General features: G+C 37.0%; 1 protein-coding gene across 1 annotated transcript; it reads right to left on the bottom strand.

Annotated features, from left to right (window-relative positions):
* Positions 1 to 32,669: 32,669 nt before the first annotated feature.
* On the bottom strand, positions 32,670 to 60,543 carry LOC139128997 (uncharacterized). Its single transcript, XM_070694673.1, has 9 exons — positions 60,447 to 60,543; positions 56,595 to 56,809; positions 53,405 to 53,522; positions 52,579 to 53,034; positions 50,303 to 50,368; positions 46,578 to 46,643; positions 43,603 to 43,644; positions 40,758 to 40,937; positions 32,670 to 35,951 (listed from the first exon to the last, which is right to left on the bottom strand). The coding sequence occupies exons 1-9, from the start codon at positions 60,541 to 60,543 to the stop codon at positions 35,929 to 35,931; spliced, it is 1,263 nt and encodes a 420-aa protein (XP_070550774.1). The 3' UTR covers positions 32,670 to 35,928.
* Between the last annotated feature and the right edge of the window lie 11,546 nt (positions 60,544 to 72,089).

Below are 72,089 nucleotides of genomic sequence, written 5' to 3' on the forward strand. Positions count from 1 at the left end.
GGTGAAAACATTTATACAAATATACAAAGCTGTGTAATAAATAACGGTTTTTCTACGGGATGGTTTGATTTGCAACGCGGAATAAGACAGGGTTGTCCTCTGTCAACTGCCCTTTTTGTCTTATCGATTGAAGTTTTAGCTATTGCGGTTAGAAAGTCCGAAACTTTTCAAGGAATCACCCTTCCAGGCCCCGCACAAAAAGAAAAGAAAATTTCTGGATTCGCAGATGACACAACACTGTTCTTTCAAAATATTCCTGATATCAAAGCGAGTTTAAATCTATTGCACAGGTTCACCAGTTGTTCAGGCTTAGAAATAAACTATAGTAAAACAGAATTGTTATTGGTAGGCCCCTTAAAACGTTTATGGAAGTATTCAGGTGATTTACCCCCACTTTTATCTGTAACAAATAATCCGATTAAATTCCTTGGTGTGTATGTCGGACACGATAGAGAACAAAACGAGAAATTAAATTTGTGGAATAAATTAAAGAAATTAAAAGATAAACTAGAAATTTGGAATGCTAGAAATCTGACGATTGGAGGAAGGGTTCTCTTATCGAAATGTTTCGGAATTTCAAATTTAATATACACACTAAAAGCCATCTCTGTCCCTGAAAAATTCACAAAAGAAGCAAACTCATACCTTTTTTAAATTCTTTGGAAAAATAAAAACCATATAAAGAATGCGACAATAATGGGCGACAAAGAACGAGGAGGTTTGAAAATGATAGACGTAACAGAAATGAACAAAGCATTAAAATTGTCCTATTTGAAGCAGCTTCTGACAAATCATAACTCTTCTTGGACAGATATCCCAAATTTTTATTTTCAAAAGTTTGGGGGACTGAATTTTCTCTTAAACTGCAACTATGATGTTAAGCTTATTTCTCTTAAAATATCAAAATTTTATTCCAACATTCGAACATATTTTGCAGAGCTTAAGAATTTAGATATCTACACAGCTCAAGATGTAGCGTCACAAATACTATGGAATAATAAATTCATAACTATTGGTGGAAGTACTTTATTTTATAAAAGATGGTTTCAACATGGAGTTAAAGCGCAGTGGTCGTCGCGCTGCGCATCCTCCTGAGGGGGTCCCCCTCTGTTGTAAACAAATCCAAGAACGCCGCGCATGTTACGGCTTGATTGTAATGTTTGCGATATTGCCGCTTGTTAAATGGCGGCTGATCTGTCACAAGCGTACCAACTAACCAAATGTAACACGCAATAAAAGGTCAATTAATCTTAGTTGAATATCTGCTGAATATTGAACAATAATTGCACGCTGGATTGAGATCACATTTGCTCATGATTTTCTTGAATCAGTTGAATGGGGCTCGGCTACTGTTATCGCTCGAGCCATAGAGCTAGACGTACGCATGTACGCATGTATACGCCAACAGACTATCAACGACCGGGCTCTAGTTTTCGACATCGCTAGCAAGGACGAGAGCTTTCATTTCAAGAGGCCCAACAGGATACAAAGACAACAACCCAAACTACAGAAATCTACAGCTCGCAGAGCAATGCCCGCTGCAGCAAGAAGCATCTCTGCATCTGTTCCGTTCCGTGGTCTGTATGAACGTCCGTGTCAATTGTGTCAAACCGGGTATATGGCGCGCTACACTCGGCTGTGGAGAATCCAACTCAACTACAATGTTTACCCCGTTTGGGGTGCAAACGAGAATTCCGAGTACAGGTATCAAGTCAAGCGAAGGACCTTTCATAGGTCTTCTTGTTATGGGGGTGTATCTCACTTGAAAGAGGATTCAGACCTACCCGGCAATCAGGAGGTACAACAACGAAGTTTGCATTTGCCCATCACGCTAGGCCTACACCAGCTAGCGGTTCGATCACTGCCAGGACCGGGGCACAGGATCTCTCGATACGTCTATGCACGGTGTAGCCGTGCAATTTCCTGCCAAATGCCGCGAAAACCCGCTCGTTTTGTCTATTGTTTCCTGTCATTTTAGTATTTCTTACCACGTAATACTAGGAGAAGTAAGACATGGTGATCAACAGTTGGTTGTGGGCCAAGTCGTCGCGGGCCGGTACGTTGTGGGACCGGATTCTCTATATCCGTGTATACGTCAACGCGGTGACCGTCTCCCAACAACATCTCCCGTGTCCTGCTCTGGCTTGCCGATCATGGTCTTGAGTGTAACTTTTGTGTTAGGCATTGTGCTTGTTGCTGGTCTACATATATAGGCAATGTTGATCATTTTAGTTATGTATTTTCACTGTACTGTACATAGCATTGTGTACAACCAGCGTGATCGCGCGCGATCAAAGCTTTTTGTTCACGGTGACTGCGTGCAGTAAACTCAGCGACATAAATGTGCTGAGTGTAGTGTCCCAATGTTCGTAGCTCTACACGAGTTTATAAATAGAAATACACCACTGAAGTTCGTTTCCGATCTTAATATTTTACTATTGCATGATGTTGAGTCTTACAAAGGCCTTAACAAGTGGGGGACTGCTCCCATCTCACTCCTATTGAAGTTGAGAAGACTTATGTTTACAAAAATTTATGTTTATCAACAAAAAAATCGCGCACGCGCGCGCGACGACCACTGCGCTTTAAGTATGTCAGTGATTTTTTTATGGCAATGGAACCCCACTTTCTTGGCATGCCTTTCAAGAAAAGTTTAATTTAAAGGTTAATTATTTGACTTATAACAGTATTTTAATGTCAATACCTAGGGATTGGAAAAGATTACTTAAAGGTCAAAATTTTACTCACGCATCTGACGAAAATTTACAAGATTGTCTTCAGAAAATTCCGCTCAGAACAGGCACTACAAAAGAAATATATGATTTAAGGCTCGCACATTTATGCCACCCTCGTCAAAAAACACTTACTCAAAACTAGAATATGCTCAGAACATTGACTGGACGAAATCATGGAAACTAATCTTCGAAACAACAAATGAAACGAAACTTAGAATATTTCAGTTCAAAATCATGCACCGTATACTTGCAACAAATGTTTTTTTAATGAACAACAAAATAAAAGAAAATTGTTTATGTCAACACTGTAATTTGGAAGAAACAATAGAACACCTATTTTGGGACTGCAAAGAAAGTGAATCATTTTGGAATACATTTCAAGATTTCCTCCAGCAAAAAACAAACCATAGAGTATCATTATCATGTAGAGATGTAATTTTTGGTGTTCTACCTCATCAAACAAATAGACTTTTAAATCATTTATTATGTATTGCAAAATATCATCTGTACTCTATTCGATTTTTGAGTAGAAAGCCGTCCTTTACTGTTTTCATTGAAAAAGTTAAAGATGTAATTTTTACAGAAAAAGATATAGCAAAAAGGAAAGGAAAAAATTAATTTATGGGATGGTATTTATCCTTTGTAAAAGCCGCCTTTTGAGAAAAATGTTTTTTCTTGTTTTGTACCCCTTGTCCCTCTTTCTGTCAATAAAGTTTGTTAAAAAAAAAACACACACACAAAAACCCAACACTTATTATTTTTTGTTTGAAAACATCTTCTAATTTTACTTATGAGTGCAACCACCACAGCGTACTGACATAAACTATTACCATGTAAATGCATTAAAAAATGTATCACTTCAGTTATATATATATATATATATATATATATATATATATATATATATATATATATTATATATATATATATATATATATATATAAAGACTCACGAGAAGCAATCAAAGATCTAGCACACAACTACATAATATTATCATCCTACTAAATTTGTTCCTTTATCAGCGCTGTTTGTATTTGACTCGTGGGACATCGACAAATATGGTTAGCAGAATTCCATAGATCTCTCCTTAAAGACCTTTCAACAAGAAGAGAAGGCCGTCTTAAAATATTCGCTACTGTACTTGATGTTGCACTCAGTGAAGCTCAAGTCGAAGATGCAGAAGAAGCTGACATAACTTTGATAGCTGGTAAACGACCTGCGCACCTTGATGAGAAAAATGACCCAATTAATATTCGCTGGCTGTATTGTCATACAAATTACTACACAGGTTTGCAGAAACTTGACAACATCAAATACGTTATCGGGTATGCCCCATTCACTGCTGATGCTGCTGCTAACATCCGTACGACTCTTTTTCCTGACGCCAAGCTTTACCAAATTAACGCACTTCATCCTGAGCATTGTGCAGAGGTAGCAATCAATGACCAGCAGAAGATCAGAAGTGATATGCTACGAGTGGCGGGTGAAGCTGATGCAATGGTGTCCATTGGTCCCAGCATGTATCATTACTTCGAGAATGCATACAGGGCATATGAACAAACAATTCCTCACTTTTTAGCTCCTCAGTTTTATATACTGAGGAGCTATTAGAATTGAAAACTAGAAATGGCGGCGTCAACTTTTACTTCCTTCTGTCAAGACTTCCTTCTGTCAAGATTTGGCCAACTAGCTTCCGTAGATGTGTATCTGCGATTTTTACAACATTAACAACAGCAGGGCTTGATGTGGTCTAGTTTACATCTTTAATCAGCTACATGCTCTGTTACACAACACATCAGGGCCACTCCATGAATGTCAGACAGAGAAACATAAACAAATCACCACACTTTGCAATGTCATGTATCCTTCATTTTTAGCTCCCATAGCCATATGTATATATGGCAATGGAAGCTATTCTTATAGGCTAGGGAACTGTCTGTATGTCTGTATGTCTGTATGTCTGTCCGTCAACATCAAAAACTCCAAAACCGCTGCACATTTCATCTTGATATTTGGTGTGTACATGGATGATGGGCTGTAGATGAGATTTTGTTCAAATGAAGTTGTCATTGCCAAAAATATGCAAATTAAGTGAAAAAATGTAAAAACAGTCAAAATTGAAAAACTCAATAACCACTGAGCAGATTACATGAAAAATTTGCATGTAAGTACTTTGGGCTGACCTGAAATGATTGTGCTTTTTTGATTTTTTGATATTGTTGAAAATATGCAAATTAGTGCCAAAAAAGGCGTTTTTGGTAAAAAATCTTCTTCTTCATAACCGCTGGTCAGACAGCTTTGATATTTGGTATACAGGTCCCTAGGGATACCGAACTTGGATTTGTTCAAATTGTGAAGAAATATGCAAATCTGTATTTTAAGCAATTTTTTTGTCATTTTTGGTCAAAAATTTATTTCATCAAAACCGCTCGTCTGACAGCTTTGATATATGGTATACAGGTTCCTACAGATAAACTAAATATGATATATAGAATATATGATGAAATCTGCAATTTTGTATTTTTGGTACAATTTTTGCCATTTTTGGTCAAAAAATGTGTTTCTCAAAAACTACTTGTCTGATGCCTTTGATATTTGGTATACAGGTTCCTAGGGGTTGTCTTAGTGTGATATAGTGAAATTTGATGAAATCTTCAATTTTTGTATTTTTGGGTCAATTTTTGCCATTTTTGGTCAAAATATATGTTTCTCAAAAGTTAGTCATGTGATAGCTTTGATATTTGGTATACATTTTTATACATAATTATGATGAAATCATCAATTTTGTATTTTTGCAGCTAATTTTTCCATTTTTGGTCAGGCCATCCTGAAATGAGCTATCAAAGATATCCACCTTCTTCATCAATACATATGTCACAAAAAGTTGCTCTCTACATAACACAGCAGAGCTCTGTTGACTATTGGGTCGCTTGTTTTTTTCAAAACCACTAGTCAGACAGCTTTAATATTTGGTTAACAGGTCCCTAGGATGACCTTAGTGAGATGATTTCATACAGTCAGGAAATACTTAATTTTGTATCCATGTCTATAGTAGCTTCAGGGACATTGGCCCTATGTTTAAGATAATGTGGTGATTCAGTAAGCATTTTGAAATGGTAAACTGTATTTGGTGTTGAAATGCTGTAAAAAATAATGAGAAAACATAGCTTAGGTGATTTCAGCAGGTTTGGTTTCCAACAAATATATTCAAAATTTTTTTCAATGTTAAAGAGTGATGGAAGGGGGGGGGGGTCCTGGCAGATTTGGAAAAAATCCAAACAAATGTCAATAAAAAAATCAGCCACAGAAGGTTTGTCAAAAAGAAAAGGTGGGATAGTGGGGAAAAAGAATGTACAGTGTATCGGAAAAAAAGATGTTCCTCATCAATCTTCCAGACAACCCCCTTTAACAAATGGTACACCCCTGATGTATTTTTGTGTGCAATTAACCATGCAGTGTATTTTAGTTTAAGATGTCAATCAAGTTAGGTAAGGATTTGAAAGGAATAGTCAAGTTCACCACAGTTAAATTTCTTAACTTTATCTCGTGTCATCATCCTTGTGTAATTGGTTAAGTTGTTAAGTTGCTCCAGATGTGGATGTACCAGCTGTTCTGGAAGAAAACAATGTTTACTTTTCCCAGTAGGGTTCTGAGTTAATGATTGTATGTTGAAATCTCTCCATGTATCTGGTGCATGGGCAAAATGTAAATATCGGTTGCATGTTATGTATTTCAGTCTATGTCAAATATTGTAAATGAAAAATCATGAACAGTTTGCTGTGTGCTTGTAAAAGATAACATGTTTGTCAATACATATTAAAACTGCCATGCAGTTTGATTGTCTTAAAAATTATCACAGAAGTAGAAAACGAAAAGAAACTAATCAAATTGCTGTAACATATTCACCCTCAGTGTCTGTAGGCCTATACTTAACTATTTTATCATTACATTCAGCTTTTTGTTATATCTTTATCACTCTCCATGGCCAAGGCACACTTGGGGTCAATGTCATCACTCTGTGCCAGTCAAACTTACATGTTCAAAATACATTTGCAATGTATTCGTGGAGTTCCTGGTTGGACTCAATGGTGCACTGCAAGAACCTTTTCAACATAACGATTCTAATAAAACGTAAAAAAAGACAGTTTGTTACAAGGCATCCTTTTCACTGAACACTTGCAAACATGATTATGATGTGTTCTATCACTTGTAGCTCATTTCATTTATACCATTTAGACAAATTTTTCACTATTATTTCTATTTTTAGCTTTAAGGTATTTTATATTATATCATGCTACCATGCGCCATTCTGATTGGACGAGAGCGATGCTAAAATATTGTTTTAGCACTGATAGCGGTGGTAAAACGGGCCCCTAAACCAGCATTTTTGAAAATTGCCCAGTCGGTGCATTTGAACGATGTAGCTCTGAACTTAATCCGAAACAGTCCGCTTTGTTTCAAAGACCGAGTTCGAATTTCGATACAGAGATAAAGTATGGTTCTTTAACTCACCTCTTGGTGAAAATAAGCGGTCTATGATGAAAGAAATCTCCGAAGCAACACATTTATTTTGGTATGATGATGTACAAAATTGTATAGGGTAACAGCGCACTGTGTAGTTTGCTTGATCGATTCAGCAGGAGTCGAGACGCGACACACCGCTCTTTAAAACGAAGCTACTACTAGTATTCGTTCATACACAAATAAATTGAAACTTCCTCACAGTAACAGTACGTCAGATATTCCTACCTAGAGTTTGGGCTGTAACAGACCAGGGTGTTCTAACGATGTAGCCCAAGAACTTGAAGAAGTTCAAAATAACAATGCGATCATTCCTGGCGACTGCGACGAAAATCGCTGTGTCAGCGTCCAGCTCTCGCTGAATCGGGCAACACACTCTGCTCGCATATTACAACTGTTCATACAGTCGCTGTAATCCATGTCTGGATTATTTCAAAAGTGCACGTTTTCTGGCACAAATTATCCATCCAAAATATCCATCAAAAATAGAACCTGTAACCCCACTGCACCATCTCCTCTGTCTGAATGTTACGACGGTTGGCGCACACCGGACTGACAGTGAATGAGACAAATCTATTTTTAGTGTACTTACGCCAAAAAAAAAGCCAGCGCTATTGTTTTTATGTAAATTTACGAAAAAAATTGTTACTTTTTCTTTTGCTTTGAACTCTTGACCCATTTCTGTGTCTGAAGCAGTTTGTGTTGCATGTAAATATTGATGAAATTTTGATGAACGAATGCGTATGATATCGTAGGATATTGTGTTCGTGTGTATTAATTGTCAAGGTAATCCAAACTTATAAAAATGCTCGGTCTCGGGCGATGATTTTCCGACGTTCGATCTCTCAGACGTCCGTTTTCTGCATTTTGGGCTGAAACTGACGAAAATGCCGGACCGAGACGTCACGTGACCTCAATTACCTTTGAAATCAAATATAGATATTTCTTCATAACTCAGTAATCACAAGGGCTACACTCTTCATATTTGGTATGATGGGACACCTAATGATGACGCATCCTGTACCTCATTAATTATGCATGTATCTAATTTTGGGCCAGTCAATAGAGCTGGAAGTCTGATTTTCGGTATAAAGGGATAACTATGAGATACAATTTTTTTTGACAAAATATTATGTGACCTGGTTGACCTTGAATCCAAATATACATATATGGCCATAACTCAATAACCACAAGTGCTACACCCTTCACATTTGGTATGATGGGAGACCGTATGGTGCCATATCCTGTACCTTATTAATTATGCACATATCTAATTCTGTGCAAGCCAATAGAGCTAGAGGTCTGATTTTTGGTATATAGGGATAACTATGGGATACAATTTTTTTTGACAAAATGTCACATGACTTCGATGACCTTTGAGCTCGATTTCACAAATACTACTGTAGCCTTTCATCTTTTTTGCATATTTATTTCTCTATTGCGCCTGTGCAGACAGAAAGATGGTAAACATTTTGCAGAATTACTTAATCGTCTCAGAGTTGGCCAATATACACAAGAAGATATAAACCTACTTCAGCAAAAGGCTGATGAATTTTCTGGTCAAGCAGATCAATGTGAAAATGCAATTCACTTGTATAGGGGGGCCTACTACCAATTTAAATGTTGAAAAACACAATGAAGTAATTTTCACTAGAGTGCTGACAGAGAAATTACGGTGGCTCTCCTGCATTCCAATGCAGTAAATGGCGCTTACTCACTTTACTAGTGGCCTAATAATAAACCGCCACATACTCCATCAGGATAGATTGGTGTTCATGTATGCAACTTATTTTTATATTAATGCGCCAAATCATGCCGTATATACAATTAAATGTATCTAATACAAATCTTGTGTATCCTGTATCCCAACCCCATGCCTCCAAGTCAATTACTGCTTACCAACAACCAACTACTTCAACTGGCCTCACACTTGAGGAGCTTCAGTGTCCTTGACGCTATTTTTACTCTTACCGAAGACTGGAGAGAGGTACAACCGACAGCGAGTGACGGAACAGGATGACCTAAGACAACTCGTTATACTATCCTATGGTGAAATACGCTCTGACATCAAGGGAGCAGTGAGTGAGTATGAGGGATTAGCAACAGCTGTTGACAGGATTGCATCCAACCTGAAAGGTAGAGGAATAAGAAATGTCACCTGGAATATAGCTGGTATTGCAGAACAACATGCTGACAATATACAGAGTTACCTCTACGCAATACTTAAGAGTACTTCAGTCAAAGTGAACATCGTTCCATATTGTTCAATTAATGATTTAATAACAATGCTCCGCCAGTGTCATGTGTGTCTTCTTCCACAAAGTAAGATGGACTATGGATTTATTGGTTTGGAGGGAATAGCAGTTGGTGTACCAACCTTCATGAGTGAAGAATCCCAACTTGGTTACTACGTAAATGACTTCTTCGAAGATAATAGCAATCGGTGTCTGGTTGAAGGTGACACGGCATGGGGTGAAAAGATAATGCAAGTAGTAAACGATGCTGCTAAGGAATACAACCGTGCTAGTAAGCTAAAGGATAGGTTCATCAAAAGCAGTGAGGTAGAGGAGAGCTATGCAAAAATAGCTGCTTTGTTCACTGAAGAGTCAACAGTTTCTGAAGGTACGTAACCTACAGTGACAGTAGATGAAGTTTAAGTTTGATTGTATATTGCATACACCTCAAAGAGGAACATAGTACGACAGATAACTTTTTAGGAAAATGACAATAATATTGCAAAGAAATGTTGACCTTCTATGTCATTCTCAAAGTTCAAATTATGTAGCATATCTGTTAGTTCAATATTTTTTTTTTACTTTTCCATTAGGTCTCGATGTTGACATTGCCTTGGATATCCATAATTGTCTCCTGCATCAACAAAAACTGATGGATCAGTTAAAGACGCTTTCAAGGCAGCATCCAATAGATGAATCCAGGATTGTGACAATAAAGACAAGGGTACAGGAAATAGATGATGCATTGCAAAGACTCAAACGGCTTTTTGATCTAAATGCAATAAGAGTAGCAAATGACAGCAAGAAAGTCAGCAGAATAATCGAAAGGCAAAAGCTGGGGCAAATGATGACAGAACAGAAATAAGCAGATTAGTGCGATCGGAACAGTGTTGAATCAACTGTGCCAACAATGCATAAAGCACATTTTTAACCTCACTTTTTGAAACTGTTAGATTAATTTTTTCGATTATTCAGAATATTTAAAGTATCACATAGCATTTCTTCTGTCTTTTGCAAGTTATTTCATCTTAATACATGGATTTGAATGGAAAGCTGGCGTGAAACAAGTGAAATTGGTGTGCCGTTACGCTTTTTAAATTTTGACAACAGCATTGATTTATCTCTCTAAAATAGTGTTATCAGTTGTTTCCCAATAAAATATTAAAGTAGAAATGTTATGGTGAAATTAATAACACTTATTAAACTGATTTACTTTCATATTAAACCTCTTTCCATTTGTAACTAGCTCCACGTCACGGACACTACGCTCACAAGTCGTTAAACAGTTTTTACTGCATTTACATTTAAATGCACCCGACATTTAAAGTAAAATTCATAGACCATGCTAAAGCCTTTCAAAAACAAAAGAAAATATAAAGGAAAATGAGGGCAACTCCACACATCGACTCCACCAAGTTTGTTTAATATTACGATATGGTGAATAAAAGGATCATTGCATGTATTTTGTGTGGAATACATGGCGAGGCACCGGTGAATTGATAGTGCTTTGACCCTAGTCATGTGATCTTTGTCCCCGGTAAACCGGTTTGTTGATTGAGTGATTCAACTTAACCGTGTTTCAGAACCAAAAATGGGGTTCCTTCATCAGTCGCTCTCTTGTTTTGTATCCCCTCCGCTTGGTTGTGTGATGAAGTCATCTTCGTCCTCGAAGAGCAGAAGCCAGATTCGTTATTGAGAGAGTTAGCTACTATTGACTGACTCTATAGTGAGCGATCCGGTGTGTGGTGTCATATTATAATTAACATGACCAAGCATCGACCGGAGTTTCTTGACGCTTATAAAGGTTTTTGTTTTAGGGCATATTTTGAGCGTTGCTAGTGCTCGTTATGTTAACAGTAAATGTTGTACTAATCTGTCAACGATTAGTTTTGTTTTAGGCATTTAAATCGATTATCCGAACTTTTGGTTTTGTGTCAATTTTTCATGGACTTTGTAATAGATTTCGGGTCGATATTGGTGCCTGCTTTCCGGTGTTTGAAAAGCATGTTGTGAAAGGCTGTTTCGAGAAATACATCATCTTATTTCTCTGTTTTTAGCCATTCCCAGGTTTCATGGTTTCGTTAACAATATTTGCTGTAAACGACCTTTGAAATCGGTTTGGTCTGAGGAGAGTATTGGTTTATTTAATTCATGCCGCCAACTTTGATTAGTTATATGGCAGCTTTCTCAGTTTTTGATTTTCTTTGCCAGATGATGTTTTTTGTATTGCTCAGCAATCTTTTTAGTTTGGTTGATTGTAGTACCAATTCGATGACAGATTGCATCTTGGTTTAATATGATAAGTTGTGGCATAAAATGGAGACAAATTAAGAAAAACAAGTCATTGACAATAACATAGTCCCCACTTGTAATAGGAGTATTAGTCTTGATGGGCAGGGAAATGTGGTCATTAAGAAGTGCTAGAGGTCTGATTTTTGGTATATAGGGATAACTTAGCAATACAATTTTTTGACAAAATGTCACGTGACTTCGGTGACCTTTGACCTCAAATATACATATTTGTCCATAACTCAGTAACCACAAGTGCTACACCCTTCATATTTGGTATGATGGGACACCTTATGACGCCACATATTGTACCTCATTAATTATGTGCATATCTAATTTTGAGCGAGCCAATAGAGCTAGAGGTCTGATTTTTGGTATATAGGGATAACTTAGCAATACAATTTTTTTGACAAAATGTCATGTGACCTCAATGACCTTTGACCTCAAATATACATATTTGTCCATTACTCAGGAACCACAAGTGCTACACCCTTCATATTTGGTATGATGGGACACCTAATGACGCCACATATTGTACCTCAATAATTATGTCCATATCTAATTTTGAGCAAGCCAAAAGAGCTAGATGTATGAGTTTTTGTATATAGTGTTAGACTACTGGATGTAAATTTTTTGACAAAATGTTATGTGACCTCGATAACCTTTTACCTAAATACACACGATTATGTCAATAAATAAGTAACCACAAGTGCTATGTCCTTTATATTTAGTAGGATGGGAGACCTTATGACAACACATGCTTTACCTCATTAATTATGTACATATATAATTGTGGGCAAGCCAATAGAGCTAGAGGTCTGAATTTCGGCATATATGGATTAATTAGCGATACAATTTTTTTTCAAAATGTCACGTGACCTTGATGACCTTTGACCCTGATTATGCAAATATATATACATAACTCAATAACCACAAGTTCTTTACGCTTCAATTTTGATAGGATAATAGACCTTAAGGTGTCACATCTTGTACCTCATTTATTATGCGCATATGTATTTCTTGGCTGGCCAATACAGCTAGAGGTCTGATCTTTTTTCCCGATTTAGAATAATAACTTAGACATGCCTCTTGTTTCGAATTGGGAACAATGACATAGACCTATGTGTCCATAGATCTGAACATATACACTCCAGTGATACTTCCATACCATATATGAAGGGTGTAGCACTTGTGGTTACTGAGTTTTGGACAAATATGTATATTTGAGGTCAAAGGTCACCAAGGTCATGTGACATTTTGTCAAAGTGTCTGCAGCTGAGATATCTGCGTGAACGGATGGACTCATGGATGGACTCATGGACGGACATGACCCAATCTATAAGCCCCCTGGACTTTATCTGTGGGGACTAAAAACTGTGTCACTGCATCCTTTTTGCAATATGAATACGATGAGAAACTAAATTTTTATTTTTCTTTGCCTTATACATGGGAGTCTATGGACTGCCTTATACATGGGAGTCTATGGACTGCCTTATACATGGGAGTCTATGGACTTCCTTATACATGGGAGTCTATGGACTGCCTTATACATGGGAGTCTATGGACTGCCTTATACATGGGAGTCTATGGAGGTGAAAACTAAAAAGTCCTCTAACACGGCCAAATTTGATCGCATTGTGAAACAAATCGACGTGCATCTGTATGAGGTAGGGTACTATCCTTGTACCAAGTTTGAACGAAATCACTCCAGGCGTCTGTGAGATATCTGCGTGAACGGACGGACGGACGGACGGACAGACAGACGGACGGACGCACGGACATGACCAAACCTATAAGTCCCCCCGGACGGTGTCCGTGGGGACTAAAAATTCAGAGTCCCCGTTGTTAAAACCGCTATCGTGAAACCTTTTAACTGTTTGAGCGATGTGGGCAAAGTGTGTTAGATCACAGCTAGGTCTTTTCTTAAAATGGAGCGTCCGTGCTTGTAACGTGACCTAAGAAAGTAATCAATATAAAGGAAAATCAGGGCAACTCCACACATCGGCTCTACCAAGTTTGTTTAATATGACGATATGGTTATGAAGAGCATTTGTGTTTAATATTCCCTGTTAAAGCTGATAAAGAAGTTGCCTCTTTAATATTCATGTGTGTAGTGTCCGTGACGCTACTGAATTACAGATCACAATTAATGTGTTGGAAACAAAATGTTTAGTAAATCATTTATTGTTCACTTTATAGTGTTACTAGGACAGTTTTGCATCGTGTAGCAGTTTCTACATATCACTTATCATTGTTTACATACCAGTAATCTCAATAATTTTTGCATTTAGTGCTGTATTTCTGATAAAATTTCCTGGTTATTGAAAAATACCAGGATTACAAATAGTATTGATGTCAAGCTTTGTGAATTTAGTAAATTTAGATATGTATCTACAAGATGAAATGTTGACAAAAGTGAAACACTCTAGAGCACCCTGATTGTGACTGAGCCTTTAAACATTGTAGAAGTTGCAGTTCAGCAGCATAATTTCATTTAAGTTCACAGGTATTGGTGTGTCCAATTACACTAACAGCATGACGTACTTAAAGGTATACAGGCTCTTGAAATCTAAATATACCAATATATGGTCAATAGGGCGTTTCTTGGTATTCAAAGTGCCCATGTGAGGGCGACGTTTTTAAAAAGCGGCCACCCGCTTAAAATCTGTGATTGGTTAGATTTCCTCTTCCATGGCAACTGTGGCAAAATTAGAACAGGTGACAGTATATCTTTAATATTCAGATGTATATTTTTTGACAAAATGTATAATATTTAATGTTTTCCTATTGTTGGTCAAAGGTCAGATAGCGTTCAATAACACCTGTAGTTATTGAAAATGCTATTGGACTCCTATAGTCATCTGATAATGAAACTTACAGTACAACAAAATCTCTACATACAGACGCAGGTGTATAGCAATATATACTATTAAACTTTTGTTACAGCCCTATAATAGCTGTGAATTTATGCATTATTTTCATGATTTTATTTTCAAACCAAAGTCATTTCGTGTAAATGTGCTAATTGAAGGATGTGTATAGAAGTATCACTGCGTGCTGATTTCTTTCCAGACACTTCTGCAAAACCGGGCAGAAACCGGGTGTCTGGAAATTGCCCGGTTTGTGTTATAAAAACGGGCGCTTTCGGGACACTTCTAGAAACGGGCAGAAACCGGGCGCCCGGTTTGTGCCATAAACGGGCGCTTTCCGGACTATAGAGTTACATATCATGAGATATCACACCGGGCCCTTTCCGGACACTGAATCGGGCACTTTCCGGGCACTAGAGAGGTTAAGATTTCATCCGTAGCGAGAACGTAACGTAGAGTGGCTACGCGTTCCGTACGCGTAACGTTCTGCACAGATTCGGATTAAGACTTGACCGCCCCGTCGCTTTGCTTTCCACGGCAACATTAACTGGCTAGCCGAGCAAGGTTCACATTTCCGTGTTCATCTAACGATCTACGCAACAGCCTATCACTAAAATGCGACAGTCTACTGAAGTTTATACATTCAGTTCGCTCTTATTTTATATGCCCATAGACTTGAAGCAAGTCCAGATTAAGACGTGTGCGTGCCGACTCACACACTCGACTTAGCCCCCCCCCCCCCCCTATACAGTCGTATTGTCTAAAGGATTTTGCTCTGATATCAGGTTAATAGAACACAGAGATAAAAACTTGAAAATACTGAAATTTTACTTTGTGTTAGAAAAACCGTGTAAAGCCACGGAGGTAAAACAAATGACAATGTTAATTTCAGTCTAGACTGAATGTTATCGGCAGTGCAGTGTATGCGACGTCTGCCGCGCGTGTGCCGTCGTCTGCGAGTGCACTACAGGAGGTACTTCTTCCTTTTTGTTACCTAAAATATCTCAAAATCAGACGGCGATCGATAAAACCAAGAGCAACAATACAAAACGAAAGGAATGTCAGTTTTGAATATCAAGTCTATGGCGAAGCGAGCGTGAAAATCGCTCTCGGAAAAGGTGTACGAGAAAAGTGGCAGTTTCACGTAGAAAACGACTGCCAAACGACAAGAGAACGTGTGACATCATCAGAACATGAAGAGAGCGCGCAGAAAGTGATGACGTATCCGTTCCCGTTCCGTTCCCGTATGAAATCTTAACCTCTCTATTTACCGGGCAATTTCCGGGCGCTTTCCGGGCCCTTTCCGGACACCGAACCGGGCGCTTTCCGGGCACTTACCGGGCGCTTTCCGGGCGCTTTCCGGGCACTTTCCGAACACAAAATTTGGTACAAAATTTGTCTCAGAGACAATTTGCTTGAAACCATGAAGCACAATCTGTCTCTAAATCACCTGAGACTCAGTAACCGTTGGTCAAGTACTTTGTACAGTAGTAAGAATCGTGTATTCATTGTTTACATCACAATCGATCCTATGTACAAAGCAAATATTTGATCGTTTTCACCTTTCCGCGTCTCCTCGTGATTGGCAGCTTTCATCTATTGGTCTTTGAACGCTTCGAAACAGTTTTAGCATCAAAAACAAACTTAAGTACTCACAAACGTAATATTTTGGCACAGTGCTTTAATTTACACTATGGTTCTTGAAAGATCCAGATTTTTGGGAGCATTCGTTGACGCTGCTTACATGTCCCACTCATATTTGATAATGAAGGCCAAGGGAGAATGGGGGTATTTTTAGGCTCCCCCTGCCTTTAAATGATATTTATTTGTGCGATGCGTGAATGTCACTTATGTGGACAACAGATAGACGATGAAGTAGACATGTATGGATGGACAGATGGTCAATGAATATTAAAGGAATACAGTTGTTAGAACTGCGCTCAAAGGTCGTATGGGACCAATACGACTAATGGCAACACTGTATCCAAGGTACAATGATGATTGATGAAAGTTAAAATATGTCTGTCATAATCTACATAATATAGTTTAAATGTTGCAGCTATGATGATGAGGTGCATCTAGATATCGTGCACGACATACATTGTTTGTAAACAAGAAACTCGCACAGGTGCAGTTCTTACGACTTTTTCCCTTAAAGCCACTACTCGCGATCTCTGGATCGCCTTTGTTCTAGTCTGTAAGAGGATTATGGAGGTGTGATAGCCTTTTGTTTTCCATTGAAATTGTAATCTGGTGAGTAAGTTTTTGATGAGAGCATCTTGGTGCCAAACGCATGCCTTTAAGTGCTTTTGCTCCCCGCTGAACATACATAGACTAAAAATTACGATTTCGTCGGCAATCTGCTAAAATTGTACTCAAACTTGGTACAACCACACAGTAAGTGAGACTACCCACAATTCCCCTTGAATTGTGTGCTCAGACATTATTTGCTAAAGGCTTCTTCAATTTTATCAGTTTCTGAACAACTTGAAACTTAAAATTTAATTTTACAATTATTGGTTAAAACTATGGTCCAAAATTATTGATTATGTTAAAAATTCAGGAGTAAATTGAATAAGAATTCCACGTTTGAAGGTGCTAAAAATTGTACACTTGTCAAGCAAAGTTATCAGCAACTAAGATGGTCTCATCATACCACCTGTCAGACATGCAAATTTCCTTTGTTACAGACATTAAAAAAATCAATACCCTTTCTTTTGCCAACACAGATGCAACTTATTCCCTTAGTTTCCTTGAAAATATTGCATATGGCTGTCAAAAAACTATGTTGACAAAATCACAAATTGATATCTCCTCCGCGGAAAAGGGGTTGATCTTCTCATTATTCACATTGAGAAATTAGAGAATTATGATTATCAAAACTATGGTCCCAGAATTTCAAAATATGGACCAAGCTGCTCTGTGTACAGAAGAAATTTGCTTCATTTCAGTGAGTGATCTCCGTGTGTACAGATCATGGAGAATTGTGGGTAGCCTCACTTACTGTGAACCACTTTTCCGTTTATGACTTTGACAAATAGTACAGTAATAAAAACATCACTAGATTAAAGAGAGTAACACTATTAAGTACTTTTCAAAAAGATCACAACCTTTTATTGATGTTGTATACAAACTACATGATTCCAGATTTACAAAAGCTGTCGATGTCATCCACACAAATGAGTACATAACATATTGGCCATAACAAAGAGAAAGATTTGCTACTTGCCTAAAAGTATATCAAAATGCATAAAATGTATTGTTTGACATGTTGGAAGATAATGAATGATGGGTGACCATGCATACATTCGACCCAGATTCTAGACAAATTAAATGAAACCGTTTATTCATTTTCGTGATGGTTTCATGTATCATATCTAAAACCGGGGTCGAACATATGCATGGTCACTCGTTCATTCTGTATTTTTCAACATGTCAAACAATGTATAGTAGTATCTCGTATCAAACAAAATTCATGAAAAATGGCCGACTATGTTCCTTTAAGCTTACAGTATCAGACAATGTTAGAGACAGGAACTGGCGAACTATATTCTACAGGGTCGTGCAATCATGTGGACAAAAACTGGCAAACTACAGAATCAAGCATACAGGTATTCCACGTAACATATTTCCTATGTGATCGTGCTTTCAGCTGGTGACGACACCGAACATTGCATTTTTTCCAATAACATATCGATCTACAGTGCGTTTCAACTAGGTACTGCAACTCAACGTATTGGATGGACACGTTTCACCTACAAAACAAACGATTAGCTCGGGTATCACGGACACATTTGAAAGTCACCGACTCATTGATTAATTACAGTAAACCAGCATGGGGCAGCCGCTCTGTCTAGACTGAGAGATAAACTTGATCTACAATGTGTGGCTTTTTAGTTAGTTTCTGTTGAGAATACCTTCACCTCTTGAACTCTTAGCTGAAATTGTAAAAGAAACAACTACATTGTAGATCAAGTCTAGTCAACTGTTTATCTCTCAGTCTAGACAGCGGCTGCTCCGTGCTGGTTTACTGAAATTAATCGACGAGTCGGTGGCTTTGAAATGTGTCCGTGATACCCAAGCTAATCGTGTGTTTTGTACGTGGATTGTGTCCGTCTCATACGCTGAGTTGTGGTACCTAGGTGAAACGCACTGTAAGTCTGCTCGAGAGTTGCTCGTGTGTTCAGGTCACATCATAAACATTTCCACGATAGGCTACTAAACCCAAATTTATTGATTTATATAGCATAACATCTACCTATCCGTTTGTTTCTTGTACTCAAATTGAACCAACAACACTTTTTTTCAGTTTTGGTGATGCTTGTATATTTTCCGCGCACTTTGAGCAAGTTGGGCTTCACTGTGAGCTAGGAACGACATGCAAGTAAGAAAGACAACATTGTATGAATTTATTTTCGATGGAAAGTATGTCGATCGATAAAGTTCACTACACAATTAAGTACAGTGGAGATTATGTGCCTGTTCGCCCCAGATCTGTTACTTTTTTCCAATTTATTGCAGTTTTCACATTTCATATTTGCCCAAAGTGATGTTTGATCTATGAAACTTCCGAGACGCTTACTAATCAAAATGCGTCAATTTAAGACCCTAGTTTTGTATATGTAAACGTCGTCGCATCGCCATTTTATTCTGGGCAACAGCATATGTGTGATAAGAATTAATAAGATGCAAATAAAATGATGGGATAATTGTGCATATCAATCGTAATGTAATCAGGCCATTTTTCATCCTTATTAAATAAGAAATTGGAATCGGCGAGAAGTGTGCAACCTGTATGGGACATTAGACAACATTGTTTGTATGGAAAGTGGAGCTTATTAGTCACGTCGTAAAATGAAAAACCCTTTTGGTTTAACCTTTTCATTTTTTTTATTTCCTAAACTTACAATATTTGGGGTTACACATTTCATGAAAATTAACTAAAACTATAGTTTTTTTTACTTTTTCATATGAATATTATCGCAAGGGTAATTTAAGAATTCTCGCCCGGGTAATTTAAGAATTCCTCTATTAAATCATTGCCGAAATATCATAGTGCAAAAGGGGAAACATAATGAAAATAGAAAAAAAAAAAATTTCATCAATATTTAGCTGTGCAGAGAGAAAATTCGGCGAAATTTTCAACATGACCTGAAAGGCGGATTGACTCTCTGTACGTTTACTTGCATATGTCTGGAGAAGTTATAGACACTATTGCAATATTGTGAAACAAAATGGGGATCGAACCTTTGATGCTGCAGTGTTATACATCATGTATACATGTCATTGTAAGTCTATAAATGGGATTAGAATTTGCTATATTGAGTCATATCATCAAAGTAACATGCCTTTGGCCTACATCTCGGTACAATGTTTAGTCCTGAAACAACTTTGAAACATAGGACCAATGTCCCTGAAGCTACTACAAACTTGGATGGTATAGAGGATGTACATAGCATAATATCAGATACATACTGAGTGCAGAGGTCCTTTGGCAATACAGTGTATTCTTAATGTAGACGAATTGTTGCAGAATGGCAGACCCCATGTACACAGACATTCATCAATAGCAAGCATAGAAAACTGCCACCTATGCCCACAGTGTCTTTGCAATCTGTCTCTCACGCCAACTGAAAACTTATACAGGCAGTTTGACAAAAAATGCTATCAGATGTGCAACTTTTGCGAAAGGTTTTGGCCAAAAACGGTAAAAAATTGCCCCCAAAATACAAAATTGAAGATTTCATCTCAATTTCAATGTACCACAGTAAGATAACCCCTAGGAACCTCTATGCCAAATATCAACGCTATCAGACAAGTAGTTTTTGATAAACAATTTTTTAACAAAAAATAGGCAAAAATTGCCAAAAAAATACAAAATTGCAGATTTCAATAAATCACATTAGTTAATCCTACCCTATCAGACGAGTTGTTTTTTAAACAAATTTCAACCAAATATGGCAAATATTTGCCCAAAATGCAAAATTGAAGCTTTCATCACAATTCGAATATATCATATTTTGATCATCCCTGTGTACCTGTATACCAAAGCTATAAGACAAGCGGTTTTTGTCAAAAAACTTGATCCAAAAATGACAACAAGCGACGTAGCAGCCGATATAGCTCCGCTGTGTTTATGTAGAGAATAACTATTTTTGACACATGTTGATGAAGAAGCTGGAAATCTTTGATAGCTCAATGCAATGGCCAGAAAAAAGTGGCTAAAATAGCTGCGAAATACACAATTGAAGATTTTATCATACTTTGAATATATCACATCGGATCATCCCTAAGAACATGTCAACTAAAGCTATCTGATGAGTAGTTTTTTGAGAATAAAATTTTCTGACGAAAAATGGCAACAATTGCCCCAAAAAATAAAAATTGCAGATTTCATCATAATTTCAAAAGATCAGATTTAGTTCATCTATAGTAGAAACCTGTATACCAAATTTCAAAGCTGTAAGACCAGTACTTTTTGAGAAACACATTTTTTGACCAAAAATGGAAAAAAATTGCCCCAAAAATTCAAAATTGCAGATTTCATAATAATTTCAATAAATATCATTTAGTTCATCTATAGAAACTGTATACCAAATTTCAAAGCTATCAGATGAGTAGTTTTGGAAATACACATTTTTTGACCAAAAATGGCAAAAATTGCCCCAAAAATACAAAATTACAGATTTCATCAGAAATTTAATATATATTACTTAGCTCATCTGTAGAAACCTGTATACCAAATTTCAAAGCTATCAGACCAGTACTTTTTGAGAAACACATTTTTTGACAAAAATGGCAAAAATTGCCCCCAAAATACAAAATTGCAGATTTCATCATAATTTCAATAAATGTCATTAAGGTGATCTGTAGGAACCTGTATACCAAATTGCAAAGCTATCAGATGAGTAAGTTTGGAAATACACATTTTTTGAGCAAAAATGGCAAAAAATTGCCCCAAAAATACAAAATTGCAGATTTCATCATAATTTCAATAAATATCATTTAGTTCATCTGTTGGAACCTATATACCAAATTTCAAAGCTATCAGATGAGTAGTTTTGGAAATACACATTTTTTGACTCAAAAATGGCAAAAATTGCCCCCAAAATACAAAATTACAGATTTCATCAGAAATTCAATATATATTACTTAGCTCATCTGTAGAAACCTGTATACCAAATTTCAAAGCTATCAGACCAGTTCTTTTTGAGTAACACATTTTTTGACAAAACTTGCCCCAAAATTACAAAATTGCAGATTTTATCATAATTTCAATAAAATGTAATTAAGGTGATCTGTAGGAACCTGTATACCAAATTGCAAAGCTATCAATTGAGTAATTTTGGAAATACACATTTTTTGAGCGAAAATGGCAAAAATTGCCCAAAAATACAAAATTACAGATTTCATCAGAAATTCTATATATATTACTTAGTTCATCTATAGAAACATGTATACCAATTTTAAAGCTATCAAACCAGTACTTTTTGAGAAATATATTTTTTGACCAAAAATGGCAAAAATTGCTTTAAAAATGCAAATTTGCATATTTCTGCACAATTTGAACAAATTGAAACAGATCATCCCTAGGGACTATGTACCAAATATCAAAGCAATCTGACTGGCAGTTTTGAAGAAGAAGATTTTTAAAGATTTTTTTACCAAAAATGACAAAAATTGCCTTAAAAATACAAATATGCAAATTTCACCACAATTTGAACAAATCTGACTGAAGTCACCCTAAGTAAACTGCATATCACATTTCAAAGCAATCGGACAAGCGATTTCAGAGAAGATTTTTTTACCAAAAACACAAAAAAATGCCCCCAAAATACAAATTTCACCACGATTTGCACAAACTCAAGTGAGGTCACCCCAAGTTAACTGCATATAAAATTTCAAAGCAATTGGACTTGCGGTTTCAGAGGAGAAGGCAATTGTTGACGGACGACGACGGATGATGGAAAATCAACCTATTTGATCACTGACAGCGGAGCTAAAAATTGCCTTAAAAATACAAATTTGCACATTTCTACACAAGTTGAACAAATCTGAAATAGGTCATCCCTAGGGACGTATATCCCATATACAAAAGCTGTTTGTCCAGGAGTTTAAAAGGTTTATTACAGATGTTTTGACAGAAAATGACAATAATTGCCTTAAAAAATACAAATTTACTTATTTCATCACAATTTGAACAAATCTAAGTCAGGTCATCCCAGGGGACCTGTATAACAAATATCAAAGCTGTCTGATCAGCGATTATGAAGGTTTTTTACGAAAAAGGGCTATTTTGAGCTAATTTCATATTGTCAACATAATAAAACGGGATACACAAGATTTGTGTTAGATACATTTAATTGTATATACGGCATGATTTGGCGCATTAATATAAAAAGTTGCATACATTAACACCAATCTATCCTGATGAAGTATGTGGCGGTTTATTATTAGGCCACAAGTAAAGTGAGTAAGCGCCATTTACTGCATTGGAATGCAGGAGAGCCATCGTATTTCTCTGTCAGCACTCTAGTCAAAATTACTTCATTGTGTTTTTCAACATTTAAATTTGTAGTATACAAGTGAATTGCATTTTCACATTGATCTGCTTGACCAGCAAATTCATCAGCCTTTTGCTGAAGTAGGTTTATATCTTCTTGTGTATATTGGCCAACTCTGAGATTATTAAGTAATTCTGCAAAATGTTTACCATCTTTCTGTCTGCACAGGCGCAATAGAGAAATAAATATGCAAAAATGATGAAAGGCTTTAGTAGTATTTGTGAAATCGAGCTCAAAGGTCATCGAAGTCATGTGACATTTTGTCAAAAAAATTGTATCCCATAGTTATCCCTATATACCAAAAATCAGACCTCTAGCTCTATTGGCTTGCACAGAATTAGATATGTGCATAATTAATAAGGTACAGGATATGGCACCATACGGTCTCCAATCATAGCAAATGTGAAGGATGTAGCACTTGTGGTTATTGAGTTATGGCCATATATGTATGTTTGGGTTCAAAGGTCAACCAGGTCACATAATATTTTGTCAAAAAAATTGTATCTCATAGTTATCCCTATATACCGAAAATCAGACTTCCAGCTCTATTGACTGGCCCAAAATTAGATACATGCATAATTAATGAGGTACAGGATGCGTCATCATTAGGTGTCCCATCATACCAAATATGAAGAGTGTAGCCCTTGTGATTACTGAGTTATGAAGAAATATCTATATTTGATTTCAAAGGTAATTGAGGTCACGTGACATTTTGTCAAAAAAATTGTATCCCATAGTTATCCCTATATACCAAAAATCAGACCTCCAGCTCTATTAGCTTGCCCAAAATTAGATATGTAAATAATTAATGAGGTACAGGTTGTGGCGTCATAAGGTTTCCCATCATACAAAATATGAAGGGTGTAGCCCTTGTGGTTACTGAGTTATGGACATATATGTATATTTGGGGTCAAAGGTCATCAAGGTCACGTGATATTTTGTCAAAAAAATTGTATCCCATAGTTATCCCTACATACCAACCAGATATGAACTGAAAATGCTCACGTGTTTCATATAGTTATGTGTAATTTGAACCTTTGCCACATGTTTGCAACTTCATTGAAAGTATTATGATCAACATAATGAACAATAATCACCGCCGATTAATTCTCAAAGGTCATGAAGTATACAAATATGTAATTAGCTGAAAAAAAATATTAAAGTTCTTTGACTGCTGTCATTGTATCACCATTTTATATAGCAAGTGTAATTACCGTTGGCCAAGTCCTTCAAGCCATATATGCCGAGCTGTGAAAGCTCATTAGATATGCAAATTGTAAATTAGCTGACATGAAAATGTGAAATGACTTTCGATATTGTTTTAACCAGGTATAATCATCAATGTTGTCATGTTTTGCCAACTTTGATCAAGTAAATCCCAGTATATATCCCTAATAAGCAAAGTTCATTAAATATGTAAATTAGGAATTGACTTAAGTAAAAATGCTTAATGATTGTCAATAATGTTGTATCATGGTATCTGCAATATATGTAGCAAGTTTTGTCAACTTTGGTCAAGTCAATTCAGATATATAATCTCTAATTAGGAAAGTTCATTAAACATGCAAATTAGGAATTGGCTGAAGAGAAAATGCTTAATGACTTTCAATAATATTGTATTACAGTGTCTGAAATGTACATGGCAAGTTACATCAATTTTGATCAAGTCAATTCAGATGAATATCCCTAAGTATGAAAATTCATTTAATATGCAAATTAGGAATTGGCTGAAGTAAAAACGTCTTTTGACTTTCAATAATGTTATATCACAGTATCTTTGATGTATATAGCAAGTTTCATGACTAAAATCAAGTTAAATTGTGTTGCTACGTTATCTCTATATACCAAAAATCAGACCTGTAGCTCTATTGGCTGGCTCAGATTAGATATGCGCATAATTAATGAGGTACAGGATGTGATGTCATAAGGTCTCCCATCATACCAAATATGAAGGGTGTAGCACTTGGGGTTACTTAGTTATGGCCATATATGTATATTTGAGGTCAAAGGTCATTGGGGTCACATGACATTTTGTCAAAAAAATTGTATTGCTAAGTTATCCCTATATACCAAAAATCAGACCTCTAGCTCTATTGGCTGGCTCAAAATTAGATATGTGCATAATTAATGAGGTACAGGATGTGATGTTATAAGGTCTCCCATCATACCAAATATGAAGGGTGTAGCACTTGTGGTTACTTAGTTATGGCCATATATGTATATTTGAAGTCAAAGGTCATCGGGGTCACATGACATTTGTCAAAAAAATTGTATTGCTAAGTTATCCCTATATACCAAAAATCAGACCTCTAGCTCTATTGGCTGGCTCAGAATTAGATATGCACATAATTAATGAGGTACAGGATGTGATGTCATAAGGTCTCCCATCATACCAAATATGAAGGGTGTAGCACTTGTGGTTACTTAGTTATGGCCACATATGTATATTTGAGGTCAAAGGTCATCAAGGTCACATGACATTTTGTAAAAAAATTTGTATTGCTAAGTTATCCCTATATACCAAAAATCAGACCTCTAGCTCTATTGGCTGGCTCAGAATTAGATATGCACATAATTAATGAGGTACAGGATGTGGTGTCATAAGGTCTCCCATCATACCAAATATGAAGGGTGTAGCACTTGGGATTACTTAGTTATGGCCATATATGTATATTTGAGGTCAAAGGTCATTGGGGTCACATGACATTTTGTCAAAAAATTGTATTGCTAAGTTATACCTATATACCAAAAATCAGACCTCTAGCTCTATTGGCTGGCTCAGAATTAGATATGCACATAATTAATAGGTACAGGATGTGATGTCATAAGGTCTCCCATCATACCAAATATGAAGGGTGTAGCACTTGTGGTTACTTAGTTATGGCCATATATGTATTTTTGAGGTCAAAGGTCATCGAGGTCACATGACATTTTGTCAAAAAAATTGTATTGCTAAGTTATCCCTATATACCAAAAATCAGACCTCTAGCTCTATTGGCTGGCTCAGAATTAGACATGTGCATAATTAATGAGGTACAGGATGTGGTGTTATAAGGTCTTCCATCATACCAAATATGAAGGGTGTAGCACTTGTGGTTACTTAGTTATGGCCATATTTACTTTGAGGTCAAAGGTCATCGAGATCACATGACATTTTGTCAAAAAATTTGTATTGCTAAGTTATCCCTATATACCAAAAATCAGACCTCTAGCTCTATTGGCTAGCTCAGAATTAGAAATGCATATAATAAATGAGTTGCGGGAAGATGCCAAGGTCCAAGGTCAAGTGGAATCCCCAAAATTGTGGAGAGCAATTTGGTCCCCTACTGGCCATTGTCCAATAGACGCTGGCTGTCTTGGACTTTAACATACGCCAGAATAAGCCATTGCCATAGCTTAGCTGCATAGGTATAGGGGAGGTCAAAGGTCATAGAAAAATCAGAAAAACAATACTTTAAAATCTTCTTCTCAAAATTGGCAAGACCTGTGACTTTGATATTTGGCATGAAGGAGCAAGGCTATAAGGTCTAACCAGGGTTGGGTTGGTAGCGGGTCGAGTTGTCTAGGGTCGAGTTGGTTAGGGGTCGAGATGTCCAGAAACCATGGTCATCATGCTTCCCATAGACTACCATGTATCACAAAAATTAAAACTGTGATAACTTCATTAATATGCAAGCCACGCCCACCAAAACCTTTTCAGTTCTAGCCATTTGAATTCTGAAGATGTCTACCAAATTTGACTGAAATACGTTCAGCCGTTTTTGAGATAATGGGGATACAGACACACGGACACACAGACACACACACACACACACAGACACACACACAGACAGACAGACATGGCTAAACCATATGCTCACGTGTGTGAACACGTGAGCAAAAAATGCATGCAGAACTATAGCTCTATTATTAAGCCAGAATTAGGTATGTGCATAATTAACACAGGAAGTGGCTGGTCATGTGACATTTTGTCGAAAACTTTGCTCCCATAGTTTTCTCTATGTACCATAAACACATTGAAGTTGATAGCCAGTTAGAGTTAAATCCGATCAAGCTGCAAAACTTAATTAGCCAAGGTATTACGTATCAGCGATTTTTACGACATTAACAGCTGGGCTTGATGTGGTCTTGTTTATATCTTTATCCTCGTCGCGATAAGTTTACACACACCAAACTTCCAATGTATTTAGGTATACCGCTGGTGATGTTGTTGTATTCTTACATATCTGATATCACATTCCCCCCGTGAAGCCGTCGTTTTATGGAGGAAGTGAACGTCGTCATGGGGAGTCTACGAGATAAGCTCAAGGGGTCATTCATTTTGACCCAAGGGGTTGGTAACGGTCTGTGGGTTGGTGAAATAAAATGTGAATGGTACAACTACACTCTCATTTGTCTCACGTGTCATTTATTTAGAATAATATATATTTTAACTGATTTCATTTTCACATGCGGATTTTTGATCAGTGCTAGCCTTCCTCAAAAATGTCCACATAGAATGATTCCCTTCATAAAAATGGTATCCACTGCAATCACTCCAAGCGCGAATATTGACCCGTAATGTTTCACAACGTACACGCGCGCACTCTGTGCACTGACCAAGCGACATGTACCAATTTCAAGTGAAGTACTGCGGGACGAAAATACGCCACACTTATGGTGACGGCATTAAAACGTATTTCTAACTTGTGTGCCTGATTAAGGAAAATATCTCAAGTTTGAAAACGGCTGAATTTCAAATTCAGTATCGGAATGACGAAGGAGACACTATAAAGTTATCCAACAGTGAACTCGATGTCAATGATTTGTATCGTTGCTCAGAAACTTCTGAACGCGGAATACAAGCAGGTAAAATTAGAGGTCGTAGAAGATGTCTCTCATCAAGTACGCGGCAAGAGACTCTCTTCGAAATGACGTGAGTTGGAAGAATATTCGTTCGCTTTATCCCGGCTTTGTCGAAAAGTGTACTTGCAGTGGATCAAGGCTTGTGACCACGTCGATGTATCGAACGACACGGTCAACCTATGTTTTGCTCTGTAACTTGTTCTGCAGGTACCTGCGATATCCTCTTGTAACTATAGTTCAAATCTCGTTTAAAGATGTCGTATATAGTTCTGTGGGCAGGGAAAGGAATCGATGTCACAGATTTCACTATTTAAAAGCTCCGCGCGAACTTCGCTGGCTGTCATCGATTGCTTCCTTGTTTTCAGATACTCGACATACTCGACAACATCTGCGGAGCTTTACACTCAGTGTCAATTTTCCAACAGGGTAGTGAATTTCGCCCAAAGCCGTTTCATAAATGACGAGCACTACGAAATCTTATTATCATACCTTTCGAAACTTTATTGTGTTTATCCTCAAACTGCTAACACCGACAGAAGTGGCATTTAGGGGGTCAAAGTTGCCAAATTTTTGACCCATGTTGAGTGCGTAGTAATCGGACTGCTATCGCAGTAATCTAATCGGACGTCATATTTGGAATATGATTATAGGGGCTAAATACTGATAATTTGAAACTTCGAACCCCGATTTATCAATTTCGATGTGTTTAGAAAACTATATGGAAATATTTCGTGATAATTAGTTACATTTAATCCATGGACGACGCAACTATATTTCGACGTGTATAGCGCTTAGATATCGGACACGGGCTGTCTCTGTGTGTTGCGTTCGACACCTTGTATCGTACGGTATGGCTAACTTCGCCAAGTTTGTAGCGCCCGAAATAGCTTCTACCCAAAAAAAACCCCAAAAAACAAATATCTAAAACGGGACAGCAGCGTCACATGACTTAATATGCTTTCATATGACTTGTAAATCGCTATCAATACGGAGCGAAGTGAATACAACGAACAGCATGTCATTAAATGTCCGAAAACTGAGGTCCGAAAATCACACTGATTGTATTGTGTGGGCGTCCACTTGCTCTAGCCGTTACAGTAAGACCGGTTTTCTGAATCGCCTCAAAATAGTTGCCACTGTTGATGCCGATATATTTTTGTCCTGAGCAACAGATCTTATAGAGTGTCCATTCAGCCAAAGCTGAATTATTTCAGACCGCACTGTCGGCGAACCCTTCGCTTCGACGACATGTTCGGTGGAGATAGTTTTGGCGCAGGACAGACAACGTAGTGGTTGATACCATTTTATTAGGGTTGGGAGGAATGATCGGTTGTAAGTTCACATGTATATTTTTTAAGGTTATAGGCCTACTGGTGATAAAAGACGAAAAGCGAGAGAACAAAAAATAAAGCAGTGACACTCGGTAAATGATACAAACAGTAAGAAAATGAACAAGAGTCATTGATTTAATAAAATTTTTTTTTGTGTCCTCATTCAATAAAGTGGAATATTCCGTGCGGTCTGTACAGCCGCCACTTTTATGGCCAGGCTCAGCTCCCGGTGGAATTCCAGAAGCGTAAACAGCATGTGTAATTCTACCTGATTACTTGGGTGATTACATGGGAATGTAACAACATCACCAGCGGTATACCTAAATACATTGGAAGTTTGGTGTGTGTAAACTTATCGCGACGAGATAATCAGCTACACCTCTCAGTTACACATCACACCAGGGCCACTCCACTGTACCCAGACAGAGAAACATAAACAAATCACTACACTTTGCAATGTCATGTATCTTTCGTTTTAATTCGTGATGAACAAATGAGCTTGAAAGTTCAGGAAGGTTTTGAAATTTTCGCTTGTCCAGTCTCAGTGAATCTAATATTAAACAATTTTGGAATTCCTGACAATTGGACACAATGATAAGTTATCTGTTGCTTACAACGGTCTAATCATTGCAATCCTAGTTCTTACGGATGAATCGAATCATGAAATACTGTAGGGAACATTCTCATCACAGTATACCCTAAAAACAGAACAAAGAGAAAGTACTAGAGCTGTTACAACTTTAAAAATACCTTTAAGCTAAAAATAGAAATAATAGTGAAAAATTTGTCTGAATGGTATAAATGAAATGAGCTACAAGTAATAGAACACATCATAATCATGTTTGCAAGTGTTTCAGTGAAAAGGATGCCTTGTAACAAACTGTCTTTTTTACGTTTTATTAGAATCGTTATGTCGAAAAGGTTCTTGCAGTGCACCATTGAGTCCAATCAGGAACTCCACGAATACATTTACAAATGTATTTGAACATGTAGTTTATATGATGCTGGTCTAGCCGCAATTCCCAAAGCACCTGAACTTTCACGCTCACTTGTTCATCACAAATAAAAAAGAAAGATACATGACATTGCAAAGTGTGGTGATTTGTTCATGTTTCTCTGTCTGACATTCATGGAGTGGCCCTGTGTGTTGTGGTAACTGAGAGCATGTAGCTGATTAAAGATGTAAACAAGACCACATAAAGCCCTGCTGTGTTAATGTTGTAAAAATCGCAGATACACATCTATGGAAGTTAGTTGGCCAAATCTTGACAGAAGGATGTCTTGACAGAAGGAAGTAAGAGTTGACATCGCGAAATCTAGTTTTCAATTCTAGTAGCTCCTCAGTATATAAAACTGAGGAGCTAAAAAAATCAGATAGTTTGTCATAATCATATTTTGCTTCTACTTAGCAAATATCAAGTCTGTAAGTAATATGGTTCTCAAAATATTTGAGTGAACGGACATGCAAGCATACATACATGCATACATACATACAGACTGATGCCCATTCCCATAGCTTCTGTAGTCTACAGTAGCTAGAAGATTTCAGAAATCTAGATTGCGAGTAGAATGCTCTGTGGTAGCACTGATGCAAATATTCATAAAAATTGTTGACATTTTTCCATAGCAACTATTGAGTTTTACCTGCAATTTATTTTTTGAGTGTGTTAATGTCACACTACTAGTAATATGAACAACAGATGGACCAAGAAGTAGATTTCTAATGATGGATAGATGGTCCATGAATATTAAGTGTTTCTGCTGAACTTTAATAGACTGAAAATTATAGTTTGGTTGGGAATCTGCTCCTACATTTTCCAAACTGGTTACACAAAATTTGAGAGTACTGGAAATATGTCTTGGAAACTTTTGTTTAGCTAGGCGGCAATTCTACTCAAACTTTGTGCGACCACTGTACTGTTTATGACAAATGTAATTAATACAACAGCAGATTAAAGAGAGTAACACTACTTAGTACTTTTCAAAAAGATCACAACCTTTTATTGATGTTGTATACAAACTACATGAGAACAAGAATGAAACTGTCACTAAATTTAATTCCAGATTTACAAAAACTGTCATCCACACAAATGAGTACATAACATATTGGCCATAACAAAGAGAAAGATTTGCTACTTGCCTAAAAGTATCAAAAATGCATAAAATGTATGTTTGATTTTATTCAACAAGGTTAACCGGGTGCATGTTCTTCATCAGATATATGCAATAGAGCTACGTAACCTAATCATGTCCAGTTGATATATATATCACTCATATTCTTCATCAGATATATGCAATAGAGCTACGTAACCTAATCATGTCCAGTTGATGTATATCACTCATATTATGATGGTAGGCTTTTTTAATCACTTTACTCAACATTTAGTAGTTTCATTCTTTCATGTCAATTACACCGGTCCCTGTGAAATTTTGATATGTTTGATAGAGAACGAAATCGGCCCAGCTAAAGTGTTGAAGAGATTTCTCATTGATACATTCGTCAATGCCATCTGATGACTTGATAACATCAATGATACTTCTAACAAGATAACAAGTACTTCATCTTTTATGGCTTTATCCTGTTACTTGTACAATTCCACATCAATGGACTCTTCCAACCTAGTAATGCATTCCAATGCAGGGCAAACATCACAGAACGGCTTCGATGAAATCTTGTCAGCTACACATCCAAAGCTAAGATTACTAGGTACCTTGATGGAACTACTTAGTAAAATCCATGTCATTTGCTCTAGGAATAAGTCCACATCATATGAAATAGGGACTACAGTTCACATAAAATGTGTATGTTACAGTTTGAAGTGCAACACATTTGGAAATTGACATATTCATAGTAAATTTCAAAGCTAAAACCCCCTCCCTCTCCCAATGGACAAACTTGTTCTACAAGAAACATCTACAACTATTTCTAACAACAACTGGTGTTTCTGAAGATCTTACGGTTACAGATTGTACAGGCACACTGTTATTCTTTAGCTAATTCTGTGAATATTGTATTTACAGGATGCTCTCGGAAGAAAAAGCAATCACTACCTACGTTTGTATCCATATCAAATCTTCAAACCATTTCTCTCCACTAAAGATTACTGTGTAACTAAGACATACTGGTTTTTGTTACTATTCTGATATTCAAATGAATTCAAACTACTTGGTCACAGTGAAATGGAAATGAACACAGTCATTTCCAGTTTGAAAGGGCAGTGTCAGAAAGAGCTGTAACAGATTCTTGCCAAGAAAACCTTGGCCGTTTCATTCGTGATGGATTTTGGGGTAACTGCTCCTGGATAACAGTGAAGGCAAATCCTTATAAAGAACGCAAAGGATTAATGTTAATGATGGCTCTAGATATGTTGACACTCCACAAACATATCTTTACAGACAAGTATGTCTTAGCCCCATAGAAATCTTGTCCCTAAAATATATCTACCTTAAAGAGATTCATAAGAGGACTAAAGAAAAAATATTTCAGTAATGCGTTTTTGTCAATAGTGAAAATCTGTGAAGATGCTGGTCATGGCTTATATTGTTGAACAGGACTAGCTTAATAAAACTAGTAGTGGGAAAATTGCAATTACAATATCTCATTTTCAAAACTTTTCTTTGGAAGGATAGTAATTGTTATATGTTGTTCTTCATACACAAACAATCACCTAGTTGTATTATCCATTCATCCCTACAAAACATTAAATTTAAAGTCTGGTGCACTGCACATGTATGTAGCATTTAACACCTACACATCGATTTTGTGGAGATATAGAAGCACTCCACAGAAGTTTAAATTGTCGCAATAATTACACCCTTACTTAACTTTAACAATCAAAAGATATTTTTCCTTTTACAAAACAAATTCTCACAAAGTACGAGCCACAGAAAACAGCTTGCTCGATTCACGTAACTGATGAAAGATTCTTTTGAAGTTCAGGAAAGTAAAAACTCAGTCAAAGAAACTATCAACAAAATACTATTTTCAATGAAATAATTCTTAAATCATTAAGATTTCTGAGTATTTCCTGCCTTGAAAATCTGCAGTGGTTTATGTCATAGTGACAAAAAAGGGGGAAACAATTTGAAGCAAAGAACAGACAAAAATCCTAACATCTAATCCCATATTGACAATCTGATGGCTGTTATGAATAAGTTACATCGTTTCTAGTGGTTGGAAACTTTTACTGAGAAAAAATAATTTTCCTGTAGTTTGTATCAGTTATGAAACTGACTTTAAACTCATTATCAGAAACAAGAATTTCTATTCAGTTGTCATTGACAAGTAAAAAAAATCAATACAACATCTTCAGAGGAAAAAAAACAGAACTCTTAAAATTGCCAATATTTGCAATTCAGGGTTGTTCTGTGTGTTCCTTGAAATATTTTAACATTACTATCAATAACATACTCCCCGTATTAAGATTCAAAAAATGTCAAAATTCTAGACAAGTCTCTAAAAGTCATGACTAAGACATGTGCAACAAGCAAAAAGCTCATATACAGATAAGAAAAAACTTTACTTCTCAGCCAATTATGCTCAATATTTTTAAAAATTCATGCAACCACCAGCTACTGTTTGAATATCAGATAAAATTGAACACTACATAATCTGTTGGTTTATAGGTTCCTTGATTTGTTACATGAGTGCATTTCTCATGGTTTATAAATACAAACATAGTATAGCCTTCAACCTCTTAGCTTTGACTCCAGGGTAAAAACACCATTAACCATTTCAGAAGTCACTGCTGTGGTGTTTGTGCTCTCCCATACTAAGAAGACATGTCTTTTGGACTATACAAATTCAAAGAAAATACCCTGCTGGTCAGCTGATGCCAAATATTGTAAATAGTGAAATAAGAAAACGTGAGCTCTGATAGGATTTGACTTATACAACTTGGTAATCATCTAGAAGTGCATAAACATTTTTTTATTACCAAATGAAATATGCTGATTTCTTACAGAGAAAAAAAGAGGAAGTAGACTTGATTAAGAGAAACAAATCACTCTGTCTACAATGCTGCTGCTGTTTCTCCTGTTTTCGTGACAAATATCTATTTCCTTTCTTTTACATTTTCTACAAAAGTACTGTTGTAAACTAAAGCTTGTGTTGACATCTGATTCATTTTGTGTAACTCCACTCTGCCGGGTTTGGCAGTTGTGATTGTATCACATAAGATTTTGATTGTGAGCAGAGATCAGCATATTCATGATAAATCAACTAAAAAACTAGAAACAAAATATATCCACAAACCCTGCCTCTTCCATCCCAGCTCTAAATCATATATTCCTATGTGATAATCTGGAATCTATAACTTTAAGATTCTAGTGTTGACATTCCTTTGATATCATAGGGTATTCAGTGATCCATCTAGAGTGATGACATACAGTGCATGAAGTCATTCTGCTAGGTAAGGCACACATCAACACACTGTTATACGGTGGAATGGAAATACATTAACAAAACCTGAGAGAATAGCTGTTTTCAAATCAACAACCGTTGCTTGAAAATAGTCCTGCTATAAAACACCATCAAAGCGAAAATTATTACTGTCAACTGTTTTATGCTAGTTTGCAAAAATGCTGTCTGGGTAAAACAACACAGCTGAATCAGATACAGATGAAACTGAGTTTGATTCCAAGTTGCCAGTCCTAACATTTAGTTATTTTGATCTTTTTCAGTGTCAATTAACATCGTGTCTGGAACTTAACTTGCATTAGGAGATATTGATTCATTGAACAAAATACAGACTTGCTAGAAATGAACAAATTAGTAATTCCTTTCAGAGTGCAGAATGTTATAAAACTTTTGACGGTTACCATCCGTGTTTTACATCAGTCTATGTGTCTGTGTTAACTTAAAACTGAGAAAGAATACAAAAACAGTTTACTAAACTTAAATTTCATCTTCACTAACTTGGCAGATGTTGCGTTAATATTTCTGAGAAACTATGGTCAGTGAAACAACAGTATAAACAAAAGAAAGACTCAAAGCAAACTATACTGAAGTTTTGGTTGGGATGGAAGAGACAAGAGTTAAGGATGGCAGTTGTAACGCGTAAATAGAATGTAGTGCTGAAAAGATGAAATTGAGATCTAACATGACCTTTGCCCATGTTGATCAGTTATAATAGGTACTGAAAATCAGAGGTGAAACTACAGATTTTTCACTCAAAAGAACACATTTATCAAAAGCTCTAGCTCTTACACAAATGGAGAACAATGCATTTATGAAACAATTGTGTATAGAATACAACAGCACTATGATCTGTGGGTCGGATGTAATCCAAGCTCAATGCTGCATCATGGACTTGCAAATGTTAATAGCATAATAATAGGGCAAAGGTCATGTAAAGGAGTAGCCATCTTGAGTCCTGTATCTATTGGTAGAAGGTATGAAGCTGGTAGGTTTTCCATATATGGTCATCTGCTTTCAGTCCCCCTATGTTATCACCACACTGTAACTTACGAAACCAAGCAGATATTTTAACAGATACTGACAACTAACAAAAACAAGAATTTAGATTGCTCAGAGTCACTCAGACATTGACTGGTGGTGGATCTGAAAAAGAGAAGACAATAAAGGTAATGAAAATTTGGGTTGTACAGTTAATCAAATTTGGACAAACACATCTCATCCAACGTCATTTCCCTTACATGTAGACTGCAGTTCATAAGAAATGTGGGCCATCAGAAATAGCATGATCCAACATCCTTTTAGAACCAAGTCATAGATAGTTGTTGCCAAGGTATAGGTAAGAACTAAGAATCCATAATGTTGATGCACAAACATGGTTGAAATACTACCTTATTCATAGTTGTGACAATTTGACTGAGAAAACAGCTAAAATCATAAACAGGATAGTTCTGTATCAGCAGAAGAAACAACAAGTTTGCAACCACTTATCTAGTTGACTACCTGATTGACAATGCATATCTCATGCTTTAGGATGAGATTTAAGGATTCACATTGTTAGCAGTTGCTAGTACAAATGATACCAGTTGCATGTGAAAATTTGTCCTCCAATTTTTTATGTTTCTTTCTTAAAACGTCATCTTTATTGTCCCACAATGCAACTTTGAAGGTTAACAGCATAAAAAATGTGACACTGCTTATTATTTGTTCAATATGTCTCCGCATATTGTACACAAGTCATCTTCCACTTGACTAATAATAAAGCTGCATTTCAGTAGCTGCCCAGCAAGCAACTTAGTGGCAAATAGATGACCGAAAACTGACTACGGCAAAGGCTTACCAGTTTTTGTTGCTTCTTTCTTACACCCTTTGAACGTACGAATACCTTTGCCAGCCCTTACACACTATTTCATGACCGACAATACCACTATACACCTAGTCACGTCACTTTGGTGGCTGCGGTGGGTAGATGCTGAATAATCTTTTTAACTTCCTACACTCATTTGAAATTGTATGACTTCACACTATCTACCTCTTACAAATTTTTGTCACTCTCCACTCTATTACATATTAGTATGCATTGTCTGTACCGACAGTTGTACAACTATGTGAATCCTTAAATGGCAGCTTAACCAAATTTAAAGTCTATTTTCCCCAGTGCCTAGGAACATTTTTGCAAAGTACATGATTGGGAATGACCAAACTTAGGCAGGAAGAGGGAGGGCGGTGCAAAGATATAAAGAACATATGAAAGAAGCATTGATCTAATGGATGAGAATACAACATGACACAAAGAATAGATATGTAGCAAGTAACGTACAAACCTGCATATGATGATAAAAAGGGTATTTGAAGAGGATTGGTACAATGGGAAAAGTGAAACAGTGGTGCATTCACCTTACCGTGAAAGAAGTAAAATACAGGCAAACTATATCAGGGATGCTGTAAGGAAGATTGAAAACTGACAACAACGTCTGACTAAAGTTTAGAACGTAAAAACTTATTTGTTGCCAGAAAAAGCCCACTACACCATGGAAACAGCAACTTTGAAATTAAATTTCATTATTGTAATATGTCTGTTCTGCTCTCAGGTCTATCTACTTTATCATTGGTATGGAATAACAAATTTAGAAAGAAAACTTGTTGGTTTGAGTGATTGTAATGGTGTGTCAAAAAAATGAAAGTCAAATCTTTGAATAGGAAAATCTGCATATGCATGTATATTAACAAAAACCATATTGTATACAATCCTTGTTGATGTTGTTGTTTAGGCAGCTATGGTCAAATTTTCATGAAATTTAACAGCATTTTTATATGTAATCATTAAACAAGAGAAATAGGGGTGTACCACTGTGAAGAATAAACAAGAAATATGAATGTTAATAATAAATAGACACCTATGTGGATGAAAAGGGTACAGGATAACATGTACATGTATGTCTGATATAAAAAATAAAATGGTTTTCAGTGAAATTTCAATGATGCAACACAAAGCAAACGTAACAATGTCTGCTGTTGCCAAACTTTGAAAGAAGCAATGGTGATTGGTTGTAATGAGTGAAAGCTATTGTGGTTGCGACAGAGAGTTGTCATTTAAATGTCATTACAAGAAGCAGACCATTTCTGAGATGTTTTGTTTTATCCAAAATGACAAGTACATGGTGTGATGCAAATTGTCAATATTAAATAAAGCTTTTCATAAACACTTCTGTCAATTGGAATTGACAAAGATTTTATCACGTGATGATATCTGCTTTTACAGAGCTACAGACAAAAAGTATCTTGTTGAATCACATATAGAGATATATACGTTTGCACCATCATCATATATGCTGCCCAATTCAATGGATATACATGTATCACCAATAGTGCATCACTGGGTATATCAACAAAACAGAAGTGGTCTGTTTCTGCCATTCTTATGCAGTGACATGCTTGCAGCTTCAGCTTAACATTGGCAAAAGTTGGAGAATGTAGAATGGAATAAATTTTGGGATGACTGTCATAAAATGTATGTGATTTTGGATTGCAGGGATGAGAGGAGTATCATAATGCAGAGTAGAGTTTTTGTAGTGATGGATTGAACAATTAACATTTACAAAGCAAAGGCAGCATTACCGGGGAGCAAAGATGACATGCAGGGAGCATTACAAGTAACATGTACTATCTGAGACTGAAAATAAAGACAATCAATGATGGAGGGAAAATTGTGCTTGGAAGTTTGGGGATTGGGAGGTCGAAAAGGGAAGCCAGAGACATGGCAAGATATTGATGAAGTTGGAGCAATTCTTTATAAACACAACTGATATTGAATTTATGAATGCACCACATACTGCAGCAGTTCATCTTGTCATTGCAAACCAACAACTGGGATACTGACATGCATGTGTAAGCAGGGATGGTTGCATAGTTATTGTTTTAAGTTTATTGTACATTTCTGTCACTGAATAGTTGCTATTATTTCATAGGTGGCAACAACCCTACGCGGCATAAATGCAAGCAATGGTTGACACTCTGCAGCAGCACGGTGACAAGGTGAGCAATCAGAACATATGATACTTTAGGTAAATTCTTGGAAGAGCAAAGCATTCTACTAGTACAAGCAATCTCAGTTTGTATAAGCTTAATCAGTCTTGGATCAAGATATTCTGCAGGCTAAGGCTGTCTACACTCTATGGCCACTATAGAGTTTCATAAGGTTGGTGCATGTTGCAGTGTACAATATTAGGCAACTTATCAAACAGGAATTTAGCAAACAAGTCTGCAGGATCATGTATACAGCTATCCACAGCACAAGGCAATCTACAGACAGGAAATGGCGAACTGCAGTCTACAGGATTATGCAATCTCATGTACAAAATCTGGCAAACTACAGGATTGTGCATACAGCTATCTACAGTATCAGATAATGTCATCAGTAGGAAATGGTGAACAACATTCTACAGGATCATGCAATCTTACAGACAGAAACTAGCAAACTACAGGATCATGCATACAACCATGTACAGAATCAGGCAATCTTACAGACAGAAATAGGCAAACTACAGGCTACACCACAATGCATACATTTATCTACAGTCTGTCAATCTCACAAACTACAGGATCAGGCATACTTTAGTAATCATACTTTTAAAGCAAAAACATGTCATTCAGAAACATTAATAGCATCTACATGGTGTAGCAAACACATGCATTTTCATAGACAGGTATTATTCTACACAGATAGCTGTGGATTACAATGATTAACAGTTTGTATCAAGGCATGCAGATTAATTAAAGGGTCAGATAGATTCTCAGAACATACATGTTGACTTCAACAGCCATGGTGATCATTGAAAAAAATGTGTGGCTATTTTCTGAAAATTGTCAAGTGGTTCCTGACATAAATATAGACTGTCATTCTTGGTAGTGATCATCACTTTAGGAATTATTGTTGATATAAGCCAATGGTGATTCAATGGTAGAAAATTGGCCGTAATTTGACTAATTTCAGAGAATCCATTGATATAAGACAGTACCAGTACACAAACAACATTACAGCAAAATACAGCAACAAAACTGACAATACCCATAAACATACAAAGCCCAAGTGTATCAATGGCTTTTATCAAACTTCATTTAGAATTCCACTCACGGGCAGCTGTATGGTTCACCAGTTAATTTTCTGCAGTATGGTTCCATCATGCAGTTATACATATGTCACCACACAGCCATTGTGTCATGCAATTATCAAACATTGATATCATGCTGCCATGCAATCAAAATTATCTTGTTGTTGTTGTTGCAGTTTGGCAAGTTCTCAGTCATTGTTTGATATAATACAATATTTTTAGCAAAATTTGACCAATTTCTTAAATTTTCTTCCTGCACTGACAGATACGAAAGCATTCAAAATCATTTCCCTTTTAGAACTAATGGACTTCCATGGCCATTTTCTGTGGGCAAATGTTTGGATGGGTAATGCCTAATTTGGTCGTAAAAGGATATATTCAGTTTTTACATGCAAGATTAGGTCAATAAGATAGGATTTCACATGCAGCTACAGCATTCAACTTTACACAGTAAGAATCAGACTAGGCTGTCAATATGATTTGGATGGTGTCTGCTGACTAAAAGAACAAATATGACAAACAAACTGAATATTCAGTTACGTTTGTAGGAAATTTCTTTTCAGCATTGATGACTTGAATTGATTTGAACATCGGCAGTATATGTACTATGGTCGACTGAAACCTTGAAACAATGGATGTGGACCAATGTCTAGAAGCAATAGGGTAAAGTCACCATCCAAACCAACAGCGGTTATGCAAGATTCCTATACATTAGGTGCATTCTAGTACTAGCACCACCACACCACCACCACCACCACCACCACCAAAACCACACTGCCTTTCAGAAGGAATCAACTCTCAAATAAGGACATACATATACATGTACAAAACACTGATTTACCCTTCTTGTTTTTTGAGGTCTTTTCTTTATTGTCAAGTTTCTTTGCGCCGTTCCTCTTTCTCATGAAGAAAATGACAAGAACTACGACACCTACGGCAATGATAAGGAGTGCAATCACAATTCCTGCAACACAGCCGGATGTGCATCCTCCTTTACTGGCGTCCTTCTTTGGCTCAGGATCTGATCACACATGTAGAGAAATGGATAAAAAGGACAAAAAAGGATACGGTGTAAGTACCAAAGTGTGGTTGTTTAGGTCACCTACTTGACCAGTTGTACTGAATAAAGGTGTCTGGGTTTGGGTAGGATATCATTATTTCTTTCTTTATATACAGCTATAATTTGATAATTCCATTTGATCTAAATGACTGTATAAAACTTTTATTTGAACATGTGTTTGAGTATTGACAATCAAAATAAGCTTCACAGAGATACTTTTTCGTTCCTTGCAAGTGTTTGGGAAGTTGGAAAAATTTGAACATTAGCCAGATGACTCTAATAATATTCACATCAATTGGAAAGTTTAATTCAATTTCTGACTATTAGAAGGATCTGATATTTCTGACATTATTTTGAAATAAATAAATTTGACAAGTCCCATGTTAAAGTGAATTAACTTTGCAGTTGTTTTTAATTTCGGTTTTTGATCATATAATAAATGACAAATTGGTTCATGCATGGGAGACATAGGAGAAATGAAATCAAAGATTTCCATAATTTTTTTCAGTTTTATTCAATGTTTTCTGTACAACATATACAGAAAATTATGAACAGAAAGGTACTATTTCATGTCTGCAGGAATGTCATGAGACAAATGTCTTGATGGAAATTCTGTGAAATTCTTGATGGAAATTCTGTGGCTTTAAGATTTCTCACATATCATGACAATTACAAGAAATACATGAAATCATTCAGACAATGATACAAAACTATTATGCTTTTGTCTAACTAAATGAAATGTAAGAATACTGACAACAGGAAAACAGCTCTGAACACTGCACAAACTTTCCACCATGGCATTTGACTTTCTGACCATATTACTTTGAAGATTCAGGACATCCAACATCACCAATCATTACCTTTATTAAATTATTGGACATGTTAACACCACAGTATATGAGATTTGTAGGATATGTGACATGTACGAACACACAACAAAAAGACAGTGAAACAAGTTTCCCAGAGTCCTTCAGTTCTTAATATCATTTAATTAGATCAGCAGTTTTTTTATTAGTAATGTGCCATGGTCTGGCAATGATAAAGCATTCATTCTAATAGTCAGTAGACCATTAATGGAGACTACAGTTAGAGGCAACGTCAGACCATGCATCGGAGTTTAGGTTTGTGTGGTGTCTGAGAGACAACAATGGTTGACCATGAATGACCATGAATGGCCATGGTTGTGCATAGTATGTGTGTGAGTACGTCATGCCAGTAAATTGGCAGGGACACTGTGAGGGATTGCACAGCAGCGTATCGATACACTGAGAATAAACAGAGGGATTCTACACAAGAATGCGTTTTCTGGCACACGTGAGATAACTCATGCGGGATATTCATGCAGTCACCTTGTGCAGGACAAAGTTGAGGGACACCATTCTGTGGTCATGCAAATGACTTTTGGTGGTTAAGATTTTTAAAAATGCTTTTATTGGCCGCACTGGACAGCCTATTGTTGCTTTCTGTGCCTCACTGCTTTTTTTAAAAAAAAAACATGCGGAGGTCCAAGTCGGCTTTCTGGAAGTTAGTACCCATCACCGCAATGGTGTGCTGTGTTTAGCCATTTTGTGTGATGTATTGAAATGACACCTTGAATGGACAAGACACTGTGTGCATGTATTCAAAGAAAAGTGTTTAACATGCATCCAATGTAGAAAACATTGCCTTGCAGTTCTATACTACTTTTATGTGCTCCATTTTATCCCTGATTAAATGACTAAAAAGAAAAGTACAGCCGTTCTTGTTCTCTTACTGGTGATTCAAACACAAGAAAGTTAGTTGAAATATTAAAATTTATGAGATTTTGAGAAGAAAAAATATAAAAGTACAAATTTGGCTGAAGAAAATTGTTAGTGCAGGTGGAATAAAAGACAGCAAAGAGTTGTAAAGATTGTGCAGTAAAGATCAGTCCAAGTCATTTATCATTGTTGCTTTCATTCCAGGTCCTTGCCAAGAGAAACACACCTCTACCTTAAAAGAAAATGCAATTTTGAAAAAAGCAAGAAGAGCTTTAATCTTGGAAACATTTAAACAACTGTATTTACAGAAAAAATTCCTATAGAAGAAGCAAGGCTTATGATACCTTATTAGGAATGCTTTCATGGAACAATCACTCAGTCCAGGCAAGAAGCCATCTTTACAAAGCATTATGGGAAATATTGGGGTCATGAGGTCATTGATGCCAAAAGAGCGAAATTTTGCTTATACAACTTAGGGGCATGGTATATGGATGCCCATATTTTGCAGCATTATACTTATTATGAACGATAACTTCTGTGTGCCATAGCAATGATGCTGAAAGATTAAAAGACAACCTGTTTTCTTATGAAATAAAAATGTTCTGTAAACATATTCCCAGTGCTTTTGGCAGCAATGACATTATGAATCCTACATATCCCATTATTCAATGCGAACCATGGCTCCATGTTTGGATGTGGTGATTGAGGTATTGGAGATAACAACATGGGTTAAGTGCAATGGATTATGTTACTTCTTTAAAAGGTGATACTTAATGTTTTTAGCTCAGGAAAAAAGTGATAACCTATGAAAAGTTGTGACACCACTTCAACGTTTTACAAAACAAATAACACACAACTTTTGCTGTTGCTAGTGTTTCTTGATTTACCTTTGGATGGCATCTTAGTACTTAATGGTTCTTTGGACACTTCTATAAAATTAGTTTCGATAAAACGGGAGAAAAAATATATATAAGGATAATATGGGTGGAATTATGATCTGGGCTGCCTTAATCCTTTCACTGGCATTACCAGATGCAAAGATCCAATGATGTTGTTGACGGCATGCACAACCAGTTCTGGATCAGGGACTGCTTGTGAAAGGCTTAAGAGGAGCAGTGTAAAGATAAACAATCAATCCTGTGATGTCATTGGATAATCAATATTGTTGTCAGGGTTACATCGTCACTGTTATGAAGATTGGATTTTCAACCTATAAGCATTTAAAGTCATGGAAATTTTTTTGTGTATATAATTATCCTGAAAGATTGGTTCAGGACAATGTGCAGATGTTGTTCTTGATTGGAAAAGTCTGTGCAATTTTGACTTATTTCAAACAGCAAGCCATCTTTTGCACACTGACCACTGTTGACTTGTTATGAAATGTAACCATACTGCCTTCCCTTCATAACCTTTGATAAACCTTAGATACCCTGATGATACTGCTTGACTATCCAGTGGACAACACTGCATTTGAATTCACTGCTGAGACAGAAAGGAATTCTTTCAACACAGACAGTTGACTGTCCATGATTTTCCCAATCTTCCACACAAAAACTCTCCTTTGACAGGGGCCAAACTCAAGTGTATTTTGCCATAATACTCAGGTAGGTTGTACACGTACACGAACCAAGAATCGACCAACATTTCCTTTTTTGATACTTTTTTTCTGGTCTTTTCTCCAAATGCAAAAAGTGGCGGCAAAGCAGGAGAGAGAGAAGGGTTGGGAAGCAAGTGGGATAGCTTGCCCTGTGTCTTCAGCAGCTTAGCAGAGTTAGAAATGAATTCTGAAAAGCCCATGATAGTGATGAAAGTTTCAAAGTTTGGTACAGGGATGACTGACAGAAAGATGACAGAAAGATGATTTTAGGAAGAAGAGGTCTCATATATCTTGATTAACTGTAAAAAACTCAGGTAGTCTAGACTTTAATCATCTATGGAACTCATGTTTGGTGTTTGAGAACACAAGAGGACAAATCTATAGTCCAGTTTTTGAAGAAGTAAAACAAGTCTATGTTGGTAATATCATTTGTCTGGATTTAAAGTATGAAAAGGATGTTTTATATGATCAACGGCTGCAAATGATAGTTTGAAATCTCTCACAGCAAATTGCATTCCTTAAAAAAGTTTTAGGGGACTACTGTCAAGGAAAGTATAAACGGATGCAATAGACATGTGGTTTCTTGAAGTTTGATGATTGTCTTTGACACTTATTCTTCCACAAACCATCTTTATGGAAAAGACAGAGAAATGGCACATATTATGCCTGTTATAACCTCTTCCCATCAACTACACCTCCACCAAAGAGACGGAAAAATAGAATGCAGAGGAATATCTATAATAATTGGAGATAGCTGGCATAACACACTTATGAAAATATGGTCTACATGGAAAGCCCAATGCCTCAGAAATTGATCGATCAAAATTAGATTACTGCAGAGAATATTTCATTTACAATCATTTTCATTAGCATATGTGCAATTAATGAATTTGAACTTACAGTATTTCCATATTAATGAGGATAATTTAAAAAAAAAAGCAAGGTTTTGGATCACCATTTAAAAAATTGAAGGCTTACTAAAAATTGCAAACGTGAAGGAATCGTTTGTGTTTTACTGTCATTCTGTGTGTTATGTCAACTAAAAGACATCCAAGTTCATTACAACTACGCATAATGCAGGGAAGCAATGATGGCTCTATTTCCATTAAAACTACGCATGATGCCCAGGAGCAATAGCTTGAACTTTGATAAAACTACGCCTTATGCAGGCAAGCAATGACAACAATAATATACAACTGCAACTCTGAAACACTTTGGGCTGGAACTACATGACAACTGGGGCAGCCAACAACTTTGCTTGAATCATGCGATGCCTACAGTACAGACACCGAACAAAACTTGGGTTCACAAACCACAGGGATGCTCATTGTAAACAAGGTATATTAGGAAGGTCTCTCGGTGTTCTTACGATGAAATGGCAGGCAAACGTTTTTGTGTGATTTTATTCTGGCACCAGATGAGAAAACGGAAGTAAGCACATTGTTATTTGTTCATTCTTGTTCATTCTTGCCTTTTTGAAAGATGGAATTCAGATCATAGAGGACTACTTTGCAGTCACTCAGATGGAATAAGACCAAGATCTTTTTTCTTTGTCACTTCTACATACAGTTGTCAAATTTATGTCTCTGTGTTCTCTGAGAGAATTGTTTCTGGGCACAAGATGATGAAGAAATACTTTCATGAACACAAAACAATGGACAACGATGGATACAAACCATTTAAATTGCCGGTGACATTCATTTATTGGATGGAAAGAAAATCTATCTCAAAAGGACATAACAAGGTTGAACAAAATGGGCATGGAAAAACTTCATCTGGGCAGGGTAACGTACACAGGGCAACATCATATTACCAATGTCATACTGCACACAAAGTATTGCTGACAATTTCTGACATTTATTTTCAGCAATAACTGTACATACTGTACACATGCAAAGTACTTATCTTTCTACACATGCACATCCATCAATTATGCTAGCAATACACAGTATTCCTCCCCTCTAGCACTCTTAACTCTATGGCCCCTCTACAATTTTCATGACATTGACATGGTTTCTTTCAATATGTTCTTTCCGACAGTACTGGGCATTACTGTTTTGATTGGATAGGGTAAAAGAGGAGGGGGAGGGGAGGGATATCTTGTATGCAACAAGACCATAGTATGGGGGATGCAAAAAAGGCATGATGAAATGAAATGACAACAGCTGACGGCAAAACAAAACACTTGTAGAATGCTTTGTTATTGGCGTACACATACAGACTGAGAATTGGCACACAGAGTTATGATTAATATCAGTCCCAGACCTTTGGTTGAATCCACTGGTTTAGTTGTCCCCTTTGGTGCTTCTGTAAGTTTGCCTTCTTCTTTGCCTGTCAAATCAACATGCATTTGAGACAAAAAGGCTTAAAAGACACAGTTTCCGGATACTGAGAAACAGTTTCCATCTCAGAACCAGGTACAAATGTTACATAAACACATGGTTTAGTTCCTCCATCATGAAATAGGGCAGATGATGTGATTGTTTAATGTGTCAGCTTGACCCTTCACTGCTTAATCCAAGATGGCTACCGTGGTCCAACAGTACCACTCTGCAAACCATCAGCAGCCATGTTGGTGCACCATGAGGTTAATATTCACATGCCAGCACATTAGTTTTTCCTTTCCCAGTGAGTAGAATTATTTTTAAGTCACCCTGACTGGAAACACCATAAAATGTCTTGTGATGGTTATACATCATGCACACAATGAAAGTGTTTCACTTGTGAACTTTTGGTAAAAATATTAACTGGCGCTTTGGAAACTGTTCAACAAAATTCAAAAAAAAACATCCAAAACAACAGAGGCTCATAGGTTGATATACAGTTACTCATATACATAAATAAAACACATGTTGAACTTATTGTAAACAAAGTGCACGCTATATTATGTACATGTGATATGTGGTTGATATCATGATCATGCACAGGTGATGATCATGCACACACGGTGTGATGATCATGCACACACGGTGTTATGATCATGCACACACGGTGTGATGATCATGCACACACGGTGTGATGATCATGCACACACGGTGTTATGATCATGCACACACGGCGTGATGATCATGCACACATCATGTGAAGATGACTGACATACCATATGATGCCATTTGCTGATCATTCACGTATCACATGATGATCATGTTCATATCATTCACATATCACATGGGATGACACTGATGTACATCATTAACATATGCAGATCACTATAGAGACAGCTCTACATGACTGTGCTCACAGAGGTGTTTGCTGGACAAAGACTTTAAGTGTTATGGGTAAAGAACTTCTACTATCCATAGTCCTGTACACCTGAGAGTTACATTATTTTCAAACATGAAAGTGAAAAAAACTGTTTAACCATGAATATATCTACGTTTCTATGCACATTTTAGGTCAAAGTATATTTTCCTATGAACCTCGTTGTAGTTACATCAGTATTGTTCCTGCCCAGGAAAGTTTGAGTAATCATATGATGACAGTCACAGAGCATGTAAATATTTTTTTTCAAATGTTTATGTTAGTGATGATGATCATGACAACATTTAATAGTTTATGAAAAGATATCACCTAAAATGAATAGTCTAGATGAAACCGTGTTCATCCTGAATGTGACAATTCATGATTACATGATGATGACATTCATATTAATCACAGCCCAGGAAGGTTTTCACTGCCATGCTGTTACTGTACAAATATCACGGCAACAAACTGGTAGGAAATTAAGCAAGATGATTTCATTCAACTATCAAGGCAAATTACAAATACTTTGTATCAGAAGTTGCCAGAATATTAGCACTGCAATGCTCTTACATCATTATGTAATTACATGGTATGGTCAGTGGGATACAGCCACACATAGTTACAACTTAGATCTTACATTGTCATTCAGAGCCCAGCAATCTCATAATGGAAAATGACAATTGAAGGTGGAATTAAACTTCATTTAAGACACAGAATTTTGTTCAAACAATTAATGGGAGAAACCAGGTTTGAGAAGTCACAAACTAACTTGACTTGCAAAGTTAACGGTGTGTAGTCGCTAAAGAGACATCTACAACGTGTTAGCAGTGACCATGTCAATTTGCTGTGTAAAGAACGCTGACAAATAACAAGGTAGTTTGTAACCCTTTTAATCGATACGCAATTCCACGAGATAAGTTAGATATCTTTGGTATGGTGGATTATTTTGGAAGGCAAAAATAACAAGCATGTGTGGCTTTCCTTCACTGCATACCTCAAGAGTTGTCCTAACTTCAGCCAATAAGTGCACTTATAGCTATATTATCTGTTGGAATTTGGCATTCCTTGAGAAGTCTTTTTGGATGCGATTAGCTTTCTTCTGTGTGTGGCAAGAGTGCCACAAGATGAGCTTTGAAGACTGCACTGCATTGACAAACAAACATCACTGTGGTATTGGCAAAGGTGTTACGGCAGGCATCAGACACTTAAAGCAACTTCATGGGCTGTTTTGTTTATGATTTCATCTCACACTTTCCATTGTCAGGAACAATACTCCATTGTGTGGGTACAAAATTCTTCCCAATGGTGTCCACTGTACTGAGTTGTTTCAGAGCAGTGGGTAAAGTCATTCTGTGAGTACGCAACACTAATAGCAGCTGTGATTAGACGCAGTTAGCGTGGCATACTTCTCATGTAACCTCTCCCAATGGTTCCGCAGCTCAAAACATGATGATGATGGTGATGATGAAATGGCAACACTTATGCAACTGTGGAAATTATGCGACCATACTTGGCATGACTAGAGGGAAATCGAATCAGTCTTACCTTATTTCTGACAGTTAAACCCCAAACATTGCTTTGTTTGACAGCAATACACATTTCGGCAACTTTCCAAAGAGTATTTGCTTTTCATTTTGACTTCACAGGTGTAAACACTCACGGTTTAAATCCTGTAAACTTTCTACAACATGCAGCAGATTTGATTCCAACATAAATTGGACTGACTTACGCTACATGTTAGGATTATCAAAGTGTCTGTCGCAGCAGTATGAATTCTTTGCATTGGAAAATAAAGTTTCTTTTCATAGCAGAAGTTCCTCAGATTGACTTAGGGTGTTTTATGTCTCATTTTCAACATTTGCCTGAAGATATTGTACTGCATTTGTTACATGACTGGAGGGGGGGGGGGGGGGGGGGGGGGTGGGGGGGGGAGGAAGAGGAGAGAATGAATGGTCAAACAGGAATGCATCTTTTGTGACAGGAAATAAGGTTATTACCGATGATGTAGGTTACAAGTATAAAACTGCATAGATAGAAGAAGAAATTTTGATAAAATAGACAGGGGTATATCTTAATTGACATGCCAAAAACAGATATTAGCAATCAAAGAGATTTGAAATTCTCTGTGAAGTGACATGCTAGTCCAGACTTAAGTAGTTTGGTTGTTGTAAAAGCACATTTTTCTGATGGTCATGTGAATAGGGGAGATAATGAGAGGGTGTGGAAATTTTGGATATTCTAAGGTAATTGTTTTTAGATGTTCATAAATATCGGAATAGAATTTGGAATGAGATTTCCATGATACATGTTTTGTAGATGGATAACATGCAATGCGTATGTATGTATGTTTTACAGTTGGCGAATTTGATGAGAACTTTTTTGACACTGTGCAATTATTTGGTGAGTGGCAAATTAATGAAGAAATACAGATGGAAGCTGATCTGGGTGAAAATTTAAATTGAAAATGGAAGACAGTTTACAGTGTGAGACGCTTACAGATCTTGGTTCTGAATACAAGATATATCATTGGTAGGTACAAGTGTTAGTTGTGTAGTGGCAGGCTAACATCATCTGTTGAGACAATCAAATATTTCTGAATTTCACTTCAGGAAGAAACCACCCTTCGTGTGGACCATTGCAGAATTGTCCTGTTTCTATTTCCCAGCAAAAACACTAAAGTAATGATCGTTAATATTCCAACAGGTGCACAAGTGTTGACCTGTTATTTCACAATGGACAAATCATACCCTTAGTAGTACGAGCTGCAGTGGTAGCAGAGCCAGTAGTTCTCGGCATTTGAGTTGTTATCACGCCTGTCAAGAGGATTTAAGTTAAAACAGAGAAAGAAAAAATACAAACATACAATCCTTACACTATATAACAATAAGATATTATGATAAACTGTAACGATGTCCTTACTGTCAAATGTTATTATTGAGTGATATTTTTCCTTCTTATTTTTTTTTCCTTTGCATCTCTCCATTTAGATGGCAATTCAAAACACTGTTAGGTTTTGATGTTAATATTTAGTGATGTACTGGCACTATTGCTGTACAGGAAAATACTGATTTTCTGTATCATGTTTTGAATTTGAGTGGTCACAATAGTGTCTCCATTGATTATTCATACCAGGTAAAGAAATACAAAATATTGAGACATTTTCACAGTTTATGATGCTGTGGTATTACTTTAGAGTATCTTTTGATAAACTGAAGTTTTTATATTCTGAAGTAACCTACCTGAAATATGCCTTCATACAATTCAAAACATATGAGAAGAAATGTGTAGATCAGCTTAATTGAAACTTTCCTGTTGTTACAGCTGTTTGCAAAAACCTTTGACAGTGTTTTGATATCACCTTACCCTTACTGCTGATTGTGTTTTACATCACAACAGCTATAAAACATGCATGGCAAAGACTCTATGCTTGACAAATCTAATTTACACGTATGAACAACATGCCCTGAATTTCCTAGTAAAGTGGGTTCACCCATCAGTATTTGTATGGAGGATCAAACCACTGAACTAGAGGAACAGGGTATCTTGTGTATGCTTTCTTTTCATGCAGCATTATATGACGTCATCTGAAAACAATTAACATTTTAAAAACTGTACATGCAATACCTTACTGACACAAATACCCCTTTGTTTTTATAATCATCTGTTAACAACACAAAGCAACCATGTGACTAATATTTTGCTCCATCATCCTGCTGTCAGGCATGAAGGTAAGTTTCCAGTGTACTACGATATATTTTACAATGCTCCCTATCATGACTGCTGTAATGGACTTATGAAGGCAGTGGTAATGTGTTTGGCTGGCTATTTGTCTACCAGGTGTGAGTCTAATAACTGTACTGAGAACCTGTCTGTTACAAAGACACTGATAAGGCAAGTAGTAATGATACATTCTGAATAGCTAAGTCATTCACCTTACAAATTCTGTGTCAAATACTGTTACTATAAGAACATACATTGGAGCTAAGGCCGACAAATGTACATGTATCAATATTGAGTCATTTTAGAAATCCAATGATGCCATTGTTTGCAATGAAATTGTTGTGAAAAATACATTAAACACTACTTTAAACCATGACAAAACTCATTATTATGACTTTAAAGAAACACAAAGTCTAGCTCTTACCCTATCAAATTCGTTGTAACAAAGACAGCTATGGCCAATTACAATGACAGTTGTAAAAACACAACGGAACAGGAGCCAATCAGAAAGACTGTCACAAAGTTGCTATGTTTGTCACGGATGGTTATATCAGTGTTGAGTGCTTATCAAATAAACAGATAACAAAGTACACATCTCTTACTTATCAACATACCATTGATCATATCAATAGAAAATTTACAGAAATAAAAACCAAGACAGAGAATGACAGAAACGCTGTAAATTAAATAGACCACATTAGTAGGTGAAATATCTGCAACAATTCAAGCAAACAAAAGAACTGTGTTAATACCAACATGCTGAGACTCACTAAGACCTTAATTGCTTTACATATCTACCTGCCCTACTTTCACCGCATAATGGTATGGCTTAGGTAGTTTCGTGTTTTGGACCATACCACTGTGCAGGAAGTAGGGTTGGTTTGCCTGAGGTGATAGAAGTTGAGAAAAGATGAACAGAAAGAACTTAACTATTGTTATTTGAAAACTCTGTTCTGATGCATGAAAACTTAAAGATTTTTTGAAATTTTGGCCACCGATCAACCCAATGTCCTCTGTATCTCAGGAAATGGGTACAGCTCTCTAAGATATCAAATTTGGAGAGTGAGTGAAAGAACACTTTTGTAAATTAAATTAAATTACATTTCTGAATTCCCAACATTTATGGTCTTGACGTCAAGAGCTTTCTGTTGTTTGAGTGAAAGAAATGAGAGTGAGAGTACAGAATTTACCCCTTCAAAGCAGTGGAAATGTCCTGATTTCAATGAGGAGGACGTTTCCAATGCTTGAAAAACCAGGGGTATGAGAGTGTGCTTACGGATGCTTACACTGAAATGGTACTTACGTGGTGTAACGTCTACTGTAAGTTGGCTGCTTTCCATAGTGAGTGTGTCACCAACGTATGGGTCCTGTGAGACTTTGCAGGTGGCTACAATTTTGAGGTTTGGATCAGCGCTACCATCGTTATCTGAACTTGAGGTGTAGTTGACAGTAAGGACACTTGCTACATTGCTAGTACTGTCACCATTTTCTGAAGATGTGGTGTCTACCTTGATGTTGTTGATGCCACCTTCCGGAAGGTCATCATCGGGAAGAGGTCCCATCTCAAAATCTTCCGGTAGCTCACCAGCGACATTGAGATTATTATCAGATGTGATAGAGTATGTCCAGGTTAACTTGGGAACTGGTTTAACATTGTCTACTTTGCATGTTCTGGTGTACGTGAAGGTTTCATCTGGTTTGGGTACTTCAACCGTTGTACTATCCTCTCCACCAGTCAGCGCTACAGACTTCACAGGAGCTGCAATGATTAAACATAAATTACAGTGTAGATCCATCAGTTACAGTCATGAAAGTCAAAAACAGCATTAAATGTTAAAAAGCCCTACAGTCAGTCACTGTGTTTATTTTTATTTGTTTAGTTTTGTAGTACTTTGTATGAACCTGCACCAGACTGATAATGTTACACTAACAGACTTTTGAACAAATCTGGACTTGGCAATCAATACAAGAAGAAGAACAATATTCAACTATACAAACAAAATTCACGACTGTGATGCTCGGAACAAAATGACCGACAAACTGGTGATAAAAGTTAATGGGTCTTTAACGGCTTGACCTGACTGTCATTGGACTCTGTTTTATATAAGTTACTATCTGTTCAGACTTACCCCAAACTCCAATAGTGGCAGACTGTTTCTGTGGATCTGATGCTAGTGAAGTGCATGAGTATTCTCCTTGTTGGTCAAAGCTTATACTCTTGATCTTCAAATTCCATTCTCCGTTATTCTGAAATGAACATGTTGTCAGTGTAAATCTGTATGAGATCATTAGTGCCATCCTCTACACATCTTACTGATGACATCATATCATTAGGGCCATCCTCTACACATCTAACTGATGACATCACATCATTAGTGCCATCCTCTACACATCTAACTGATGACATCACATCATTAGTGCCATCCTCTACACATCTAACTGATGACATCACATCATTGGCGCTATCCTCTACACATCTAACTGATGACATCACATCATTAATGCCATCCTCCACACATCTAACTGATGGCATCACATCATTAATGCCATCCTCTACACATCTAACTGATGACATCACATCATTAGTGCCATCCTCTACACATCTAACTGATGACATCACATCATTAGTGCCATCCTCTACACATCTAACTGATGACATCACATCATTAGTGCCATCCTCTACACATCTAACTGATGACATCACATCATTAGTGCCATCCTCTACACATCTAACTGATGACATCACATCATTAGTGCCATCCTCTACACATCTAACTGATGACATCACATCATTAGTGCCATCCTCTACACATCTAACTGATGACATCACATCATTAGTGCCATCCTCTACACATCTAACTGATGACACCACACATTAGTGCCATCCTCTACACATCTAACTGATGGACATCACATCATTAGTGCCATCCTCTACACATCTAACTGATGACATCACATCATTAGTGCCATCCTCTACACATCTAACTGATGACATCACATCATTAGTGCCATCCTCTACACATCTAACTGATGACATCACATCATTAGTGCCATCCTCTACACATCTAACTGATGACATCACATCATTAGTGCCATCTTCTACACATCCTACTGATGACATCACATCATTAGTGCCATCCTCTACACATCTAACTGATGACATCACATTAATGCCATCCTCTACACATCTAACTGAAGACATCACATCATTAGTGCCATCCTCTACACATCTTACTGATGACATCACATCATTAATGCCATATCCTCTACACATCTAAATGATGACATCACATCATTAGTGCCATCCTCTACACATCTAACTGATGACATCACATCATTAGTGCCATATCCTCTACACATCTAACTGATAACATCACATCATTAATGCCATATCCTCTACACATTTAACTGATGACATCACATCATTAGTGCCATCATCTACACATCTAACTGATGACATCACATCATTAGTGCCATCCTCTACACATCTAACTGATGACATCACATCATTCAAGCCATATCCTCTACACATCTAACTGATGACATCACATCATTAGTGCCATCCTCTACACCACTAACTGATGACATCACATCATTCAAGCCATATCCTCTACACATCTAACTGATGACATTCAGGGTTTGAAATTTATTTTTTTGTTCGGTGGTCAAGTTTGACCACCAGATTCAAATTTTGGTGGTCAATTGCAAAATTTGGTGGTCAAAAAAATCAGTCATATCAGAGTGTAAATCTTGTGGAGGTTGGGGTCCATGGGGGTGAATAGTGGGCTGTACATGCTGTTTTGGAACCATTTCACCATGCTGCTACACATGTTAAGTTGGTTTACATGTACCGGTATGTTGGATGCCCAGTAAATCCACTGTCATTACAGACCAACTTGACTAATGCATGAGTGACTGACTGACTGGTTATATGCAAAGGACTTGAGTTACAGATTTTAAGTTTTGACAGAATTACTGTGTAATAAAGAAATGACAATTACTGCTGATAACATGACAATTATTGCATTTTTTGGACTATTATGAAGTTTTGTATGTGTCACTTTAATGACAAGACAAAATTTGCTAGGAGATGTTATTCAACATTAAAAGATTTTATCACAATAATCATAGCAGTAAACAGTAAAACAAAGAGAGACATTGTCTATCCAAAGGAACACCTCATTTGAGTAGAGTGGAGTGGGGTTGAAGGACTGACATTAAACCACAGTGGGGGACTGTGATTGAACAGACAAGACGTGTACTAGATAACTGCTAAAATATCTATCTCTGAGGACAATGTATTGTTTCTGGATACTCCTAGCAATAAACTGTGAGAGGCATGTAAGATTTACAGCTCTGCAGTGCACTATTGTGACCTCACAAACTTCATGTTCACGATGGACCATCCAAAAAGGAGTCTGGTGGTTGAAATAAGATGATTGGTGGTCTTTTGACGTATGACCACCGGTTATTTCGAACCCTGACATCACATCATTAGTGCCATCCTCTACACATCTAACTGATGACATCACATCATTCAAGCCATATCCTCTACACATCTAACTGATGACATCACATCATTAGTGCCATCCTCTACACCACTAACTGATGACATCACATCATTCAAGCCATATACTCTACACATCTAACTGATGACATCACATCATTAGTGCCATCCTCTACACATCTAACTGATGACATAACATCATTCAAGCCATATCCTCTACACATCTAACTGATGACATCACATCATTAGTGCCATCCTCTACACATCTAACTGATGACATCACATCATTAGTGCCATCCTCTACACATCTAACTGATGACATCACATCATTAAAGCCATATCCTCTACACGTCTAACTGATGACATCACATCATTAGTGCCATCCTCTACACATCTAACTGATAACATCACATCATTAGTGCCATATCCTCTACACATCTAACTGATGACATCACATCATTAGTGCCATCCTCTACACATCTAACTGATGACATCACATCATAACCAAATCCTCTAAGCCAATCAGAGGTGACATCTATAATAACTACGATTCGCTAAACATTTATTGGTGACATGATTTATAAAAAGTTTTGCAAGAAAAATTTTTTTGAGTTTCCTCATCATAATATTTCAATGAATGAAATAGTAGCTTGGGCACATAATGAATATATGAACTTGGTCAGGTAACAAGTCTATCTGAAAGAGGGTATTTTGTCAGCTTCATTTTTGTGAGTTGATAAACCATAGTAGAGACTGTACAAAGAATGAAAATTCAAAATAAAGTACTTATAAAATAACATCAATTGTCTCACCTGATCGCCCACAAGTTCTACGAGATCATTAAATTCAGTTGCAATGTTGGTACCGTCAGTAATTGTCGTGGCTGTGGCAGCGCCCTCTGTCAACAACGCCCATGACGGAGGCAAGTTAATATTGAGATTATCTAATTCACAGCTCAAAATGACTTCTGAACCTACTTCATACTGACCATCTGTTGGAGTAGTACGCCATTCAGCTGCTCTACAAACTGTAAAGGAAAAGAAAATCAGATTTGTGATTATTTGCCACGCTACGTACAAGAGTCTAATTCATTTCACATTGCTCAGGGTGAACTAAATTCTGTGGGAATTACATGAATGTTTGTTATAAAACTTATCTTGTCTGCTGTGTAGACCATGGTAAACTATCTATCAAGTAGAGGTAGTGCCTACTCCTATGCAGTAGCCTGTCAGAGTGTCAATGTATTTCCTGGTATGAGCCTGACAAACTTCAAATAAGGTTGACATAAGACCCGCCGGGTCTTACGGCGGGATATGGATACTGTTCCATTTAAAAGCAACATTTTGACATTTTTTTTATTCAGAAGTTGGAAACAAACACTTCCTCTTCAACAAATAATATATTCTGAAGGACTATGAAAAGGCAGAGGTTAAATCTCTTCAAAACTACTTTCAATTTCATATGATCAGCTCTGTTAAGAAATCTTAAAACATAAATTGTGTTTAAGTAGAGAAAATAGCAATTAAAATAGCAAATTCTACGGGAGCTTCCTTGAAGAATACCCAAAAATAAATTGATAGATACTTATTCTGAAAACAAAAGATTTCTATATAAAACTTGAGAGGGCGCTACACCTTACCAACACCATTTTCTCTTTGAAATGCCTGAATTGGGACATTACCATGCATTCATTGGGTATAACAACGGCAGACATCAGTGGGCCGTGCTATTTTACCTGGTATAGTACTTGGCTTTGCTGAATAATTTTTGTGCAACAGCAACTCCTGTTGAAACTCGGGGGCGGCTAATGACTCTCAGTAAATGACTCTTATTCAAAATGTATCAACTTTTACCGCAAACTTTTTTTCATATAGTATTTACAGAACATAACGTGAAAATTGTCACAAATTTGGATTAAATTTTTATTTGAATGTGAAAAATCTGGAAAAAAAAGAGGCCAGAAAATCAGGTGATTTGTGTAAATTTACATTTCCTGATTACCCAACTTACAACTGCTTATAAAGTAGTAAACCAGACAAACATTCTGATCTTGGGTTTAAAACAAAATAATGAAACTGAATGAATCTATGAATGAATGCTATGTTATGAGCAACACTGCCTTGATAGTCAAACTATGTGTTCATATTTGAAATATCAAACTAAGAGGTACTTTAGTTATTTTTGACACAAATAATTAAAGAAAACTTGATTTATGAGACAAGACTTTGATTAAACCATTTGTTTTGTAGATTTGCGACTAGGAGTTCGTTACTCATGAATATTTAATGAAAACAAACACCAACCTGCAATGCACACAGGGATAAGGTTTGGCAGTCTTTCACTTTGTGAACTCAGTGTATTGTGTGGCCAGACAAAGAAATGACCAACCATCACTGACAATACATCCATTCATGAGAACCAATCAATAGTGACATTGTCCTTTGAACAAACTGCATGGGCAAACTAGGAAGGGCTGTGTTTTCTGTTCTGAAATGACCAGAGTTTAAATATACCTATACAAGAGTGCGCGCGCGCGTGTGCGTGCGTGCGTGCGTGCGTGCGTGTGTGTGTGTGTGGCTGAGTATTTTAGACAGATGTCTGTTGCTGAATTTACAGCATTGAATACCATTGAGGCATTCATGGCCTCACATTTCTAGGAGGATGTTGCTCCGTTCATTTTTCAAAATTGGGAAATATTGTTTGTTAAAATATCACAATCAGACATTGCCTCAGTTGTGCAAGCAAAATGACCATGAAGCCTTATTCCAGGTTTCATCAATATATGATTTCTAAAATGTCCTAAACACTTCATTATTTGATAACTTGATTTCACAAACAGGAAGGATGGCATACGCTGTACTGTAAATATGGACACTTTTCTTGTTCATCATTGCATATCTTTCACAATTTGTTGCTGCTCTGATGTCAAGTTATAGAGAGAAGTTGGAACCTAAAGTACCTGATGGTCTTACTTAGAGATTTCAAAAATTGACGAAGGCGGGCTAGTCTGACATCATCCTCACATGTTTAAAATCAAACAAAGGCAATACGGTATACCTAACAAATACTTTCCTATCTGTACCCACGCTATGAATGTCATCAAAGAGTAGATCCCCTTAACTCGGTAGACGAAACGCTTTGAATATTTAATGAGGTGACGCTTCATGAATATGTAATGTGTTTGTCAAGTTTGAGCTGCAGAGAGCATTGACCTGTCATGTTATCTGCTGATTATGAATAGTCAATCTAGTGAATGAATGGCATCCTGTGTATTTCTATTGATATGTGGTTGTGAATCTCTGTAAAATACACTCATCTGATTGACATTTTTGATTCCTTTCCTGTTACATAATCGAAAGCAAGACAAACATAAAATTGAAATCACAATGATAGGTGGGGACAACTGAGACAAATGTGGCTTATAATGGGAGAAATCTGTAATGCCACAAAATTGTACATCTATAGAGGGCGCCCCAACAAGTGGTCCAACTCAGAACAAGTTTAGCATCTTCCATATACAGCCACTAAAGTTACAAATACTTGTCTTTGATTATTACATTGGCCATGTTTCAAATTCTGTCAGCAAGTGAGAGAGATTTCAGACCACAACCAATCATTGTAATTTCATAGCAAAGCCAAGCTAGAGACTGAAAGATTACGATCTTCCCTTGCCCTATGTTCCTAGTTAATGAGTTGTCAGAAATATTTTGCCTGTAGATGCATATCAAGCCACATTATTCAAGACAAATTTGAACCCTGAGAAAACTACTATCATCTTCTTTCAAACACTAAACTCTGTATCACAATGTAATTTTCTGCAAAGTGGATAGAATGATTTCTTGTTCAGATCATGAAACAGAAAGCTATCATAATAATAATATTGTGCACATATACTGCAAGCAGTTTATTGTAGAATATTGACATGTATAAAAGAAAGTGGAACAGAAGTGATAGGAAATTTAAACAGGCCGTACTTGCAGAGAACATTGGCAAAAAAATCTTCCACATTACACAAAAATTTGCTCATTCAATTGACCACCATTACAAATGCAGAATCACAGTACTTGAAATTGTTGATCTGTTTAATACTGATGTTTAGTCTGGAGTTAACCGCTCTAAATCTCCAGTATTAAATAGCTCAATAAATGGATTTAGAATGACATTAACCCAGCACATACATTATCCAGTCTAAGACTTAAATATTTTAAAATCTGTACAAAACTGATATGACATGAGCTTTGTGGAGAACATGGCATGTTTCACAATGTGTCAGTGGATTTTGTCAACTTACATTGATGTAAACCGTTTGAGGTTTAAAACAGGAAATTTCTTGCTTGACATTGAGACTAAACATTTTCAACTGGGGTCCTAAAACTTTTTAGGCCAGGATGAGTTCACACTGGCAGGATCATAAAATACTGATATTGAAAATAGATAAATTGATATAAGCGGTGCATATTATGGGTCACACGTCATAACATTGACCAGTCTTTACAGCTGGATGGAATGAATGTCTACTATGTCTTTGGCAAAAACCTCAACAATATTGCTTGAAATATCTGTGGAGATAATTACACAGTTTGTACCCAGGTAACTTTTGTGGTCACTCATAAGTACTTCAACAATTAATTGGAATCTATTTTAATAATCTCCTCGTTGGCTACCTATGAACACAATGTTGGCAAGGCATTCACAAAGTACTTGGCACCATGCTATATGGAATGCTTTCCTCTGTTGCCATGGCAATTCCACTCTGACCATACTGAGAGGATTGTGTAGCATTGATTGCTGTATCACAGCCTTTCATTAGAGGGTTGGAATTGTTTATGTTCTGTCTGTGAAGAGTTATTCCACTGTGCTACTTGTCGTGTCAAGTGTGATAAATGTGAAATTACAGCTTTACAATCACATTACTGAATGTAAACAAGATCTGCACTAGCTTCAAGTGGGTAACTTAGTGAGGTATGAATTATGTACAAGTCTGACAAGTAATCCTTACATTTACCTTTCTTAAATGCCGTCCTACACTCTACAATATCATGTTATGATGGCATAAAGTTATTTCAATGCAATGATGATAGCACATCTGAATAAAACACGGCAGTTTCCCTCACTGTCGCCATAACATCAATGTAAATACACAGCCTTTTCACAGATCAATACAGTGTTTCACTTCAATGTCTGGTATTCGCTATGTACCATGAACTCTTCAGCTTCCAGGAAAATAACATCCTTCACATGCTGGATCTGTCAAAACAATCTGTGTACAATTCAAATCTTAACCCAATTCATTAACACTGCCCTCCAATGACTTGGGTGGTGCTGTCAGATGACCTATGATCCCTGACCTTTGACTCTTTAACAGGGATCATAGCAATATCCCTGATCACAGAAAAGTTTGAAGGACAGCAACAGTTTGAAGCACAACAGTACAACATCTTAAACAACGATTTCAAGATTTATCCTACCGTCAAATCATGTCAATGACAGAACACCCTATCCTAGATCAACTATCATCTGTTCATGGCAATACATCCTCACATATTAATTAATGAGTAACTTTGAAAGAAACAGTAGCTCACTGCCTATTGCCATATTTTTCATCTCTCTTCTGCATTTTGCAATTGCTATTGACCACTTGAATATATTTATTGGTTCTATTATTATAGCAGCATTACTGTAAGGCAGCTGAGGCCCTCTGCAGTACATGGCCTTGTCTTCACAAAACTTATCCAGCGCAATTTGTTCTGAGTCAGGATTTCACGCAGTACCCTTCAAATTATCTGTTACATTTATATTTAAAATGACAAGACATGTAATTGAGGGTAAAACACTGGTACCACGCCCCACCAACCTATCAGTGATTAGAGTCATCACATCACCTACACTGCACAGCTCTGTTCAATGTGTCAGACAGTAACCACACTGTGATACACAACTAGGTAATACTGCGAAAGCGTAACGGACAAGACAGTCAGTCTCAGTCAAATTTATCCTTGTCAGAAAACCACAAATCATACAGAGAAGTGGTGTCTAAGTGAAACACTACCTACATATTTGGAATATGATCACAGAGCAATGAGTTGCCAAACTACACAGCTGAAAATTTAACAAGGACATTCTCTGCAGGATATCTGACCCAGGGCAACCCACATGCCATCAAGCCTTAACCTATGGTAGTAAACAGGACCTACATTTACCAATATTAGGCCCTGGTTTTCACAGTGTCGGTAGGTCAAAGGTTATGTCATCAAGGTCAAAGGTCACACAGGTGACATTGCAATGCCTCAATTTTGTGTGTGTTTTGTTGGAGGAATTATATGTGCAGTTCAGTTCGGCAACTGACATACAGTAGCTTTTCCCCATTGCATCTGATCATTAGTCAGTCGACAAACTACCAGCAGTCTTTTAATTAGGGAGTTCATGAACATCATGATTGGTGACAGACATTATTGAGATACAACCATGTCTCCAAATAAGGATATAAATAATGTTGCATTACAGAATTCTGATATTAATCTGTCACTATTTTCACCATGGATATTATATTGCATAATCAGTGTTCTTTTCATTTGACTTTACCAGATATTAATATACATTTAGGTAACCATGACTGGAAGATAAATACTGATTTTGTGTATACAGCTTTGACATGAACTACAGGCACAAGGGACAGACTAGAAAACACAAAGTATATTTTATTGTGAATACAGACCAAATATTACCCTAATTATGGAAGAAGGGCCAATAGACTTCTTCTTTTTTCACATTTACATTTACTTTTCTGGTCTGTATCATTGTGTGTGTTCATATTGAAACTTGACAATGACATGTTTCTGTCATCTTATTGATGAATAAATTGAAAAGTTATTTTTCCCTTGGAGTCACCCTATGGAATGGTAGTCATTTTAACATCAAATATTCATTAATTTCAGTAATTTGTTTCCCCAATACCGACGTGATTTTTCAGTTTGTCAAGTTGGTCTCCCAAATTTTTCTCTAGATTGTAAAAGGAAATGGATTAAGGCTTCACAACATCTGAACGAAAGTGAAAAAACACCTTTCAGTTATCAGATGTCTGCTACTAGCTGTATATGAGTCACATAGTACCAGAATGATAGACCAGGGTATGAGGGACAGATACAAGGAACAGACAAGGGGAAAAGAACATACAGGCTGGTTTGATTGGAGATACTGTACAGGTAGTGTACACAGCTGTAGATGGGGCTAGACACGGGGACAAGAACATACAGACTGGTTTGTTTGGAGATACTGTACAGGTAGTGTACACAGTTGTAGATGGGGCTAGACACGGGGACAAGAACATACAGACTGGTTTGTTTGGAGATACTGTACAGGTAGTGTTACACAGTTGTAGATGGGGCTAGACACGGGGACAAGAACATACAGACTGGTTTGTTTGGAGATACTGTACAGGTAGTGTACACAATTGTAGATGGGGCTAGACACGGGGACAAGAACATACAGACTGGTTTGTTTGGAGATACTGTACAGGTAGTGTACACAGTTGTAGATGGGGCTAGACACGGGGACAAGAACATACAGACTGGTTTGTTTGGAGATACTGTACAGGTAGTGTACACAATTGTAGATGGGGCTAGACACGGGGACAAGAACATACAGACTGGTTTGTTTGGAGATACTGTACAGGTAGTGTACACAGTTGTAGATGGGGCTAGACACGGGGACAAGAACATACAGACTGGTTTGTTTGGAGATACTGTACAGGTAGTGTACACAGTTGTAGATGGGGCTAAAGCAGATCAAAAATACAGATGAAATGAGGCTCTATGCATTGGATAATTATCATATGAGGATGATGGGTTGTGGTGGATTGACATGTCACAGTATTCAAGATGAGAAATGATGATAGAAATGACGATAGAAATGATGATAGAAATGATGATAGAGATGATGATAGAGATGAGAGACACCAAGAAGCAAACACAGTGAGGAAAGACGTCATTTCATAGCAAGATGATAATGCAGAGCAGTGACACAGAGAGGACAAGATGCAGGGTACTTGATGACATGGCAGCTGTTTCAACACACCCTGGTTATTATCCTTGATGCAGACTGTTACATAATCATGTCTGAACAACTACTCGTCTCCCCATCCCATCTGATATCAATAATTATTATACATCTACCATCGAGAACAATAGAATTTAGCGTGCGCTAAAAAAGCCGTACGGAACGCGCGCCCGTTCCGTAACACGTACGGTTTCAAGGCGCCCCATTCCCTGCGGCTGTATCTGTGCGTTCACTGTAGAACAGTTTCAAGGGACCCCTTGGACGAGTGCCAGAACAAGTCTCGCGCGCGCTCTGTACGTACGTATGTGTGTAGTGCACACACTCCAAAACTTGCAGAAGCGCGTCCGAGGTAGCGTTCCACACTGGCGCGATAAAATCGGAAGAAAAATTGTTGACATTGCACGAAAACGGTCACTACTCCGACATTTTGATGCCCCGATCAGGAATGTAAGATGTATAATAATAAGGTTATTACGAAAATACCGCAAAGGATGCACTCGGACATTGGCGCCGCGCATCGCCCTCCGCTTCGCGTCGGGCGATACGCTGCGCCAATGTCCTCGTGCATCCTTTGCGGTATTTTCGTAATAACCTCATATTCCATCAATGTAGACAGCATTGGGCACACATATTTGATGAGATGGCTGGATGTACTCATCACTTCCCCCTTGAAACGCCAAGCATTTAAGATATAATATTTAGAGTACAATTAGAGTACAATTACTACAACTGTTCCCTGAGAGATGTACATTTTATTCATTTTTTATTTTGAGGGAAAGAAAGATACTTGCTTAGAAAACCAGACAACTCCCTGGAAATAATCCTGTGTAAGCGTACGTGACATCATAAAACCTTACTTTGCATTTTATTACTTTAGTTGTAGGAAACCCTACGGTGATTTATTACACCATTCTCTGTGGCATTTCCCTGACTCTGATTCCGACAACATTAAACACAATGTATCAATCATTTCAAAAGATTCATGAATATAAAACACTTGTCAATAAAGAGATGTCTATGCAAGTGCAAGCAGTTCAGGGTGGTTTAGTATTGCCTGATTTACAAGGACAGGCTCTAATTTGGTGGGAAAACGGTCATTATAGAAGTATTTTCATCCAGGGATGGTACTGAGGGAGAATTCTCATCTCATATCAGAGATCTCTATGAATGACTGATATACCCTGACACTGGTAATGCCTCAGAATTCAAAGTGAACTGTTCAAGTCAAACTGCTTGGGACTCTGCCACTCACTAACTTTTTTTTTTGGGGGGGGGGAATTATTGAGGAAGGTTGAAATCTGTGGATATGTACTGTTACATTTAATATCAGTTTGAAAAGCTTGTCACATTGATGAAATTTTCCACAATGACAGACAATGTTATCAGCACTTCAAACAACAACTAACCCTAATTGGACTTGGCCCATTCACCAAATTTGGAAGGGTGGGGTTGCATTATTGAGGAATCTGTGGCTATGTACTTGTTCTTCATCAAGAAGTCCTCCCACTGTAGGACTTACATTTTGTATCCATTGGACCCTCTCTAGTGTTTGAAAAGCAGGGCATGGCTTGCAACATTGAGGAAATCTCCCACAATCCTGCTGTGTCGATGAAACACTACAAATGGCACAGCTATTTGTAGAATGTGAGATGTGAGGACTTTATTAGTGCTATCTTCAAGTTTGTTAAACATGTGTCAAGTCATTTATGGGACTTACAAGGCCAGTTTGTACATTTTGACCTTCACTTGGGGCCAACTTATTTACCAAAGACATAATGATCATAGTTCAATTCAAACATCTAACCACACCAAATAGTTCCTTTGAATTCTCCGCCCATTGGTATTATCTAACCAAATATTTCCATTGAAAAGTAGCTCATTCATGGAATATTTATATGGATACACTGCAAGGGAGTACTATTCCTACCTCATTCATGGAATATTTTATATGGATACACTGCAAGGGAGTACTATGGATACACTGCAAGGGAGTACTATTCCTACCCTCTTCATGTTGAATAGAAAAGCAGAAATGAATTTTTGAAAACAAAACAAAACATTCCAATTATCATAATGCAAAAACGGGCATAATTTAATTATTTTCCATGACTGACCTAACCTAGAGTGATAGCATAGTGTATTTGCATATCAAGTCAGAACTCTCAGTAGTGTGGTAGAGGTACTTTATGTGCCACAGGCAATAACTGCCCTATTTATATTTCAACAATTGCAGCCCTCTAATGCACATCACTTCAAATCAATAAGTTTGAACTCACAGTGTTATTCTTACTTTTCACATCAGGCCAAACTAATTCAATTGTTTGTTTTGCATCTCTGCGTGGGTAGCTTTTTGGAGTTTTTAGGAAAAACACTGTATTTGAATAGGACTTAACCGCATAGCCTTTCTGCCAACAGATTTTCTGTGAAATGTTTTTTGAACATGCTTGCATATTTGCAGAAAGTCATACAGAATTGTAAATTACCCAGGTGAAACACAAGTTTCTGCTTTGATTCTCTGATATACAATCATATTACAAGGAAACAATCAACTGCCATGTGTGTTTTTGAACAGCTTTCAACATTTTGAGTGGACGCAAAACTAGAATTTAATTACTCTACCCTTATTATTATAACACAAAAAACAATGTACAGTATCTATGCTACTTCCATCTAATCAAAATTCATCATTAGATTCCAATCTTCCTTTGTTAAGTTTTCCAGATGTCGTGTTTTACCAGTCTTTCTTTGAGGATTAAAATCACAACAGAGATTTCGCAAATCATTAGCATTTTCAGCAGGTTGAGGCTCTAGACTAGATGATTTTGCCAGGTCATATTCCACACCTGACAATGTCAGCAGTAACTTCAAGAAATTGTTGCATGGTTGTCTAAAATCTTTCTGGATAATTAAGGGTTTTGCGAACCACAACACACCATCTTTAGGTGTTTTAGTGCCCTACATCAACTGAATCAGTGAATGTATTCTAAATTAGCTGCCAAGGTGGTATAGTCACTGAAGAAAGCTGGTGTGTGCATATTGGTAAATAAAAGACATTTTTTGTGTTTGAGTGTTGAATTTTAGGAATGTAAAATGGAGTGAGGCACAGTATATTTCAAATGTGTACAATGAATTCTTACTCTCCATGACTGGATACCAGAGGGCACTGTTGCAATTTCCAGACAGCCCCTAGCTTTCTTCAACACAAGAATATTTGATACATAACAAATATCTAAATATTCAATCATGCTTATGATGGTTTAATTCCTTGGAGAGTTGACATTTTTATTGCAGCTGTCGTTTTCTCATTTATGAGAACAGATCTAGTATGCATAGTGGTATTGATTTAGGAAATTGTGTGTTATTTCCTTGCTCTGTTACACACTCTGCTCTGATGGATCTCAACATGCAGGGCCCCTCAAGGAAGTGAAACAACCGTTGTTGCTATTGTGGACTATTTATCTCTATAATGGTCATCATCATGTATTCTAACAACCATGTCTGATAGCTATAATGGTCATCATCATGTATTCTAACAACCATGTCTGATAGCTAAGCTGATCAGCCTTGGAAATTATTACCGTGAACTCAGTGTATCTACAATGCTACATCAAAGGGCTGTGTTACAGGACAAAGATATTTGTCAAAATGTGAAAGTAACAGAAACATAATTGCAGTGGCCTATACATACACTTAATCAAGTAAATTTGATTAGGCTGGTTGCACTCTGACTGTTGAAGAGGCTGAAGAGGCCATGGACGAGGCACAGGGTTAACTCTGTGAAAATTATTTGACAGTGATATCATGAGGATCAGTCAAAGCTTGCCTTCCTTTAGTAACATTGGTATCAAAGATGCTGTAATTTAAAATTGCTCCATTGTAATTTGTATCTGCCAGGGAAATGCATCAATGTGTCTACCTTGCTCTGCTCAGAGTTAGCAGCCAATCACAAAGCTTTTGACTGATGATACACAGCCCATTTTGTAAGATTGATGCTGGTTGGTACATCACTTTTTACAGCCAACTGGACAAAACACCTCTTGGGAAATATCTCAACATCACTGAGGTACACTTCTTTGAAATTAACTATACAACAGATGGCTTTCTTTTCTTACAGGTACATGGCTTATTTTTGTTGTAGTACCCAGAATCATGAATACATAGAATTACACTGCCCTAGGGCTGAGAAATTTAATATCATTTAAGTATTCAGGAACAGCGAACATGATCCTGATAAAACAATTTCCAATTATTAAGTGCTTACAATTACTGATTAAGAACAATATCACGACAATAAATTATTTACATCTTGAGAACACTGCAATAAATTCTTTTATTCTTTACTAATAGATTCTCTTTGACAAATAGGATAGAAGTCACTGATACAATCCACTTGTGTGGTACTTGTTTTATCATGACACTGCTCAACGACACAATACCCTTGCTCTAGATACGGTATACTCACTGTAGCAGTGAAATCAAGGGATAAGGCAGAGAAACTGAATTTTAATTTCCATTCTTGCAAGATCACATGTCACACATTGATGTTTGACTAGATTGTCACAATTTGGACAGAAAAAGGTGTTCAAATACACAGAATTTCTTTGACTGGCATGAATTTGCAAACAATGGTTCTGTATCTTCTCCTTTTCTCCAAACACAGACTGCCACCACCTGTTACAACACAACCACACCATCGCTGCAGGACGTCACATCATTATCATGCAGATCATGTTTCATTTTCCAATCAGCAAAATGTTCTGAAAGTTCAAACGGATAACTTAACCCTCTAGGGCACCTTAATAAACCATTGCAGCAAAATTGCAAACTTCACTTTGTACTTTCCCAACAAATATTTAAATAAGTCTTGAAATTTTCTCATTGCACCTTTCAATAAAGAAACCATCTACACTGTAATGGCGCTGTTGTTGTATATTCTGGATATTTTGAAAATCACGTTATGTTATTTGCCCAGATAGGCGTTACCAGGCTTTCACTGGATAAACTGTGTTTATTACAGGTCATATTGAGGAATAAACATGATGTTCCTATTTTGAAAACCAATAAAATTAGAAATACTTAAAACATTAACTCATTGACATTTTGCCTAATCTCTTGCCGTTTACTTGTATTTTTATTGAATCCGTCGTTAAGATTTCACAATAAAATTCACTGACTTGTGTTTCTTTTATACTATTATCATGAAATGTTGCTGGGTGTGTGTGTGTTACATCTAAGTCCTAAAAAGGTTGCCGACTTTTGGTTTTCAAGCACAATTTCACATTCCTTGCAGTCTTTCACCCAAAACTGCACCATTAAAGGACATGAGGTGACTAGGTTTATTACAGAAGACAACAATAAACCTACTGTGGTTGTCTTGTTACCACATCTGGGAACAGTCCATCAGATGTCCCCTCAGTAGAGAACAACGAATCAAATGTCCCCTCAGTAGAGAACAACCCATCCAATGTCACCTCAGTAGAGAAAACCCATCCAATGTCACCTCAATAGAGAACAACCCATCCAATGTCACCTCAATAGAGAACAACCCATCCAATGTCCCCTCAGTAGAGAACAACCCATCCAATGTCACCTCAGTAGAGAACAACCCATCCAATGTCACCTCAATAGAGAACAACCCATCAAATGTCCCCTCAGTAGAGAACAACCCATCCAATGTCACCTCAGTAGAGAACAACCCATCCAATGTCACCTCAGTAGAGAACAACCATCCAATGTCACCTCAGTAGAGAACAACCATCCAATGTCACCTCAGTAGAGAACAACCCATCCAATGTCACCTCAGTAGAGAACAACCCATCCAATGTCACCTCAGTAGAGAACAACCCATCCAATGTCACCTCAGTAGAGAACAACCCATCCAATGTCACCTCAGTAGAGAACAACCCATCCAATGTCACCTCAGTAGAGAACAACCCATCCAATGTCACCTCTGTAGAGAACAACCAAAGGGGTTATATTGGATGTTACAAATTCACTGGGTGGATAGAGCACATGACCTCACTCTGTTGGAACGGCAAAGCAGAGTAATAATAGAAAACGGGGAAAGGACGGCAGATTGTAGAATGCTGGAATTTGGGTCATGTTTTGTTTTCAGTACCACCAACAGAACATGGAATGCATAATTTTCATATGTGACCTTGACAGCGTACTAATGAATGACAGCAATGCTCTGAAAAACGTCTAGAAGAAATATTCACTTGGAAAACTGCGAGGTTTGCAAATTTTGTTTCCACTTTTGCAACCAGTGTGATGATAATATAATAATAAGATAGTTTATGCAGTTCAATTAACCATCAATGGTACTTTATGCCAGCCACTGCTTGTTGATATTAATAATACATACATCTTCAATGTAATTCAATGATGGATTTTATTAAACTAACACATCATATTAACCTGTTCAAATGAAAAACAAACTGACACATCATCACAAATCCAGAACGTTGCAAAATTTTAGAAACAGATCAATAATTTAACATAATTTATGCAAGACTGCATATCTGGTTCATTTGCATTTATATGACACTGAAAGCATTACAATTTCATGCTACATGGATTCTTGTCAAATAAACAGTTCAAAAGTGGTGATTAATATTCTACTGTCTGTCTTAAATGTCTAACTTATTGATTAATTTATCACAAATTCCTGTTTGTCTGGCTCACAGGTTGTTAAGCAAGCTTACATTTGGAGGACATCGGTTTTCCTTCTTCATGAGAAAGGCTGTACATCTCTGATGTGTTATGAAAGTTCCAGATAAATCTGGTCCGTAAAAAGATTTGTGGCAAATTATTATATCTGGAAAGTATTGACTAGTATAATGTTGATAGTTTCTCATTTTATGAAGTTCAATTTCAGAAGCAGACACGCACATAGTCGGTTGTGTTTCAACACATAATTGCTAGATACCTGTCAATATCATACCATCACATTTACCATGATAGATTTGTGAATATTGTCAACATCTAAAAATATCTCTTATCTTAGTGGACAAGCTATAACAAGGAAAACTGTAAAATGTTAAATATTAACTTAACAAAAACCGGGGTTTCATGTATTCCTGTATTTTGTTATTTTCTTGATAGAATAGTTGGGCATGAAACCATAGCACAGCATTGTAGAAGATAGGGGGCATTGGGGTCATCAGAAAGCGTGGCTCTGGGACGTCATAAGCCAAACTTTATCCCATTCAATGTTTGTGGGATTTGTGGTGAAAGCTCTTCACAAACAGTCTCTGAACAGAAAATAGATTACTTGTTTTGTACATTGACAGAAAAATCTAACGCCACCACATGACGCTTTCTGAACCAGGCAGTTTATGAGATGTTACAATGATTCAATGTTCTATGGCATACAATTACCTGAAACAGTCTGTTATGTTGATTTCCACTGTTGGAATTATTTATCAAGGATCTTGTCTAGCCAAGGAATTGCATTAAAATCCATTATGTTGATGACATGGGAATATATTTATACAACTTTATGAGGTTAAAGGTTACTGTGTGAGTACATGTAAGTAGCACACAGCAACTATGCTGTTGAACTTATTCAATGTCTCATACCTCGGTACAGTGTCATAATAGCAGTCAATGTGTTTGCATAACTCATGTCACTTTCAAAGCTGCTGACTTTAATCTTATGCTACACCTATCCATCAATATAGAATGGCAATCTTATACTACACCTATCCATCAATATAGAATGGCAATCTTATACTACACCTATCCATCATTATTATACATCTACCATCGAGAACAATAGAATTTAGCGTGCGCTAAAAAGCCGTACGGAACTGGCGCCCGTTCCGTACGGCACGGTTCAAGGCGCCCCATTCCCTGCGGCTGTATCTGCGCGTTCACTGTAGAACGGTTTCATGGGACCCCTGGACGAGTGCCAGAACAAGTCTCGCGCGCGCTCTGTACGTACGTATCAATCTCCGTACAGAGATTGTAGCGCCGTGGAAAATTATAACATAGCTGGGGAGTCTCAGCAGTAGCCACACTAATCTCTGCCACAGGCGACAGTTTTCACCAACTTTTTGGGTATTGCGCGTTTTCCATGATATACATTTTCTGTCTTTTTTATATATAATACTTCGAACCAAAAAATTAGATAAATGAAAAGTACACTAGTTTCAATATCGATCCTCTATTCCGTGAACACCTGCAAAACATAGACCTTGCTCTCGGTTACAGGGACGTAAATTGATGATTCAAATGTATGCCCCAACGGC

This window comes from Ptychodera flava, unplaced genomic scaffold (genome assembly GCF_041260155.1).
Source record: "Ptychodera flava strain L36383 unplaced genomic scaffold, AS_Pfla_20210202 Scaffold_83__1_contigs__length_492613_pilon, whole genome shotgun sequence".
Taxonomy (NCBI): domain Eukaryota; kingdom Metazoa; phylum Hemichordata; class Enteropneusta; family Ptychoderidae; genus Ptychodera; species Ptychodera flava.

Coding starts and splice junctions, on each gene's coding strand:
- LOC139128997 (XM_070694673.1), bottom strand. CDS start 60,543: ATGGTCAGAGTGGAATTGCCATGGCAACAGAGGAAAGCATTCCATATA. Junction 50,369..52,578: donor TACAGTAGACGTTACACCAC/GTAAGTACCATT, acceptor TCCTCTTGACAG/GCGTGATAACAACTCAAATG. Junction 43,645..46,577: donor ACCAGTGGATTCAACCAAAG/GTCTGGGACTGA, acceptor CTAATTTTATAG/AAGTGTCCAAAGAACCATTA.